At 38.5% G+C, this 72089-nt stretch overlaps 1 protein-coding gene across 2 annotated transcripts; it reads right to left on the bottom strand.

Moving 5' to 3' along the window:
- Positions 1 to 43601: 43601 nt before the first annotated feature.
- Positions 43602 to 70894, bottom strand: PPP1R3A (protein phosphatase 1 regulatory subunit 3A). 2 transcript variants are annotated; one of them, XM_061373070.1, is made up of 5 exons: positions 70073 to 70894; positions 49410 to 49468; positions 49164 to 49300; positions 45876 to 46977; positions 43602 to 44675 (listed from the first exon to the last, which is right to left on the bottom strand). In XM_061373070.1, exons 1-5 carry the CDS (start codon positions 70864 to 70866, stop codon positions 44458 to 44460), a joined length of 2310 nt encoding a protein of 769 aa, XP_061229054.1. In that variant the 5' UTR covers positions 70867 to 70894; the 3' UTR covers positions 43602 to 44457. The 2 variants fall into 2 exon arrangements, with proteins under 2 accessions (XP_061229054.1, XP_061229053.1); XM_061373069.1 differs by having other exon boundaries at positions 43602 to 46977.
- Between the last annotated feature and the right edge of the window lie 1195 nt (positions 70895 to 72089).

Below are 72089 nucleotides of genomic sequence, written 5' to 3'. Positions count from 1 at the left end.
AAAATTTTGTTCCAAATATTATTTCCACAAATTTCTCTTCAGTGCAGTGACTCACTATTTGCAGTATTATCTGTAACACTGAATCCATACTCATTTTTTGTGCATGAGTTTCTAGGTTCATTGGGAGTCCTTTCCCTTACATTCCATGGAGAGGCACTGGAATAAAATGCAAGTTTCTTGATTGCAAAGGGTCACAGTGTTGGAATTTACCTCTCCTCTGCTCTTGGTAACAACAACCTCTGTGTAAATCTGATAATATGGCTGGCAAATACATGTTAGGGTTAGAAAACGGTACAGCAGCTGCTGTGTTACTGGTAGTAACTTAGTCAAATAGATTCAGTAATGTCCAATATTTAGACATGTACTCTTGTAAATATAGTGGGCCTTTGGGGTTAAGAAAACCTGATAAATCAGCTCCATGATTCTGGACACTAAATGTGATAAGACTAATCATAATAATCCTTTTCAAAAGGAAATTCACAACCCTTCTTGTTATATTATGTCCTAGAAACTGAAAAAACCCTATTCCAACGATATTTAAGACTGAATGCTTATCAAAGCCCTTTTTTCTTTTTTCTTTTTTCTTTTTTCTTTTTTCTTTTTTCTTTTTTCATTTCTTTTTTCTTTTTTCCTTTTCTTTTTTCTTTTCCTTTTCTTTTTATTCTTATCTTCTTTCCTTTTCTTTTCTTCTTTCCTTTCCTTTCCTTTCCTTTCCTTTCCTTTCCTTTCCTTTCCTTTCCTTTCCTTTCCTTTCCTTTCCTTTCCTTTCCTTTCCTTTCCTTTCCTTTCCTTTCCTTTCCTTTCCTTTCCTTTCCTTTCCTTTCCTTTCCTTTCCTTTCCTTTCCTTTCCTTTCCTTTCCTTTCCTTTCCTTTCCTCCTTTTTTCTCTTTTTTTCTCTTTTTCTTTTCTTTTTCTTTTTTTTTCTTTTCCTTTTCTTTTTCCTTTTCTTTTCCTTTTCTTTTTCCTTTTTTTTTTTTTCTTTTTTTCCTGGGGAAGGGAGAGAGTTTCTTTTTTCTTGAAAATTAAACTCCTGCCGTATTTTTCTTCCCTACTCTGCAAGGCAGTTTTCTCCTTTCAAACATCTGGGAGGTGTCCAGCTGCTTCAGTGATGGAGAGCACTAAAGTACCTTCATAATAGCATTAGGAGAGCAATGCTGTGGATTAGTACTGTGTTGGAATAAGAATCAAACATAAAAGCAGGAACACTTCTGTTACGTTCCAATTCTGATTTCTGCTCTGATTGAATCACTTAGCATTGCTGGTGTTAATGTTTGGTAGAGTAATGTCTATAAAAGAAATATTGCAAGAGACCCCATTGTGTTAGACACCATGAAAGCAAAGAGCAGACAGTGTCCTCTCAGCTGTTGTTTCCCCATCTGTCAAGTGAGGACAATGTGCTTGCTTTGTACATGTACATGAGGACTAATTAATTAATATTTGTAAAGGATATGTAAATGCTAAGTATTATTTATGAATTATATTATAAATGAAGATTAGTGGAGAGGCCGTGGAGAGAACACACAGATGGCATTATGAGTGCTGAGAGAGCAGTTCAAGTGCAAAGATAGGCCTGGAAGCCAAGTAAATGGTTAAGGAAATCAAAAAAGGTGGTTTTGCTTAACAAAAATAAAGTGAGAATGCAAGGGATATGAGCAATAAATAAGTGACTTTTAAAAAACCCTAACACAGTATGGTCTGGAACTGGATGGAATATGTTTGAAATGGAAATAGTAATGGTAATAAAAACGAAAAGTTGAAAGAAGTAGGCAAGAGCTCTAGTATTGTGCATAACACACCAATTTATATATGCTGTTTATTTCACAATAATTCATGTAGCTATTTATTTCACAATAATTCATGTACCCTTCTTCAGCATAACAGGGCATAGATTCTTCAGTGAAGTAGAAATGCTACACTACTGAGGTGAGCATGTAACTGTCCATAAGACTGTGGCCTCAGCATGAACCACAAGGCAAGAGATGAAAATGTTATGGACACATAATACCATGTTATAGTGTGTTACATGAGCTGTTCTGAACTTCCTGGATACCTTCATCAAAGGACATTCAGAAAATTAGGGAGAGCAGTTCTGGACAGAGCAACCACCTCTTCTTTCAATCACATCCAATGTCCATGGAAGTATCTGTGGGTATTTCAGTTTTATTCTTTATTGTGTAGGTCAAGGACTTTCTAAACCCTCCTAGTTAGAAAAGTGCATTTTGGCAACACAGCAGAACACAGTGGCAGTGTATTTTTTCCCAAGTATTAGGAAAAGAAATAATTATAAATATTCATATTCAAGTTCTAAGCTAAATTCCAGTTTGACTTTATAGAATCATAGAATAGTTAGGGTTGGAAAGGACCTTAAGATCATCAAGTTCCAACCCCCCTGCCATGGGCAGGGACACCTTGCTCTAAACCATATCACCCAAGGCCTCGTCCAACCTGACCTTGAACACTGCCAGGGATGAAGCAGTCACAACCTCCCTGGACAACCCATTCCAGTGCCTCACCACCCTAACAGGAAACAATTTCCTCCTTATATCCAACCTAAACTTCCCCTGTTTAAGTTTTAACCCCTTACCCCTCGTCCTATCACTACAGTCCCTAATGAAGAGTCCATCCCCAGCATCCCTATAGGCCCCCTTCAGATACTGGAAGGCTGCTATGAGGTCTCCACACAGCCTTCTCTTCTCCAGGCTCAACAGCCCCAACTTTCTCAGCCTACCTTCATATGGGTGGTGCTCCAGTCCCTTGATCATCCTCGTGGCCCTCCTCTGGACTTGTTCCAACAGATCCATGTCCTTTTTATGTTGAGGACACCAGAACTGTACTTAATACTCCAAGTGAGGTCTCACAAGAGCAGAGTAAAGGGGCAGGATCACCTATAAAGGGGCAGGATCACCTATCACTTTATTCTCACTTATCCATTATTTCCTTTCCAGGAATGTTCAAGTACACAGCTTTTACTACCATGAATATTCATGAAGTGGAGCCTTTGGAAGTGAAGTGCTCTGCTAATTCAACAAAGTCAGCTCCAAAATTGCACTGAGTTATAAGGCTTGTAATTTTCTATTTCAGTGGCAACTGAAAAAGCCCCAAACCAATACAATGTCACCTATGCAGAATACCACAATATACAGTGCTGATTTCAAGAATGTGCAGTAAATTGTGACTGGTCTTAGACCAAGATTTACTCAATGAGGAAATAACCAAATGTTCAAAATGAATGGAGAAATCACAAAAATACATAATCTGCTCAGACAATTCACAAATAGTACCAACAGGTAACATTATACCAAGAGATTGCTTATGGAAATTATTTGCTTCATTTCAGTTGCTAACAAGCATGAGCACCTGAGCTCCACCTCTTCTGCGGCAGAGGAGTGATCTCCAAGGTTTTTCCTACAAGCATTACTAGAAAATGAGTGAATTAGGTTTGGACAATTCTCCCTCAGTTATGTCACTGACCATCAAATCCAGAGGGCTTCTTTGAGTAAATGTGGAGAAAAACATAAAAAATTATACATCCTGGGTTGACTTTGATCTCTAAAAATGAGGAGGATTTTATTTTAGGTATATAATAGTATCATCAGCCACTGTTCACTAGGCAATCTTTCCTTTTCCCTCCACTCTTAGTTTGACACACCTCCAGCATGAAATAAAGTTTGCCATGAAACTGAAAGCTGTGAGTATGAAAACTGGGGAATGCATAGACAAATTCTCCTTTCCTTTTTAAACATAGGTCAGTGAATAGGTCCTCTTTTTTCTCCTCAGTTTTCTGTATTTCTTGGTAAATAGTACTATAAACCTGGGCTAAAAAGCCCAAAGCAGCTTTTGTTAGAGGAAATCCATTAGAGCAACAGAGTATCAGAGACCAAAACAAATGGGGATGGACTCAGCTCTGAAGCAGTTCACTGGGCCTGGTTAAAACTGCCATAAAGAGCAGGTTGTTTTTCTGAGTTTTAACAATGGGAAAGCAAGAAACAGTGGGAGATCACTGCAGAGCAATAAAAAAGCCCAGGAAAGCATCTGCAAATGTACTAATTTGAACATAAGTCTGACCACCATGGTGTGTTTAAAGTAGGAAAATGGTGTCAGGGTAAATTTCAGAAAGGATGGGAATCTACAATTAAGATCTAACTATAGTTGTTAGATGCTTTGTCTGGTCAAAGTATTATGAAAGCTTCCACCAGACCCTTAAATGTTGCTCAGAAAACGAAAAAACCCTAAACATTAAGCATAAATATGAACATGAATGCTTTGATTCACAATATTTCCGCTCCTTTAGTGCACAGTAAATTTCTGTAGCATTGCTACCTGGTGAATATTGAGGTTATCATGTACTTTTGTAACCAAAGCCAGCCCTAGTGATTGTCAAACCAGTTCTTTGGGCAGTCAGCTGTTGGCTGCCTTGCCTAAATGACATTCAAAGACTAAGGCTGCTCAACCACGCTAACAGTGTCTAAAAAACCTATCCATAAACTGAAGTTATTTGCATGTATGTGTTTAAATGTGTTTGCATGTATGTGTATAAATGTTATAAGGAAAAAAAGTCTTTCAAATTGCCAGTTACATTAGGTTTAATTGAAGAGGCTTGGAGATAGATAACTGCGACAGATTTTACATAGATTTTGTTATCAATGGCAGAGAAATCTCTTGCTTAATGTAGTTAATTACATGAACAGGAATGAGAAACTCAGACACTTCTAAAAATAGAGATGTTATATAGAAAACAGGAAAGGAACGTTTCAGTTCTCCTTCTACCATGCTTAACTTAAAAGTCAGCCTACCTGACTATACTTTAAATTTTGTGTCAAGGTAATTGCACACTACCTACTAAGAAAATATCAAAAATACTTACGGAACACATACTTCCATGAAAAATATGTTCTCATCAGCTAGAATTTATGTGTTGTAGTTTTTTTGTTACACGTGATGGCATTTTGAAATTTGCCTCATCTTTATAAATATCTCAAATATTTCATTTTAAGTTATTAATGCTGTAATTTGGAAATAAGAAAGTGGCAAGCACATCTGTAGCTCAGGTAAAGCATTTTAGTAAAGGACTAATACTTAGTAGATAAAGAATAAGGGCACTGATATATCTGTGACATGCTGGTGACTAGTAGCTGTTCTTAATTTTCTACATTTTTTCCCCATAACTCATCTACTTGTGATTATTATAATGTTTATTTTTTAAAAGTCTTTCTTTAGCAGTTTTGTGAAGGGTATTTATATATAAAATTTGCAGAAAATATTATTCTGTTTTATTCTTTACTATACCTTTCACTTTGCCATCTCTTTTTATGAGTTCAGTACAAGAGACATGACCATGATTTGGCACATCATTGGTTCATTTAATTTGCATCCAAAAGCCACTGAGCCATCTACCTACATGCTTTCATATGTGCTGGTAGGGATATTAGAGAAGAATGACACATTCCTTGCTGTGACATATGCTTTCCAGGCAGGTTTAGTTGAATCGCTTAATACTAGATCCACAGAGACATCCAGACCCAGAGCCAACATATTTAATTTTAAATTTGAATATAAAATTAAGTGAGTGTCCCTAGAAAGGGCTTTGATAATCTGATAGTCAGAATTTGCCTAAAAGGTAGGAAAAAATGTATCTGATTTCCTTGAGGTAGAAAAAGGAACTGAACCTTTCTCTTCCTCATTAGATTATTACATTAAAGGATAAGCCTCTTCTTCCTTTATTTTTTTTCTTTAACAAGGTGGACATACATCACAAGTTAGGGGTGCTTTTCTGAAGGGCTCAGTCCTGTTAGTGTGCTTTAGGGATGCCCTGAGCAGGTTGGATTGAACTGCTTACTATAGTCAAGGAAATACCTTATCTGAGAATCTCAACAGCACTTAGAGGTAGAAACCAATCTATTCAGGACTTTCAAGACATTCAAGGCTCTCCTTTATATAGTGCTTTTATGTAAGGACTTCAAAGTACTTCATAAACTAAAATAAGTATCATTTCCTCATTTCACAGAGTGAGAACCCCCAGAGGCATAGTATTTACACAGGGTACTTTACCTGTCTTCACACACCTATGAGGCAACCTCACTTCTAAATCCTGCCTTCCTGGCATACTCCAGGTTGTAGTAATCTTACTGGGTTCAGGTTTGCTTGCTCAACCCATAGGAACTGTTAAAATCAATGAAGATAATGTTGAAATTAGGCATGGCCAAACCCTAAGATTTCTCTTTCACATACTTTTCAGAAAGAGAAAACATATTTTCCTTCTCAGGTTTGTTTGAAGACTTCTGAGACTGCTTGTTTTAAACTTCTTTTCTAGAAATTAGCAGAAAATCATCTCAGCAGCTAGCCTAAACAGTGTTTCCAAATCTGAAATGCAATCTATATGTGTATATCTGACTCTATCTACAGAGAGTTGAAGAGTTTCTGTTGAGTAGCTGTAATGAGAAATGACTGAGACGGATGAGAGAACCAAAAGCCAGTATTAGAAGAAGAATGCCTTTGCAGTCAGATCTTTGAGCATTACAGACAGAGCAGACTGATGAGTCAGGGTGTTTGGTCAGGTCTGAAAGCAGAGAAAGGTTCTCTGGCTGCCTGGGGTTTTATGTATTTAAAAGAAACAAATAAAATCTAAAACAAAAACCCTGAAAAAAACCCCACAAACAAACAAAAAAAGTCAGGAATAGGTACGTTATTGTAAGTAAGCAACGCTGCAACAGAGACACTTGGCTGCTACCAATCACTTGTCATTTCTAAAATAACCCCCATCTAAATTAATAAGAGACCAACTTAGCAAGTAAACAGAAAACTGATCAGGCGTGTTCTAATGAAAATATGTTTGGTTTTACCGACCTGATTTTGCTGACCTGAGCACAGTCATGACCTTTGCCAAAAGCTACCCTTCCAGGGAAGCATTAGGCTCCCATGTTCATAGCAAACCCTGCTGCAAGCAGTCACTACCCCAGGAACCTGACATCTTCCAGTTCCCTAGAATTACTCGTAGGATTATTTGTATTCTAATACTGAGAGGCTCAAGCCCACAGAAATCCTGGGAATAGCTCTCTCTGAAGAGGAATAGCTCTCTCTAAAGGGCTCTCTAAATGTGGCTGAATTGTCAAGGCCTCTCAAGAAAACCTGAATTTTTGCAAACTACACTCTACAGCTAGAGTTTGCTGACTCCCCACTTCACCTGCTGCAGAATTGCCAAGCAGCCCAGGCTCAGCCCTTGCTTTGGTTTTGCATTCAGTGCTGAGTCCAAAAGCCAAGGCTGAGACAGAAGCCAAGGAGCTCTTAGGTTTCTTTTGAAATGCGACAGACCTGTATTCATAATTCTAGAATTCTTTGAAAAATTCATTTTCTGACTTTGGGTCACTGTGGTTGATGGCAAAATGTCTCCCAGATTTGATAAGAGTTTAAAAAATGAGATAAAGCAGAGACCACAGACCAGGAACTTGAAGGATTTTTGGAAGCTTTGTACAGACCATTATAGCTGAATTGAAATAAACAAGTGTGAGCCTGAAGAAATACTTGTTTTCAGTAATGTTATTCTGTGATATCACAGAATCATAGGATGGTTTGGACTGGGAGGGACCTTAAAGATTATCTCATTCTAACCCACCTGCCATGGGCAGGGAGACCTTCCACTAGACTAGGTTGCTCCAAGCCCTGTCTAACCTGGCCTTCACTACTTCCAGGGATGGGATATCCACAGCTTCTCTGGGCAACCTGTGCCAGTGTCTCACCACCCACACATTGAAGAATTTCTTTCTAATATCTAACCTAAACCTACCTTCTTTCAGTTTAAAACCATTACCCCTTGTCCGATCACTTTGTCATATAAAAACTCCCTCTCCAGCTCCTTTGTAGGTTTCCTTTAGTTATTGGAAGGCTGCTTTCAGCAGCCTGGAGAAGAGAAGGCTCTGGGGAGACCTTGTATAACATGGAATAAAAATCAGTTTCTACCAAGCCTAGCATTTGCACAGAGGCAGCTGCAGAGTTTGTGCTCTCCTCTGTCTCTGCCATGCCAATGCTTCCCTTGGCACAGGAGTTGCGGCAGGAGCAAGGGAGCGCCAGCCCTGTAGTCCCTGGTCAGCAGCAAGCTCACCCCCACATACATGGTCTGCAACATGGAGAGGGCATGGAACTGCTCCATTGGGAATGTCCTTTGGGAGACACGTTCTGCTGCCATGGGGCTAGGGTGGGATGGTTGGAGTGCTCCCTCCTGTTTCTGACACCCAATTCCTTTTACTTAGAATCATAGAATAGTTTGGGTTGAAAAGAACCTTCAAAGGTTTGGAAGGTTTGCAAGAAATGATATAGAAAAAAACAAAAGGGCACAAAATGGTTTGTTAGTTATAATGCTTTAGCAGTCTTCACTGGACCTGATTAAATGTCTAGGGCATAAATGAATGAATGAATGAGATGAAGTTAGTAAAGGAGTGTGTTGTTCCTGGTGACTGTCATCTGTTCTGGATTGTCCTGATCAAAGTGAGTAAAGGTGTAAGTGCAGGATACAGACATCTAATAACAAATAAAATAAAGAAGGCTAGCTTCATTTTATCTTGTCCTAGCAAACAAATTAAACAAAAGGAAACAAATGGGGGGGGGGGGGGGAGGTGGAGAAAAAAAGAAGAAAATACACTGTATTTATAGCAATGAATCTGCACCTGAAAGATTCAGGAGGCAGAGAAAGCATGAGTTTGGACAGGTTCTTAGGGGAAGGACAGGTTTCAATATCAGAACAGAAGGGACACTCAGGAAACCAGCAGTGCTTGCTGCTTGAGGAAGCTGAGGTGCACCGTGGGATTTTCTCTCTCCTTCAGCAAGAAGCAGACCATTGTCAGAAACTGAATACAGACTGACTGTAACAGTGGATTTGGTTTGCAGCTCCTTTGTTGTTTTCTAAAAACAAGATAATTATGCTCCTGTGTTGAAGTGCCACAGCAAAAAGAAACTTGAAGCACAGATTTAAACACGATCAGCTTGTTAGTGGTGGGGTTTAGGAGTCTTATTTTTAACCCTCAGCTCCCATCCTTTTTTTTTTTTTTTTTTTAAATTTCTCCAGGGCATGTCATATATAGTGAAAAATCTCAATGGAGGCCCACAGGTATCACTGCTGTTTAGTCAGACTTCAAATTGGGCTCTAATGGTTTTAGATAGAAGAGCAGATGGAGAAGGTTTGTTCACTAGTCGGTGCCCTTGCCTCAGAGTTCACCTCAAGTTGTTTTCAGAAATTCTCACTTCATGCACATTACTTATTTATATCATCACTTCTTCTCACTTCATAGATAATTGCTACTTAATTGATACTGCCTTTATACAAGCCTCCACAATAGCAAGCAACAAGACACACTGCTAAATAGAGGAATCATTAATCTGTGTATATATTCTGGATTTCCTTTAAAGATGGGCTGGAAATAAGCAAAGTCATTAGTAGTTTGTTTGCAACAGTGTATTTATGAAAGCTCTATGGAGAATGTGTCAACAGTCAGTATGTAACAGAGCAATTAACAAAGTACTTTTGTACTTTTGACTGTTAGCATGGGAGTAAACAGAAGCAGATGGGAAGTGTTTGTGCCGTTAGTATTCACAGATTGTTCTGACATATGCAAATACAGCTAATGCTTACGGAGCTTGCAACCCTTATTGTACCATGACCTTACTTACCAAACCCTGGGACAGGGCTGCTACATTTGCACACTTTCCTAATAATTATTAACAATACGCAGATACAACCTTTTTGCTCTTAAAGCGTTACCAGCTGCAATGGTAAAGCTTCACAGATAAATGTGTTGATAATGTTATGCGTACATAACTTGTTCTAGACACTATTTTTTTCAGTGTAAATACACAACAATTAATAAAGAAGCAATGAAAAATATGTACTGCAAGATAGAACAGGAATTAACTCGGAAGTACTGGTTCAGATTTAATTATACAGGCCCAGTGAAGATCAATAGGTAACACATGCATCGCATTCTGTGTATTCAGTAGAGTTCAAAATGAGACCTTTCAATGCCGCAGTCTTAAAATACATATCTTGCGAAAGCAACTCAAGCCGGACTGTTAAAATAGGATGCTGACACTGACAGTATTCTGTGCCCTATAAAAAAAATCATATACTTGAACTAATAAAATCACCTGCATTCGGGGGGGGGGGGGTAGATTAAAAAAAAATGGAAAAAAAAGGCTTCTTGTGTTCAGGTATTTTTCATGTGAACTATGTATATGATATATCTGGAGTTACTACAGTGATTTTCAGTTTCAAGTACTATCTTAAACCTAGCTGTGTTACACAGATGACCATCAGATGAGATTTTATTGTCATATTTTCTGTTATATATATGTGTTTCCACAATAGGAATTAAACAAAGCTGAGTGAAACTACAGAATTTATGGTGATGTTTGGTGTTATTTACTACATGGAAAATGTTTTGTCTAGAAAGAAAACAATTCAAAGTAAATATTGCCAAAACTAACTGGTCATCTCTTCGACCATGTTCCCTGTGTGAAGGCAGGAACGATGTACCCTAACCATACTGCCTTTTTGTTACTTTTAAGAGCACAACTGCTCATGAAATTAAAATGTTCTTTTGCAAGTGGATATGTGCTTGTTTCCATTTTCTTCCCCCACCAAAGATTAGTTTTAGCAGGTCGCACCACAAAATACTGTGTTTCTCAACTGGACCCACAATGGGGCATCTACTTGTTTTGGCTTTATGGGGGTAAAAGGCCTGTTGTGACATTAGCATCCCTGGGATACAGTGCTCCCAAAAGATGCAGAGGCAAGAGAACACTGAGCTGAGGGTCAGAGCAGCAGCCTTAAGGACATCCACTTCAGTAGGCTGCCCAAGACCTGGGCAAGGTGTTATTGCAGCTGGATGCCTAGCATGCTGTCAATCCCACTGTACTGATTTCAAATAATCTATGTTTCTGTATTTATTGTTGCAAAGAAGGTGTTTTACTGTATTGCTGCATTTGTGTATTTCATATTTCTTGACTTGTCAAGACCATAGGGACAGGCTGTTTCTGAAGGCTTTGAGACACTTGGACACTTGGGAAAGCAGTCCCAGGAATTGTAATACTCTCTTATGGAAGTACATTTTTTCTTCTATTTCTTTCTTTTTTTGTCAAGTTGCTGATAATGTTTGAGGTACCTGGCAAGGTTAGTTTTTTGGAAGGCTGATAAGGCTTTTCTAAATTTCTTTTGTTTCAGGTTTATTGTTGTTGTTGTTGGGGGGGGGGGTTGTTTGGGGTTGTTGTTTTTGTTGGGTTTTTTGTGGTTTTGACATCTGAAAATCACAGGTGTTACAACTAATTGCAGACATTTATTTTCTCATTCAGAAGCTATGTGAAATAATCATTATCACAGCTTCCCATTTTTCTTGGCTGCCTTCTTTAATTTGAAAAGATACCAGTTGCTAAATAAACAGCAGGCTGTGCAAAAATGAAGAGCAGGGGTGTGATAGTTAGTAAAGTTGGTTAAAATAAATGCTATTCAGTATTACTTCACTATTCTCTGCCTTATTCCTAAAATTAGATGACTGTCTGCATTGCAGAAGCATTTTGAAGCAAATATTTATACTATAAGCAGTCAAGGATATTGTATGTTATTGTGGGCTAATGACAAAACAAATACAGTAGATGAGTTTATCTGGGCCCTTTAGTCCCAAAGTGCCCCAGGGGTTTGAGCTGCTCTACCAAGCACCAGGACTGAGAGTGACTTTCCTGCAAGTTTCTGGTTCATCTCATCAACTAGAGTGTGTATCTAAATAATCACTTGTCTGCAGCTGCAGGCAATCAACAATTTGTGCATACAGTGTAGATTCCCCAGCCAAATTATGAGATAATGAAAATACATGTAATTACATGTTGGTATGCTAGTCTAAATAGAATTTACACTTGGGAGAAGGGAAAGAAGAAAAGATAGTAACAGGTGAATAAGAAAACAAAGAAACGTATTTTAGAAATCTTTTTTTTCAGCAAAATATACTCATTTATGCTGTTTCACTAAATGTTATTTATGAATTAGAAAGTTAGCTCTGCTTGAGGAAGTACTCAACAGCCCGTGATTTTTACAATGTTTAACTGAACATTTAGGGAGAAGAATAAAATTTGCACATTGTGATTGCTGATACATTTTTGTACCAGTATAAAATTTTGAAGACTTTTCTTTGAATTTTAATATAAAAAGCCATACAATGATACTTTCTTAAACATTTTTGTGTGTCCTGATATTAATTCCTCTAAAAGATTTGGATCACTTTTTCTTTGCAGGTGAGAAAAATGGGTCTTACTTTTAAGGCCTCCTTTTTTTGTTGTTGTGTAGTATACAATCCCAGGCCTCCTTGCCGTGCACCTTGTTTGGGAGTGCCTCTGCAGTGTTGGTCAGAGTGGACAAGCACAAATCCTTGCTTGGAAAAGTTTATCAGCCTGGATACTCAAGGGACTCATGCTGTGAAGTGCCTGTATTATACAGCAAATCATGCATCAGCCATTTGGACACCTGGCAGGCATGGCTTACCATGTGGATGATGCGTACTGTCTCCTATCCAGAGCAATGGCATGTAGGCTTTGGATGGGAAGCATCTTGGTAGGCTTAGAGAGGCACCTGTGGCTCTGGGTGTTAGTTGGTATAGCTTCTTTTTTCAGTTTCTCCTGAGCACTTTTTAAATGCAATATTATTTTAAGCTTTCACAAATTATTTTATTGCTGACAAATAGATTGTATTTCCTGAAAGAGATGATTTAGATTGAAAGGCATACTCATTCCCAGCACCTTGATCTGTCAACTGTTCTCCGCCTAACCTCAAATTATTCTCATTTATGATTTCTTTTGTTGAAAAAAGAAAATCCTCATTTTGGAATGCTTAACTCTGAAAAGAGATCTGTTAATTTAAATAATTGTTAGTGAAACAGTTTCCTAAAGAAGCCTTTCTTATGTCATAAGACAGATGGCTTTGGAGACCAAATTCACACACACTGTTTTTGGAATTTAATTTACACAGGCATATTATTCTTAAGTTTGCATTTATTTTTCTATTTGAAATAGAAATTCTATAACTTTTACAGTAATGTATAGCAATTCTTGCTAGGTTTGTATTTTCATTAAATACATTTTCAGTGACTGATACTTCTCTTTAGATTAAAGAAACATCAAACAGTATTCATCGCTTCTAATTGTGTGAATACAGGATAAGATTCTGTTCCTGCCTTTATTTACTACATAAAATATCTGGAGCTGCAGTAAAAGTCTTCATTATACAGCATGTTTCCCTGCACCATAGAGACAGCCACAAAACAGATGTCTGGAGGCATCTTTGCAAGGATAAAGCTGGGAAGACAGATGAGACCATAGAGTAGGATACTATGGGGAGAATGCTACAGGGCTTAGGAATTCTGTAAGAGGTTGCTACATACAGAAACTTTTTATTTATTATTAGGAACCTTGAGCACATCAGAAACAGTGGTTTTAAAAGTACCTGCCTTTCCCCTAATTCCTGTTATGATGAGTAAGAGCTTAGCAAGCTCTGGTAAAATCTTCATCACTGAATATTTTCAGCAGGACTGGATATCCCTGAGTGGTCAGCCAAAGCTCCACCAGGGCTGCTAGTCTTGCAAGAGGAATTAGTTCCTCATTAAGCAGTGATGTTAGATGATCCTGTCGCCACTTCTGAGCACAGAGAAGATAGAAAAACGCTTTTTTTTGTGGAAATTCCTTCAATTGCTCAGAGACCATTCAGTGCTGTCCTCAAGCTGACTCTGAAAAGCCATTAAAATGCACAAATGATGTGCAGATAATGAACAACTGTGAGCTTCATGGAGGAATTTGGTAGTGAGATGTGTTAAGTCTGGACTTTAGCTGTTAGCCTGACTAAACAGCAGGTCTCTTTGGTCCCTTTGGACCTCAGAGGCTTTTTTTTTAATTGGGGCATAAATATGCACATGACTGTGTTGAGCAGGGGAGACATCACTGGTGCACACAGCCCCTGGAGACAAAGCTAGCCAGGGGACCAGAGTCTGTGCGACAGCCCCAAGATAAAAGCATCACCCTTGCTCAACTTGTGTGGATGTGCTCCTGGGCCTGCTGTGGCTGGACTTCAGCAGGAGCTCTGCATCCACCAAAGACCCTTCTCTCATATGTCTGATGAGTATTTAATTGCTCCGTACAAAGCATAATTGTTTCTACTGTTGTGAGGATGAAAGGACCCTAGCTGTCTCTTTTACTCTCATACCACACTTGATGGTGACAAAGTTCAATGGCACCAAACATTCGAGGAGTGCTCCTTCAGGAATGATTTTTTTTTTCTTCTAATTCTCAAATCTCGTCAGATTTTAGTTCAGGTGATGTTTGATTTTTCTTGCTAGTTCACCATTTACTCTCAACTAACCATTTTCAGACTAGCATGCATATATGTTATGTTCAACAAACTGATAGTGTCATGGGTGTCAGTGTAAAGTATGGAAATTTATATCTTGTAAAAATAGGTTTTTAGTATAAAATTTAAATGTACTGCTTATAAAGAAAGGCAAGTTTCAGGACTTCTGATAGTTAAGTTAATAATAAAATACAATTAGAAATTTCATCTGAGTCTCAAGCAGAGATACAAGATATCAAGCATGATACAAGAAACAGATCCAACAAAATAACAAAATAAGTTTCTAGCCAAGTAGTCTGCCCAGATTTGTCTCATGATGATCTACGCCTCTGCATCTTAAACACATTAAAAGGAGGCAAAGTACCAGTACCTCTACTTTACATTTGGGGAACTGAGGTTCAAAAGGGTAATGAGACTTGCCCTTGTTCACAACACAGAGACTCCAAGTCTTCCGAATTTGTGTTTCATAGTTCAAGCACCATTTTTCAGGCCGCACGTCTGAGGCAGAGCATGGGGCAAGTCCACACCAACAAATTCAGCCTCTATAATTCTGCTGACTAACCAAAAAGAGTGTGCCCCAAAGACTCTAAGTAGCACAATACAGTAAAAATAAGTGAGATGGGAGGGTAGGGATAAATCTTTTTCTTGCTAGAGCATAGTTTTCAACAAAAAAATTCCTGCTGCTGGCATAAGTGCATCGTCCCTCGGGACCTGGTGTTGGAACATGGGATAGGCTGGCCCACATGTCACCTGGCTACTTGGATCCTGCAATTTACCTTTGTGGGATTCTGCCCCATGCACCAAAGCAAGCAGGTGCATCAGCTACATTTGTTTTCCCCAAGCCTTCTCTTTTGCCAGAAGTTCTAATGCCACCATGCTAGAGAAGAAAAAGACAGATGTGAGCTCTTAATCCCAGCTGTGGCAGTTCACAGTCCAGAATAATAGCACAGGCTTACCCTCATTTGTGGTTTAAACCACATGCAGAACTGTCTTAAGTGCAAGCCTTAAATATTGCCTTTTGACATCCCTACTATGAGGACAGTAAATGCCATAAATTGGACAAAGCTGCAAGCTGGGGCAGTATTGTATTTACTCCAAAAAACAGGTGAAGTTAGTAAATATGTGCATAAATTAAATATTGTCCAACCAGCTGAGACAAATTCAGGCATTTGAGAGAACCAGCATAGCTGTTATTTCCAGAAACTTCTGGAGTCCAAGGGAAATCCCAGAAGATTGCAAGAATAAAGCGGTAGTGACCATCTCTAAAAAGGAGGGAAAAGAAGTCATAAAATTAGAAAAAAGTTACAAACACTCAATTTTTCTTCAGAGATAAAAAGAGTTGTAGGCGCAAATAAGCAAGCAAATGGTAAGTAAATAGCTAAAAATAATGAAGAACAGTAACAACCAGTATGAATTTGTCAAAACCAAGTCAAACCATCTTACTTGCCCTGTAGCCCTATATGACAACATAAAATAGAAGAGTACAGCAGAGAAAAGTGGATGTCATATATCATATCCTGAATTTAGGATGGCTTTTTGAAACTTCACATGATAATCTTAAAAGCAAGATAGGAAAACATAGCTTTCATGAAACTACTGTGTGATGAGTGAAAAGATTTACTCAGAGTGTTTATTAGTAGTTCACTGTCAGGACTGGAAGGATGCATGGAGGGGGCTTGCACAGGTGTCTGTCTTGCTCTGTTGTTTTTCAGTATTTTTGTTAATGACCCGGATGATGGAAAAGACAGGTTGCTTATTAAATCTGCAGACCACACTGTGCTAGAAGTGCTGTAAGGACGCTGGACAACAGGAGCAAGAATTCAAGTGTATTTTGACAAATCAGAAATATGGCGGTAACACCATGTTTTTACAGAGTTCAGTGTCCACTTTCATACCTGTTAAAGCTCATTATTATTGTTATTAAAATCACAACCTTTTTCTCATGCAGATCGTTTATTGGAGTTGTGCATGCTTCCAGCACAGAATAGAAACTATTCCTGCACCCTGAAATGACTGTGGAGCTGTAGACAAAAGGCATGAGTATTTTATGAATTGAGACTTCAGATAATTTTCTCAATCTTTGATAATTTCATATTCCAAGTCAAAATAAAACGCTCTACACTATGTCTGTAGGAGTATGTGAAGCTAAATGGCATAAATTCAGCCTCACGCCTCAGTGCCTCAGTGCATACCTTAGGTATAAATACTCTTTCATAAAGGCCTACTGTACAGCATCACTAAATTATATAAACTTGATTAATGTAGAATCAGTGTGGGTTCAAGTTAGCAACTTGACAAACCCTGGCACCATGCTACATACATTATTTGTATCACACCATTCTAAGAAACATGTTTTTTAAAAATAATTTACCTAAGTAACGTGAATCACCAGTCTGAAAATAAATACAGAGCCTCTCAGTGGGTCCTTGATGCCTCCATTTTCATTAGGAACTTTAACATTTATCTCTTTGTTTTATGCCTGTTACATAGAATTATAGTTCCCCCTGGAGACATTAGATTAGGGATTATAAAATCAATGTGGTGTAAAACCATTGTTCCAGCACTTTCAAACCATCCTCACAGAATGAGAAAAGGGCAGCTGGACCCTGACCCACTGTGTGGGACAACACTGCCCAGCTGAATGATCTCTTCAGGAACTGCTAACTTGACAGCCTGTGTAAAGTTAGATAAGGGTGATAATAGTGTTCAGTGAGATATAAATAATTATTCAGCTCAGCAAGCAAGGTAGCACTGCACACTGCAGGACCTAAATCAGACAGCTCAGTACGAGCCAAAAATCGCTGGATTCACTGATGGTTTATTCAGCTTAATTAAGACTCCAGACTTAGTCAAGTATAGTCGGCTTCCCTTAAAACAAACAATTAGAACTAGCAGCATCTGGAAGGATTACATCCTCACAAGGTTCTCATATTCCTATGTACACAAATACTTTATTTTGCTGCGATATAAACATTAATTTTAAATCCAGTGACTACTTCTGTACACATTGTGCTCAAGAGATGACTGAAAAGACTGACTCAAAATAACTGCTCATCCACAAAACAGGTGTAGGCTGAAATCTTTATTAGGGTAAATAATAGTGCTGCTTTTTTAACCCACCAGATCACACAGCATGGTGCATCTTTGCTATTCAGCTTTGAAAAAGCAAAAAAGTGGTAAATTACCCCATGGAAAAACATACTCTTACAGTCTCTGTCCTAATGTGCATAACAAAGAGGTTTGGATAATTCAGATGGTTTATATGAACATATGCTCATCCGAAACCAGTATAAAAAGGAATACAGTTACTCTGAAAGCCATTCAATAATTCTGTGAATCTTTACTGACCTGGGCTTAAATATAAGCTCTTTCAAATAACATGATTTATTTCTGTTACCAATGGCTAAAATCGTCACTAACCCAGTAGCAGAGTTAAGAGTATATTCTAACAATGTCAACAGTTGCCAGATATCCAAAAATCTACAAGAGTTTACAAGAAATCTGGAGAGGGACTTTTTACAAGGGCATATAGATGAAGGTGTAATGGTTGTAAACGGAAAGAGGGGAGATTTAGATTAGATATTAGGCAGAAGTTCGTTACTGCGAGGATCGTGAGACATTGGAATAGGTTGCTCAGAGAAGTTGGTGCATGTTGTTGTCTCAAGTGTGAGAGACAAAAAATAAGGAACATACTGTTTCAATACCAGAGTAATTATCTTGTAAAGACGGTTTGATATTTTTTACATAGTGAATTTGGTTTCATTATAGCAACTCAGAGTGTTTTAAAATTTAATTTAAAACATCCATCTGCATATTTAATAACACAGATGTCATTATACCAACCAATACAATGCTTAGGAAAAGAGACGTCAATGTTATTGTTTAGAGTAACATTACGTTTGAGAGGTGTTGCAGTGAAAGTCTAAACATTGCATGCATTTCTTGATTAAAATCTTTTTTTCAATAAGAGCAACAGGAGAGCAACTGCTCATTTTTCAGGTTCTCTAGTTTAGTTTAAATTCAAGGGGAACTATTGCAAAGGTAACATATTTTTCCTATTATTTTATGTTGGCAATTTTTATTCAAAAAGCTGTAGGTTCAGAACAGATATTAAAAAGTACATTCTTTAAGCTTTGACTGCAACAGGGGAAGCCAAGCAGGACAGAAAAGTGTCAATGCTCCTGCTGTTAGTGACCAGCCAAAGCCTGGCCACTGCTTATAATGGCTTTCTCACAAGGACATTTTCACTTGAAACATGTTTGTAATAAAAATGAAGAGGTTAGGCAGCTGGGATGAGAAGTGACTCACCTTGTGCTGCCTCTCCTGTCCTCTGCCTAAACCCCAGACACATGCTCCCATGATGCTCGTTAGAGTGGAGGGTGACCCGGTCTCTTGGCTCTCCTGCAGGCACTGCTCATCACAAGGGAAGGGCTTTAAAGCTGCAAGTGACAGATAAGTATTGAGCTTCTTACTGAACCTTTGAAAATCCTCTGACCATTTTTGTTTCACAAGACAGTGACACAAGCATTTTCTTGCTTCTCACAACCTGTGTTTCTTCACAGTGACTTTCAAATCCAGTCAAGTATATTCCTTTTTCTCAATATAATTCAAAGTTTATGAATCAAAAATATGTTTTGTATATGAAGGAAATAATATCATTTTTCTCTATTATCAAAAAATACAGCTAACTTTCCCTGAGACCTGTATGCCTGAGTATAATAAATTACAGTTACTTCAGCTTGTTATTACCAGAAAGAAATATAGCTGTCCACTGTGGTGAATTCAAATTTTATACCCTAAATTCAAACTTACACCCTCACAACTCCGACTCTCTTAACACTTGATGTTGTAGCCATGAAAGGATCCTGGAGTAGATTTATACTGTACTGTAGTCACTACTGTAGGGAGTGTGAAAGCCATAGATGAGGTACTATGTCTGCAGATTGCAGGAATACAGTTGTGTATACGAGTCATCACAAGATTTAGACCCCAAACTAGCCAGATCTGTTAAAACAAAATTCATGCCCAAGCAAGACAGATAATGGGGATGTGGGGGATTTGGTTTACATTTCAGAGGTACCATGGCTTTCCTTTACTTTCACCAGTGAGGTTCCTCAGGCAATAATCATGCAGAGATGCCTCAGGTGATGAAGAAACCTGAACTCACGTGTCTTGCTTTCTAGGAAGACACCTAAAGCATTAGGGTCCAGGCTATTTTCTAGTGAAACTTCATCTTTTCTCCCAGAATGAGCCAGTTCCAGGAGAACATAAAACAAAACAACAAAAAAATAAAATAAAAATATGTGCATACCAGTATAACCTCTCTTTCAGCACGTTAGCATGGAGACAGTGTCACCTCTGCATGGCGATACAGCTTCCAGTATGCATTTGGCCCCATTCCTGCAGCTTGGAGCAGGGACAGGAGCTCAGTTTGGTCTTACCATCCACATGGATGTGACCTGTGTTCAACAAAGACCACTTTTTTTGTGAATTTAACTATGAGATTTTTAGTTTGAAAAATAATACTTCTATCTCATACCTTTTCTACAATGAGAGCTGAAGGCAAGGAGGATAAGAACCAGTAAGTTAAGGAAGAACACAGGACTGAAACTCTCAGTCCTGCTAAGCAGTTGTCTATAGTTCTATTTTCTCCTGTGAATCTGCTGGATGCCAAAATCCTTTGTGTAAGTCCTTAATATTTTAGAGAAAGGAAAAAAATGTTAAAGGAGTTTTAGTTAAAGAACATCAATGCGTTTTGAATGGAGATTTTGTCTAATATACTGACTTGCCGATGCAAAGGATCTTATAGAGCACCCAGCTTCACACGCATATGTGGTACTTAATTTGAAATTTTTCCTATTTTCTTTTCCTTTCCATTTTTTTATTCTCTTGTTTCTGTTTTAACAGGAGACCAACAATTTTAAAAGGGAAGGGATAAAGAAACAGTAGAGATGAGACATTAAGGACAAAAGAGAAGCACGTTAAAATCAAAATGTCCCAGAAGTTGTTTGCTCTAGGTTGAACTATATTCTCTCATACAATTTCCATTTCATTATAGTCTATAGTATTAAAGTTACTTAGTACAACAAAAAAGCATGTGCGTCCTCTAATAGTGGACTCACATAAAGTCTATGTAATGTGACAAAGTCCCATGGCTAACACTGTAAATCACTGTAAATCTATGTGCACTGAATAGTTTGGATTTCCTATTTGTTATTGTATTTTTAAATAACAAAAAAATAATGGGGATTCCTACTCACACGTTATTTTATAGCTTTATTAATATTACCTACACAATGTTTTGAAAAAGATTCTGAACAACCGTTCATAGTGCAAAATTTTCTTATCCAAAATGCTGAGTTCCAAGGTTCCACGAAAAACAAATATTTGGTAACACATTGGTCTGTGATACAGTCTACCCTCTAAAAGAGAGATAAACAGCTGCTGAGAAAGATAAAACCAAATGGTCATTAACAACCAGAGGGACATTAACATAAAATGCAGATACAGAAATTGTTATTGGTTTCTGAAAGTCACACACAGGCTGCATAATTGTCAAGATGCACATAATTTTGTTAAGATCTTCACCAGACAGTCATCATTTTGATGTATTGCTAAGTTTTATAGAAAATGCCACATGAATGTCAGAAATTCAGTCTTTAAAATAGAAAAATTGTTGAGGAAGGATGTTTCAGTCTCTGAAACTTCGTATCTCATCGCTGCCACATAAAAATGAATGGCAAGAGTTTACCTCATGTACACAGAGCTAACAATTTAAATTTTAAAGAGGAAAAAGAAGAGCATAAACCAAATCATGAGGTCTAGCAAAGCTGCACCAGTTATAACTGAATAGCCAGAGACACCCAAATATCACTGCATCTTCTAAGCAAACAAAAACCACTGATTCCCACCAATGTCAGCTTTGTATTACTGACACCGATTGTGCTGTTCACCAAAGGATGGCATTGATGTGCACTGAAATAACCTTGGGGACCATCAGCCAGGAAATTCCAGCGACCTGGAGATGGGGGAGAGCAGGGATGGGCATGGAGTCATGGTCAGGCCAGAAGCCCTATTATGTTTGTCAGACCCTGGGCCATGGCAGCCAGGCTGCCTTCATGCCCCATATACCTTTGCTTTCCACTGATCACCTGCTGCTCTGCATTGTAGTGGGGAGGGAAGGTTTTGACCTCTGGGGAGAAGACAAGAGAATGTAATGCTTCATGTCTCATTTCTGTAATGAAACAGGGAATTGTTGCAGACAGTACTTATTTCCACTTGACATCTTCTGGAAAAACAAAATGGTTCTGAAGCTCAGTGAGGGTTGTGTGGGGCAGCCAACAAACAGCCACTAACACCATGGGAAGATTTTCCCTAGGAAAAACATGCCTTGAACCCCAAGGCAGGCTGATGGGAACATGGCAGCCTATCCCATGGAAAGGTCAAAACATGTTATTTCCCTCCTATGGGAGCCTCTGCAGTGCTGTCAACCGCATCTTGCATATAGCAATCCCACCTGATGGAGTCAAATCCTCAACAAATGGAAATGTTTACACTTGGCATCGTAGGGATAAAGGGATGGGTCAGGGAAGCCATGCCTTGTCTGAGAGGGAAAGGCAAAGGAGGCTTTACCTCCTTACCTCTACCTTTTTGAATGGTAGGTGGAAGGACAAACCCACAACTGCTCTTAAAGGTTACTTTCACCAGTAATATGATTATTTCCAGCAGGGGACAGTATGTGCTAAAATAAAGCAGCAGGTACCTAATTATACAATTACACCCACACATCTCCGTCACCCCATCTTTGCAATTTTCACCTGAGAAGAGAAGCAGAGCTCGAATACAGCACGGTTTGGGGCTGGGTGCAAAAACTCTCGCATAGTCTGTATCCTCAGATTCTGAGGTTTTATCTGGCAAACGCGGCCTAAAACCTCAGCCAAACCCTTAGATACACTACAATTTTAAATGCATACATTTAAATTAAAGTGTATCTTTTAGTGCATGAACAAGACATGCAATGCTTGTGTGAATCTTTGAGACTGGACATGGCTACAAGAGCTCAAATATCAAAGACAAAACTGCATCAAGTTTTATTAGTGAAGGATACACCCTTCATAAATGGATCAAGGAAAGAGGTGAGCTGTAAAAGTTGCCTGAAAGAAGTGCTAGAATGCAATTGTGATGCATCAGAAAAAAGCAATTCAAAGAAAAAAGAGAATGCATGACTAATAACAAGATGTAAATATGTATAAGTGGTGAGATAAAATTAAAATGATTTTATAGTCATTATTCCACTGTGGAAATGTTTGTTTTTACTTTGAGTGGAAATATTTTATTAAAATTGGAAGACTATATATACTTACATTGCCTCAGTCATACCACTATACTAGATTCTTAGCTTGTATCTGTGTTCTAGGATATATTTTGGATTTAAACACAATCTGCATATTCTGAAGAGTCAGATGTCATGCTCTCCAGGGGTTATTTGGATCATGCATGTTCCTGAATTAATGTAAACCACAGCTATACTGAACTTACTGAAAATATTTAGACATGCAAAACTACACAATGAAGTTTCACACTGGTAAACTTACCAGGTTTGGACACAAGACTGCATCCAAGACCATCTCAACTGTGAAAATACAACAATGTGACTGTGTAAAACTAACATTTTAAGTGTCATGGAAGATGTAGTTAGCGAAGCAGTCATGGGATAGATTGTGCTTTTACTTGTGGAGCAGACATAGGGGCTGCTGGTGCTGGCCCTGAACAGGTAAAGCTTCTGAACCTCTTTCATTTTGGACCCAAGACTGCCAGATTATGAAAGGGCGGACAGGCGATTCCATTTTAATCTCACTGGTAATTTAATAGCTAATACTTGTAACTCTCCCTTCAAGGGTGAGAAGGTACGCTAGTGAATATTAACAATATTTGGTTCATCTGTGCTTCTGAACCCAGATTGCTCTGCATGAAAAAGGTCGGACTACCAAAATGAGAGTTTCAAGGACGTTCAATATGTATCGCTACTTCACAGGTAAAGCAGCAAAAGCGTGTTGGTGTTCAGCTCAAATGCCAACCACGGCAAGCTTCAGATTTCAAATCTGTGATATGATTTGCGAGGAGCAACAGACAGGATGAAACTGAATCCTCACCACTGAATATTAAAATTAAGAGACTTCCATATCCACAATTTGAATCTCTCTCTCTCTTTGACCCCATGTATGCTACTTATTTCTTCATAATTGACCACAACAATGGTAGTTGGGTCCTTGCAGCCACCAGAATGTAAGATCCAGTATCTTACACATCTATGGTAATATATATATGCACCTAAAAAGCAAGATAAAAATTGTCCCATATACTACCATAGGTGATAAGTGTGATACCCTTTTTTGAATTATGGTGGCTTATTTGAAATGTGGCTGACTGACACAGCCACATGGTTTTCTTTTCACTGAACCAGTATTTTTCAAAGAAATGCAAAAGATTCTTGCTATTTAATAATACATTTGAAAGACTCAAGTTGAATATAGACTATATCATGGATTTTCAGTTGAACATAGTATTTCTACAGTCATATATATCTTGGTATTCTAAAAAAATCATAGATTGTAGACACCATAATCTAACCATGCTTTTCCCAAACACCATAAATTTGTCATAAGTATCCTGATTCTGTGCAGTTAAAATTAGTGGGAACTTTTGCACAAACTCAGACAAATTGTGGATCATCCTACTGCCAACAAGACTTAGAGACACCTTTGGATTTCATATTTGGAAGGTGATAACCAAAATGAGGATTTCAGGAATGTTAATTTGAAATCAAGGTTGTTAGCCTCAAATCTTTTTGAGGCTGAAGCAATGTTAAAGAGCACAGTATACACAAGCTTCCTTTCTTCCTACACCCCAACCAAATGCACACAGTTGCTTGGATATGAAATTCCAGCAAATAATCTGACAACACAAGCACGAGCCCTTTAAATGTTTAAAATATCCCGATTACAACAGTATTAAATGTGTCCCTTTACTTGGAAACTCTGGTCTTGACAGGGACTAAAATGACTCTAAACCTCATCCCTTTTTCAGGCAGAATTTCCTAGCTCCTGCTGTGTGGCATCCACCACTAATCTGACATGCCAGAACAGTGGCGAACAAAGAGGAAACCATTGTAAATGTATTTATTTCCTAAATCTGCATAAAATGAGTATTTCAGGGATGCACTATTCAGCCTCTGACTGCAAAGTTTTGTCACCCCTAATCAGTCTTCAGTGGAGAATTTTATCAGTAAATGCAGAAAGAAACAGTTGCATTTCGTAACTCCATCTGGAGGTAATAAAGTGTGGGTCTGTCTGTATGGGGAAGCTACAACAAAATATGTCAGGGCATGAATTTCAAGCACAATAACTGCTGTGCTCTAAGTCTCTGTAGTGCTCTGTGCTCTGTAGATGCTCTTCAACACTAAGACTGCAGGGTTTTATTTCCAGTTTAACTTAATCCATTTTCACAGTGGACTCCTACAGGGGAATTAGTGTCCACACAGAAAACTATTTCTTAAAGGTATTCCAAGATATTTTCCAACTAGACAAGCACTAATTATTAATATATTTAAAAATATATATTTCCCCATAGTAGTAAAATAACAAACCTGAGTACTTTTTTCAGAAGAAATTAGAGTTCCTCAGAGACTGAATCACCCCCATCTGCTGTTTTGCAACGCATGTTGTATGGCAGCCTCTCCTACTTAGACATGCTAAAACAGTGCATGAACAAAGAGCAACTCTGGCACATGCATACATTTCCCAAATTTACATAAAATTAGAATTTCCAGAATGCATAATGTGCCAGCCATCTCAAAGTATTGTTAGTCTGACTTGTCTTTGAACAGGGTTGGTACAGTATCGATTATATATGAAAAAGGCTGTTACTTTTGCTGTAGTACATGCTGTATTGCAGAAAATGTCACTAAAATAAAAAAAATGTGCCAGACTCTTCGTATAAAGTGGCATGCAGAAAGCAGGCACGTTCCCTTTTTTCACTTAGGAATTAATTTATTCACCAAGTTTTTGGCTTTCCACGCCTGGAAAATGTGAATGTCAGCAGCCAGCCACGTTCCCTGAAGCAGGTAGCTGAGTTACCCATTTCATTGACCAGAAAGGCTCTCGTGTTGTCTATGAAGGTGGGGATCAGCAATGAATCGCATCACTTTTCCTACTTGTGGCATTTCAGATACAAATATTATGATGCTACTCTGTTACTTAGTGTCAGAATTTTAAAATAATTTTCAATATCTAGAAATTTAATCCACAGCATGAATTGCTCCAGGTCTGGCCTAATGAGTACTACTGGCATATCATATCTTTATTGCTGTTATTTCTAAGACAGATATGTGAGAAGAGGGAGTACATAGAGAAAGCATTTCCCTCCATTAGGAGTAGAGAAAGGTAGCCCAAATTGTATCCTGTCTGCTGAGGGTATAGCATGAGATTTATTAGGAAAGGTTTCTCCGTATTTCAAGTCTAAACAACACTATCAGAACACCGTAATTTTTGTTGGAACTCACACTGAGGGGAAAAGAATATTAATGCAGTGAACATTGTTTGAAAATATTCATTTTACTGATATTATTAGAAAGGGAAAACTGCACCTGGAGAAAAATTGCCCCAGCATATATTAAAAAGGCACCCTGACTTTTTTAAGACATTCTTGGAACAATGAATCAGGAAACATCAGCAGTGTTCAAAACTGTGCTTCCAAAAAGAATCTCACTGTTTCCTGAAGCATCTTGCTCTGAATTGTACCAAAAAAATGCTAATTCAGCTCTTGATATTCTATTCTTATTCTATTAAGAGAGTAGGAGTTTCCAAATATGACATATGACTAGGTTCATTTAGCACTTTTCATGGTACAAAAACGCCATGGAATAGAAATGTAAAGAAAAAAAACCCCATAAATCAAGATTCCTCTTTTTTGTCTGTAAATATTCCCACTAAGCCTAGGGGGCAGGAAATCAGTTTCAGACACTAGGTGTTAATCAGATGACAGTAGGCTAATGGAGTATCTCACAGCATCTTGTTATGTGTGAACTCAACATTCCTGTTATTGATACTCAGCAGCCGTTGCTCAGCAGAGTTTGAGGACAGCTGGGAAATTGTTTTTGCAGGCTCCAACTCTTCCGAGGAATTTCTGTACCTCTGTCTTGTTCTTCAGTTCCAAAGTAATAAATAGATCTAATTATTCATTTAGGTTTAGTGATTGAAAAACATTTCTTAGTACGTATGAAATATATTTGGTTTGGAGGTTTGGTGTTTTTTCTCAGTTTTGCCCACATAATGCTACTCTAGAGTCACACCCTCGTCATATGCCATAAATATTTATCTTTGAAGTTAAAACCTTGAGACTAAAAAAGCTTGCAGATACATTATGCAGACATGTTGCTTATCAAATAACCTTTAAAATCAGCACACTTTCACTCTGTTTATCTGTTAAGCATGGCAAGAGTTTGGGGTTTAGGGACTTCTGTTGTTGATTTGTTTTCTTACTTTTGCATTGACAAACTTTTATATTAGTGAAAAGAGCTCAGTCAAAGAAACTGAAGATCTGGGGGATCTTCCCTTCGCCTTTTTTATTTAATTTTTTTTTTCACTAGTCCCAACCTAACTGGGGACAAATATTTTTCTAAAGATGCCTTATGAATAAATAGGGTATGTAATAAACAATCATTATATACAATTTCCACACTCATGTGGAAAACCCCCATAGCTAACTTTTCTAACATATCTGCATTTGTTTTATACAGTGCCATGTTGAATTTCCCTTACAGAGAGCATTACAGTGCTAAACTAAACATCTGACTTGATAAAAACTGGAATTACCTTCAAAGCCACAGCCCATGAGTTGTATTTCCAATTTAAAGCAGGCGTTTGAAGTACATGGATGCCTGGGTGAAATGTTCCTGAATATGCATGAAACCTGCATTACAGAATCCAAGACTACTTTTATAAGCATGCTGCTTGGATAAGTCATGTTATGGACTACACACCATTAGCACAGCATTACAAATGTACCTTTAGAGGCATTGCTATCTGAGTCACCACTGTAAGGACTGGGTATTGCTGTAAGGAGCACATACAGCAGTTTTTAAGGCAGCAAGATGTACATCATAGAATCATAGCATAAAGGCAAATCCCCAACAGGCAAATATGGATAATAGTGAGGGTTTTGAAAGGCCACAGAGACTCGCCTTCCTGAAGAGGAAGATCCTATATTTACATAGCTGAAGGCCTAAAGAGACCCTAAACTGTATTCTGCCTCAAAAATGCACTACCTAAAATGAGCAAACATGAGGCTAACACAGGCTATGTGGTCATGGTTGAAGTCCTTTGGACCTATCAGGACATAAAAGTTGAGATAATTAATTATGAGTTTTAGAAATTGTTTTGAGATATTTCTATCCATGATTATATGAATTTGGCTGTGGGTTGTCCATGCCATTTTACAGGGTCCAGCAGGTGTGGAAGAGCATCTCTTCACAGCCCTGGCTTGCAGGTTTGGGAAGGTTTTGACTGCTTTTATAAGGCTTAGACATGGAATTAACAAACCCAGCTGGCTCCATGGAGAATGAGCTCATGCAAATCTGCAAGACACTTTCAGAGCTGGAAACACTTAGAAAGTAACAGCAATACCCAGCTGAAATCAAGCTGGCTCCTACCATGTTTATTTGCTCTGGCCACATAAGAGCTGAAATGATTCCATGTTGCTCCACAAACTTTCCTAATATTCCACAGCACTTTCTACTTATCCTGCAAGAACACTTTTAATTTGAGCCCAGTACTATTAGGACACAAGTACCATCCCAGGACCAGCAGTTCACCCACCCTGTCAAGTTTTGTTGACTGAACTGCACAGAGTTCCTTCCAAGTGCTGTAGGAACCAAAGAAGGTCCAGGAACAGAAGCAAACTGAGTAAGCCCATCTGGACCTAACTGCCTTCTTGGACAGACAGCAGAGTGCATGTAGTCTCTTTAGCTATTTTATCTGAGTTTTAATACAGCCTTGAGCACTGGCTGCCCATTATTTCAGGTATGGAAACCTGTTACTTCTCTGCTACGCTCTTGTGTTGAATTAATGTTACTGTGTTTTTAAAAGGCTGGCAGGTGATGGAACTGCCCTGTAGTGGCTTCATGGAGAGAAGGATTCAAGCACAGAAATAGATTCTGGGTTGCTTAGTCTACTGCAATGTATTGGTGCCAGTACTATTGGCCTGGAGGAAGAGAATTTATGAGGTTCTAGAGACTCAAAAGTTGAAGCCTGAGGTGCAAAACAGTGAGGTGCTGCAGTCGTAACTGCACTTGCATGTATGTGTGGTTTCCAAATTAAATGCTGGACTCTATGACTAGTGGGAGAACTGAAGAAACGGGCATCAGACAATTCCTCAGCCATCAACCACCATCTGTGTGAGCAGCAGTGCTGGATCACTCTTACCCCATGATACTTTGTGACTGTAAAATCAGTGGGTTTGCAAAGAGCTGAAAGTATGAGTAGAATCCATGTCAAAAAAAAGAAGTCGCAGAATAACTGTCAGGATGCTGAAACCATCAAGGTACCTGAGACCTGCCTCCTCTTAACTACCACAGGTGACTCTTCCTTGCTATTTCAGTCCCCATAGGACTTCATCTTTGAATGACCAATGTTTTCTGGCTAAAACCAAAATGCTGTACTGTGCAGAGATTCTTAGCGCCCCAGTGTGGGTGAAAATACCTCTTTTTGTCTCAGGTATCTCAGCCTCTGCCTTGGCCTCCTGTGTGGACACCAGGGAAGCTGGGCACCTCCTAGGGCACAGGTAGATCATATCCCTAATGGAGGTAGCCAGGGCATAGGGGCCCCAGGCGTTTATGTTTGATTTTTAGACATGGATGGAGTCATTCTTTCAAAAGACACTGTATTAAACCAGCTCAATGCTATTACAGCGTGTAAACATTTTTTACTCTTACTCTGCAATATATGTTGGAAGTGTGGTTGTAATATTGACCTGAAATAAGGAATCATCTTGAAAAGACTGAGGAAAACTGACCTAGAACACAAAGAGGTTATTAATGCTTTTGAAAAATATACCACCTGAGCTGCAGTCAATAGCCACTGAGGCAATTAATAAAGAGCAAGGCTAACAATATATTTGTATTCTCTTTGTGTACAAAATGTAACTGAATAGACATAAAATCCATCCTGCCATTGTGTTTCTCTTGCTGTGGTTGTGATGGAAAGGAGATGAATGGATTTAAGAGTGGTTTCCTATAGAGTGGTGGTCATGTACAGTATCCCATTAACATTACAGAATAGGTTTGGTACTGCAATGAATTATCTAGACAAGAAGCTCTATATGTACTTCTCTATCACTCATTTAGGGTATGTGACTAGACTTCCATACAAATTCATCAACTTCCCATAGAAATTAAACAGAAAATACGGCTACTTCTGTAAATTCTTTCTCATTCTTTCTCTAGGAAAGCTGGAATCCTGAAGGTTTTAAAAATACCCATTTCTAGGATAGTAAAATATTTTTTCCCTTAGGCCTTTTAAGCATTTATTTTGAATGTTTACTTCATAATGTTACACAGCACTAAATCTCTCACTTTACATTAGATTGTCAGGATACATGCTGACAGCTGATTTTAAATTGCTGCTGGAAAGGCAGGTTTCCCTTCTCCCCACAGCCCTGTCTGTGTGCTTCCTTCCTACCTCCATACTGGATCATCCTTTTGAGCAGTCAATTCGGTTCAGTTAGCAACTTATTTATTTTTCTGGCATTCCAGGTGGAAGCTGGTCTGAACACAATTTATGTCACATAAGTAGATAGGTAGATGCGTACGAACCAAATCTAGTTTGCTTTATTCATATTCCAAGGGAAGTTACTAGCTCAGGCATATGTAGTTACCCCATTTCGAAGTTAGAGTTGTATTTCAGGGCAAATATATATCTGTTTGTATATACCTTGAATGGTTCACTCCCAAGCAAATTTTAAAGTTGTTTTACAGTAACAAAAATTAACTCTAGGGGGTTTGCCAAAACAAACATAAAAACAAACAGCAGCAGCCCATTCTGATAGCCAGTCTGTACAGCACTGTTCAAACAGCTGAGCATCTGTTGCTGTGGATCCCAGTGCTGAAAGTCTGGGTGGGAAAGCATAAATGGATTGCAATATGCATCATAAAGTAAAGTATTTCCGTTACAGGTGACAAAAAGACTTGCCACAGTTGTTCTGTGCCTCAGTATTTCAATTTTCTTACAGTTTAATTTTCTCTTTACTGAAAAGACAGCTAAAAGAAGATAAAAGCTGCAGAGTGAAAAAATATTGGGATGCATAAACAAAGCTATTCTGAGTTGTTCTGAGCAGCTTTATTGAATTTGGCCTGATGCATTGAACATTCCTTTGAATGTAAGTTTATCATTTAAAAAGTGTCATCAAATGCTACATTCAACAATGCTTTTTTTCTGTCTGTGAAGCAACAAAAATCTCTTGGGAAAAAAAAATAGCATAGAGAGAAATCAGGTCCTTCCTTGAGCAAAAAAGATTGCCAATAAAAAGTGCTGTAAGTGGCCCAACCACAGATTCTGAGGACCTGTTCATTGAGTGCAGTTTTCCCCATACAAATACCTGCTTGATCTTCCATCAAGCCCTTTTCTGTCTTATTTTCAATTTCTATAAACTGCATTTTGCATACTTTAAAGGTGGTGACAAAGAAAATCATATTTTAAAATCTCTAGGAGGCAGGATTAATGAGCAGCTTAACCTCAGTTCCTTTGAATGGGCATTTATCGATCCTCACAATAACATAAAGAAGTGAATGATGAAGAATTCACTTATTCACTTTGTCTAGCTCACTTCTCTGGTGTGGTGGACTAAAAAGGGTTGAGGCTACTGGTTGTGAGACTGTGAAAGTAATATATGAGACCTAAGAAACTTGTGTCGTTTAACATGCCAGGCATTCTTAGTGTCCTCTTACGTTCTTACTTCTACAGTTAGCAAATTTAGGTGCACATACACTATTTTAAAATGCAGAATTTGAATAAATTCCCACAAGAAAATTACGGGCTCACTTCACAAGGTCAAATGCTTTTTCTTCCTTTTCACTGACGACTCAGCTTGACTGTGTTGGACATTTAAAATTCAATTTCTGTTCTTTCTGCCAAATCTACTACATAAGCATCAGCAATAATGATTTGGAAGCCACGTATCTCTACAGGCTTAGCTGTTATTCCTAATGTGACCATAACTACAGCATCGAGGTGGAGTATTGATAGCCTTGTTAAAGATTCATGCAGTGCTCAGGACACAGATCTGTTCTACAGCTACATCAGTGCTGCTGAGCTGACAAATATAGCAGTTTTTCTCACTGCGGTGTGATTCAAAAGCACATCTCACAGTAACGAGATGATACTTTTGTAAACTAAATTTCTGAGCACTGTGGGATGCAACAATAATTGTGATAAAAAACAACAAAACTGTAAATAAAAAATTAACATTTAAATAAATCATCTGCAAGTCTCATTCTTGTTTAGCTTGGCTTACTGTGGAATTAGTAGCAATTACAATATCTAAGATTAAACTGCTTTGAAAACAGGGATGCAAACATCAATTTATGCTGTTATGTCTTAGTGTAAATTGTGGTAATTCCAGAAATTTACAATCATTATTCACTACATGATCTTATTTGTCCTAATTTTATAGAAGTCAGCATCAACATTGGAAAGACTCTCTATTTACACAGGTATCAGAACAGCAGTGGGCCCTTCTGTGCAAATTTGCAGGTGCAAATTCTGTGCTATATCATGACCCAGAGTGCCCTGTTGGCTATGGTGTGACTACATCATGTGTGAGACATCACAGCTAACATTTCCAAAAGCAACCCCTGTGCCCATCAGAGATGCCTGACCCATATTCTATTTCAGCCAAGCACCTACAATCACAAGGCACCTTCACAAATGTGCCAAATGTTACGCCTCTTTCCTGACATTTCACTTGTAAACTCCCTAAACATTTTTTCCCACTGGCCAGCTTAAAGTCACATCTTGACCTGATGATTTGGTGGAAGAGGTCGCACTGCAGTGCGTGTAATCTGCTGTGGGAGCTTAGGAAATTAAAGAAATACATCCTGCCAAATAGATTTTTGCTTCCATGCTGCTGCTTGCTTCTCTGCTACCTCCTGAGCAACTGCATGGAAAGAACTGAGCAGTACAAACTGTATTTAGTCCAAACCACATGTCCTATATGTCCAGAACTGGTTTAAATCCAGAGAGGAAGATGCTGCTACATTCACAGAGTTGTGCTCTGCTCTGAGATGCCGCAAGCTCTCATTGTTCATAACGCATGAGAAGACCAAAGGAAATACACATAGATCCTTAATGTGAGCTATTCTAGGATATACACTTGAGAACAGAGGCTGGGCTTTGGTGAGAGAAACCATAATAATGAAGACATCAAACAGCACAGTGAACTTCATCATCTCCCAGCTGCAACCTGTGGAAGGCAGGGCTTGATGCTGTAGCACTGCTCTCCCATGCCGTGCTGCTGCTGGCAGATGTATTTCCCATCACATGGGCTCACATTACTCCAGCTGTGTGAGGGCTCTAGTCTGAACCACCACAATCACCACCACACATGGCTGATCTTCACACCTACTATTGATCCTTATGTAATGTCCCTATTGACTGCTGCTTTCCCAATGGCTGGATGTAGTCGCACGCAGTACCATAGGCTGTGTGCACTGTGTGCTGGCAGACAGCATCAGTACTGCCAGCAGCTCACAAAACACACTCAGCTGACCAAAGATGTGCTATAGGAAAGTGCATCATGGGCCACAGAGCTGGGTCAGGCACATACCATGACTCTGCATTCAGTGCAGCAACAACACATGCATCTTAACTTGTTCTAACTTCATTTTTTTCCCTATTTTATTCTTGAAGAAATAAGACTGTTAAATTAGCTTTATTTTGGGGCTGGTCAGGATGGTTTATGTCACACTTAGTGCAGTCTCATTTTGATTGGCAAAACTGTGGCCTTATAACAGTTAACCTGGCAACAAATTACTAACTTAATGCATTTGTCCCAATTAAAAGAAAATCCTCATTTTTTTATAGAAACAAAAAAGTCTTATAACTTTACTTGCTAATTATAGCTTTATTAAAGTGCCAAATTCTTTCAAAAATCATTATAAGCCAGCTAAAAGGAGACGTGAAAAACAGTTTTATCATAATTATATAATTGGAAAGTTTTATAATAGAGAAGTATTTCAGAATTTCCATTTGTCTAAAGTGCCTTGTAGATTTCTCCAGTGTTTTAACTGCACAATCAAAACTGAACACCTGTTTGAAATTAGCATACATCCAAACAAGAAAAAAGACATGCATTTTTGACAGTGAGAATAATTATCTGCTGGAACAGACTATCAAAGGATATAATGCATTCTCATTCACTTTCTTTAAACCAAGAGTAGGTCTGTTTTTAAAAGACACCATCTCTCATTCTGGGATCATTTATTTGAAGTTCCACAACCTGTGCTATGCAGGAGATCATAATAATTATGGTCAATTTTTGCCCAATATGTCAAAGAATGTTTTGGCTCCTGGGACACTCAAATACCACATGCCTGAGTGCTGGCTCCTGTCAGCTGCCACCAGCCTGAAATCCTTCTTTCCTGCAGATGAAACAGCTAGCAAATTTTAGAGGTATTTGTCCCCATTTGGTCTGTATTTCTCACATTGCCCCTAGAGCACCTGTTCACCTGGCTTTGAAATCTCTTTACTTGTTAGAATAAAAATCACAGAATCACAGAATCCCAAGGTTTGGAAGGGACCTCAAAAGATCATCTAGTGCAACCCCCCTGCAAGAGCAAGGTAACCTAGAGCACATCACACAGGAACTTGTCCAGGCCAGTAATTCCTCTGAAAATGTTTTACAAAAGAAAAAGCTATCCATCATCTTTTATTAAGGTATAAGAGCCAAATTAAGAGGTGTTTTAGCCATCTTTCATTGATTTCACTGCCCTAACACCTTTAAAAATATATCTTTTACTTCTTAGACTTAAGTATTTGGACATTGTTGTGCCAAGAGTTGTTCAAACACTGAATTAAATGCTGTCCTAGGCATTAATAGCTTACACACCTGCTGCAAAGCAGTGAGCCAGATTCCACTCCAACATGGAATTTTCCCCATTTCTACTCTTAAATATTTCCCATGCCCCTGCTCTGGCTGGGGATGGGGACTAGACCTTCCTCTGACTTAAACAGCCAGAGGATCCAGGAGCCTAGGGGATGTCACTACCTGCACGAAAGGACAGAGCCAGCCACTTCAGGATCTGTCACCCAAATCCAGCCTACCTTAGTCCTATCCTCCAGCTACTGCAAGAAGACACATCCTAAGCAGGGAAGCTATTGCTGACTTAAGCAGTGCTTGTAAGTCAGGTAGGGATTTCTGTTGGGAAATACACCCAAGTACAATGGGATTTCTCTATGATAGTTTCTTTCTGCTTTTTCTCTATCTTATCATAGCTAAGCGGAGGTATCTGCAACTCCCAGGCAGCAGGCAGGATCCTCAGAGCCTGTCCTTGTATCTGTAATTTTATGCAGTGTTTTTAATTTTCACTCAGTTTCAAGGGGTGAATATGTAGCTGCTGTCTTAAGAATCTACTCAGCCCAAAATACACAGTCTTCATAATACAGAGCACAAGTAATAACAGCAAGGAGATGCTGTTAATATGAGGTAAGGAAACATATTATCAGTGTAGCATATGACAAAGACTATAGCCAAAATTACCCCAAAATATACAATGCATGACTGCCAGGCAACACAGACCTGCTCCACAGGCTGTGTCCTAGGAATATAGCTTTTAAATACACATTCTTTTGCCAGTGTTGTCCAATGCTCAGACTTTTACTGGAAATATTTTCCGCTAATACTTTGAGAGAATTATTTCTAAGTATCACTGAAATTTTCATTCATTTCTTGAAACTGATGTCTTTACAAACTGAAACATTACATAATGAAACTTATGATTTCTACACTTTTTAATATGAAGTCAGTAAGATTTTATGACCAAATGCATGTGAAGAATTTATCTAAAATTCATGTACTTCATATTAGGATTTGTGGAAGAATTTGCTTGGCATATGAGTAACTTATCTTCTGTATCTTTACATAAATATGCCTTTGTGCTAAGCAGAATTAAGAAAAGCCAAATGCAGTCCCCATAATGTCAAATTGAATGAGAGTGCTTACGAAATATGAACATTTAAAAGGAACTAAATATTAAAGAACTGGGCACCTAAAAAGGAAGTTCTCTTAATTATAGCTATGATGCCAGACAGGAGGCAAAATATTGTCAAGATAGAAACAAGGTAGGTATTGAAGAGTAACGACCAGTTTTTATTGTCAATTTAATTAAGAGTACAATGAAATTTTATTCCAAAATACTGTATTTTCTCATGCACTGAAGCTGGATAATATTAGCCTGTATTCAATAAAGGTCTCATGTGCTTACACTTAGAACTGGGTGAAGCTGAGTTATGTAAATCTAGTGACACATGATGGCTTTTCAAGGCAGGGCCCACAGCATTCCCCTAGTTATGGTCTCCTGGTCATCCCCACCTGGAGACCTGAGGTATACCTGGTGTCCTCTCCTCTCAGTGACCCCAGAAGAAGAAACACAGATGTGCACAAGTCTGGTAGGGCAGCCCCATCTTCTCCTGGAGTTTGGAGTGAGAAGACCTCTGGGGGTAAGAATCTCCAGACTATTGGCACCTCTTCCCCACTGTGTATACATGTCCATGGCTTCTACCCAAGTCTCGATTTATTTTGACTCACCAGGTGTCTTTCCGTTGAAACTAGAGATGAGTCCATAGCCAGTGGGCTTCTGAGATGTCACTCTGAAATAGCTCATTTTGTACTGCACTGGATAGAGAGCACAGAAGCCTTACTCAGGGCTGTGGGTTGCACTCCCAGCTGGTGGACACCTGACTGTGAATAAAGCTTGCCCACAACAGTATGACTGGCTTAAATATCCCACAGAACAAATAAACATGAAGATTGTGATGCCTAGTGAATAGCAAAAAAAAAAAAAAAGAAAAAAAAAAGTAGCCTTGTTTGCAGCCACAGAATAGAACATGGTTTAGCACTGGCTCATTAAAAATATAATTAATGAAGTTACACTTGTCATGAATCTAATTCATAATCAGTGGCTATTGAATGCATAAATTCTTGACTTCTGTGGGGTTAAAAGGAGAGTACATGGCAAGTCATGCTGTTGTCTTATGAAGTATCAGACAACACACTTTTGAAAAATCACGTTGCATCTCGCTTGATATGTCTATGCCAAAATATGATGTACAGCTACAGGTGTAAGTCTGTGCAGATCAGTTAGCCTAAAAGGTCGCAGTGCACTTGCTAGTGTTGAGTTTCTTGCGCTGTATATCTTCCAATGTTTGATAATTTTAAGATAATAGCTGCTTATTTAAATATTTTATACCAAATTATGTATCATGTAATGAATAAAACAGTGCACTAGTGTACATGCAGTTAACCATGCACATTATCATAAGATTTGAGGCAAGTGTTCACTCCAGGCCATAGGTGACTTCAGTCACTGATACTGGTCACATATGGAGTGTACCTGAAATGTAGAAGCAGAATCCGGGCAAAGTGGGCTGTTAGCAGACCCCAGCCACACCATCCCAACACTCTGCATTTGCAGCATCCTGCTCACATCACCTCCAAGGCAAACAGAGGCATTGCTTTTGATCACAGGAACAAAGCCTTCATTAACTGGCTTTCTATTACTGATTATTTTGTTATTGTTAATATATGAGGAGGAGAAATGAAGAGGTTTGTCTGAGTTTGTGCCCTTTCCTGGAGTGCAGTAGGTCTTAGAGAAGAGTGTTGATCACAAGCTCAACCTGAATGTAGAAGATAATTCTCCTATTTCTGAATCTTTCATCTATTATGGAGCAATGCAGACCTATGCCTGCTTGCTTACTTGCTTTTTTTTTCCTGTCTTTTCCAGCTCTCTCTCTTCCTTTCTTCCCTCTGTTTTGTAAATTCTATTAATAATTCTACTATTATTCTACAAAAATACTGCATCATGGAAAAGGACTAAACACTAAAATTACATCACAAAATTGTGTAAAGTAGTTCTAGTTAGTACTTAGAAGGTCCTTTGATTAGACAAATCCTTTGCTATGGATAAACCAGTAGTTTATCAGACAGTATTCCTTTTTCACACATAACCTGTTATAAAAGATTGACTTCTGTTGCCCATAACATGAAATTAGGATGGGTTCCAGGCAAGTGCCCCTTTGACTGCTAACTCATTTCCCATATGTTTTCTTAGTTCTGAGAATGGTCAAGGCATTACTTAGTATGTCTAACTGCCCCAAACCTTCAACAGCCTACATCATTCAGCAAGGCAAAAAAACTACACAACATGCCTCCTACCCTTGTCGTCTCTCAATCATGGATCTTGGGTTATCCATAACATAGAGGGACAAACAACCACGTAGCTTGTATGAAAAAATAAGGAGTTTGGAGGAGGTTGATCAAGACTTTCCCCCAGACGGGCCACTGTTGTATTTAAAAAGTCCAGGCTCCTCCTAATTGTCTCTAATTGCCCCTAGTTGCCCTGGGAGTGGAAAGTGTTCCTCCCTAGTAAAGGAGCCTTTATTAGAGAGCTGGGTCTTTCACTGTCTATCCCTTGGCAGTTCTCATCCCCTCTTCAGAGACACTGGGGATGTAGAGCAGTATGGAGCAGTCTTCTGTCCTCCCCGGGAGGAGGCAATGCCAGGAGCACAAGTACTTGACACACTCATCCCCAGAAAGATCATGTGGTGGAGAGAAGAAATTCCCACATAAATACAACCAGTATAGTGTGGCTCGTGTGAGTCTGTATGTCCTGTGATCTCCATGTCATTACACATGCACAAGGCACACTTATGCCCTGTAAACCACAGGAATCTGAGTGTTCTCTTGCAGCCAGGTACACTAAAAAGAAATTAAAGAAGCTCCTAGGTGTCTCTGAACTATACTAGACAACATAGGGATTGTGGTAGATTAACTATTTACAGACAGTTATATTTTACACTAATAACCACAGGCTGACAAATACTCTTGTTTTCTCCTGACGTACATAGCATCATGTCGTTGGGGACTTACTTACCTGTGTAAATGACCACAAGGCAGGTTTGTGACTTCAGATGGAGGCCATACCTCCTTGGAGGGCTATAGCACCCTGAGAAGAATCCTGTGTTTCTGGTCCTCATAACTATGCTCTAATCTTGAATCACTGAATATTTAGGTCAAGGGCAAGATAATATCCTTTATAATTCCACTAATGGGCAATTGATAAGTTATAAAAAGAAGTTAGCATATACTTCAATTTTTACTAATTTATATATCTAATATCATATTTGTGTTAACTGTCCAACCTACTCAGAACTTATTAAACTTTCACATCTCTAGAGAAGGCTGTTCAGAAACTTTGCAAGTAGCCTTTTTGTTTATTATTTCTTCTCCATTCACCCATGAAATCTAGTTCTCACCGTTCCACTCACTTGTCTTAGTGCCACCCACACACATACGCATACACATATCTCACATGTACCACTGAGTCATATATACATCAGTCTTTAAATGACTCAGCTCACCTAGCTCATGTACACATCCTGTTTCACAAATTCAGTTCTCAGTCAGGCATATGTAGTTTTGGTTAAAAAAATTTTCTCTGATACTCAAAGAAGACTTGAGCTCTGGATTACTACCTCAACTCTGAGTGCTGAGAAGCATCAAGACATCTTAGAATAGCAGAGCACCTTGAATCCTGTCATTATCCATATACTTCTGTGATCTCCTTTGCAGACAGTGCTCTGAGCAAGACCTTCAAGTCTTACAAAATTTAGCTGAGATTCAGAAAATGACATGGTTTTCTAAAGTGGGACTGTGCTGGGATTTAAGCATCTTTGCGGGTCTAAAAGAAACCCACAAATTCCAGATGTCTTTAGATATTTACACATATTACTAGCCCAGTTCCTTGTTCCAGTCAATGTAACTGAGCAGAGCAACGACTGTGCTGGAAAAGGAGGGACTTGACCTTAAAGTACAGCTACAAGATCAAGTTCTTCAAAAAGCACAGTGGCTCAGGCACTGGAGATGTTACCCCTTTCCCTGTGATTTCTTCATGGCTAGAACAACTTTTCAGACACAGTTCTTGAGGCACTGGTGTAGGCCTGGAAGAGTGACTTTATAGACTAAGGAAGAAGTTGACTTCACTTAGGAGACATGAAGGTCTTGGTGTCAGTTTTGCATTTTATCTAACTATAATTTCACATAAAATGCACAAGTTTTCCTTGGAACAGCAATTATATGCAAGTATGTCCTCTTAGATGAATGTCCCAGTCTATGCTTTTTCCGTCTTCGGTCCCAGAACTCTGGGGTTGTTTTCTACCAAGTCCTGTTTCTGAAAGGAGCAGCTTAGGTACTTCACTGAAAAGGAGGTCTGCAGTATATGAAGCCTGATAGGAATAAAAACATGTCCCTGCGACCCAGCATTAAGTACCTAATCCCTCTGACAAGGGCAAGGGTATAAGACTCAACACTGCCATCAGGGTTTCCTATCAAATAAGTTTGGCAGCTCCCTATTTAGCACATTGTCTATTTTGATTCTCATTCATAGGTTCAATGAATAGAGATCTTAGGCTTTTTATTCTGGGGTGTAAATACCGCTAAGCACCTAAAATTTAGTATCGTGGCTCTGAACATTACCTCTTACATTATCATTAACTAATAACATATTAACTTCCCTTTAGGGATCTTGTTCGTACTCTGTTCTCTTTGATTTTCATTTCCAATATTAAATAGGCCTTTAAAAGCTGTAGCTTGTTTCTGTATTTTATTTACTGTTGAGCCAGAAGCCACTGACAGATGCAAAGCAGCAAACAGCAACAACAAATATTTGGGGTATTAGTGATGTAGCTTGCTTTCACTATCCCCTGCCAAGGTATCTGGATACAGAACTTCCTCTGACTCCTCTCCCTGCTGCCCTGAATATAGTTTTAAGTAAATTCAACAGATTTAGATGCCTCAATATGAAAATTAATTTATTTGTTATGCGTACAGTTCAGATAACAGCCATGGAAAAAGCCTCCTACGGTATAGGATCTCTGTGGCAGTGCAAGCAATCCTTTTTCCATTATATTATTTTTAATCTATGGTTTCTATCAGAGTTCATGGCCTTTCATGACCAAGGGCTAGCCACATAGGATTATGCCTTCTTTCTGTTGTATAGCCTGAAGAAATAATTGGAAGCTACTAGGATTCAAAGTATTAACTAGAAATACGTTATTGAGGCCTAGTTGGCAAGCTAAATATGAATCATTGCAAAACCACAACACAGCACTTACTCCCTGAAATAACTAAAAGCCGAATAATTTGCCAATGTTATAAAGGTGTTGCTTCCATTCTACAAACAAAAGTAAGAGGACTTTTAAAAGATAACTTATCAACTGATAAATAAAAAAGATAAAATTACTTGCTTTGTTGTTTTAAGTACATAAGCACTTAAAAGTTCGGGCACCTGTGTTCACAGATCTGTCTAGAGTCCTGTTTTGCAATCATAAGATGTGATACGATGACTAAATATCTTAAATATAGAACATAAAATCCCATTTCAAATCTGAGAAATGTTAACAGTATTCCACTTGTATGTAGATGAAATATGCTTATTCTAACATTCAAATATTTACCTTAAATTCCAATTCTAATTCTGAATGACTGTATGTGTTAAAATGGGAGACCCAGATGTTTAACCTGTTGGACACAGAAATACAGCTGTTTGAAGCTAACTTTCTGTAGAGATTGAAGTGATTTAGCAGAATTTTAGCTGATCTTTAGCAACCGGTTCAAATATATTATGGCATACACTAAAAGCCCACTAACTTTTAATGAATGTCTGTATTAATAGATCCTCTCTATTTATCCCCTGCATTCTTTTTGCAGGTCATATTGACTCTCTTGGGCTCTCTGTGACATTTTTTGCTATTCTTCAGAGACAAATTCAATCCAAGGACTTATTTCTATCCATAGTCCGGAGCCCATCAATTATGCCTGACCCCTTTTCTTGCTGTCCAGTCAGGTGAGCTGAATCTTTTGCAACAGACCAAATATTTTGGGTTGAAATAGATGAAAGAAACAACTTTCAACTTGCACGTTACATACAGAGGACCACCACACAAGGGTTTCCATGGCAGGGCTCCCAGGGAAAAGAACAAAAGATTCCTCAGAGTGCACAGTCCTTGGAGTCCCCATGATTAAATAGAATACAGCCTCTCCCACTTCCATGATGGCTGAGATGCTCAGCTCTGCTTGCAACAAGGCCTGTGTCCAAAATGTTTAAGGTTTTTTTAGCTATTTCAGATGCTTAAGTATTTGGACTATATCTGATCTATATTTCTGTAAGAAACAGACATTACTCGTCTCTTTCAAGACCAAATCTCTGGGAGAAGGAAACTCCCCTGGGATGTGAGCTGCAAATGAAAGTGTCTACCCTCAAATTGGAGGAAAAGTAGCTATTATTTTATTCAGAGAACCACTTTAAGCTTAACTCGGCTCAGAATGTAGGAACCACCAACACACAAAGGTATTTCCAAATCCTAGGGACCAGAATCCTCCTGAAAACAATAGTGGTCCAATGGCTGAAGTATATCCTGCTGGATGGAAGGCCCAGGTTTGGTAAAGCTGAAGATATTCAAACAAGGATTTGAATCCTGTGGCTTAGTGAATAGACCATTTACCTAACAAGACAGGAACCTGGGGTTTGGTCCTTACTCCTAATTTTCTGAATTTTGTTTTAAACCATTATGGGGTACATAGATTGAAGAATGTTTTGACTTGGCACTGAATATAAAGATTCTTATTTCTGGCATGGTGGTTTGAGCTATTAGGCTAAAATGCATCTTATGTGCTTGTTCTCTCTTCCCAAGAATCTGGTAATTGACTGCACGCTGACACTTCAGCAGGACAGGTGCAGGGTTCTTTATTCACTTTTTTAACCCTCTAAATGAAGACCTTGATCCTGTCAGAATATGTTCGACACTATTTGAGAGCTTCCATTGTACAGGGAAGCAAAGCAATACCTGACATCTCTATCCCAGTAAGGCTGAAATTCAGAAACACTTAGACCAGGGACTTGTCACACTACAGAAAGTGAACCACCAAAGGTAAGGGAATGTCATGTTTTTTTAAATAAAAAGTACCTGTAAACATCATGAAAAGTCTAGGTTCTTTAAATATTTGTAAAGAAGTGTTTGCTATCATTATTTTGGACTTAACACAGATTCAACCTCAATCCTCCTTTAAGTCTAAGCCTAAGCTTTTTATTGGATCTAGCTCCTAATGCCTACTGAATTAGTTTCTTTATCTCAATGAACATTTTGCTCTTATATACCTTTGAACCTCTGGACACAGCTTTCCGTGTCACTCTTGAATTCTTTCAGCCCACCACTGTCACTCATGCACGGGTTTCTGTCAAAAGTTGTCAAGGTATCCAGCCATCAGCAATAGATCACCCACACCCATGCTCCAAAGTTTTGTCTCTCTGGAGAACAAGAATGCCAAGGTGTCTCCTGTAGCAGTCTGTTAACATCCTGAAACATTTGAATAAGTTTTAAGTAGACTTTAAAAGATTTATTTGGTTGCTAAAAACTAAATAGCTTCAGCTGTATATTGCAACTATGCCTTTTACTGTTGGTGTGGTATTTCACAATGGCAGTAAGGACAGACAAATGCAGCTTAAAACAAAGTCTTTTTCCTTCACAGTTTCTAGGGCTCTAGTAACATGATGTAGCCTTGGTGTGTCTTTTAACATACTACATATGATGGCATTTGTGACCATATCCTGGGAAATGGCTGAAGCTCAGCATAATCTATACATCCTTTTCCTTCTGGACAATCTCCAGGCATGACTCTATGTGGGAGACGCTCAGTGTTGGAGCCACCAGTGTGCCTGCCCTGTAGGACTCCTGCACAGTATCAATCTGGGCTTTCCTTAGGGCAGATACCAGGATTTTGCACCTCACCCAAACCACAGGAAATAGCCTCACTGAAAGCCAGGGTTATTCCCTGTGATTTCAGTTGGTGTTTGATCAAATCTAGGTAACAAGCCATAGAAAAAGGCAGTAAACTGAATTCAGTCACGGTCAACACTGTCATAGCACTCCTTTGTAAAATTTATTTAATGCTTTGTAGATATGCTCAAGCGACACTGATGAAAAATGTTATCCAAAAGGATTTGTCTGGAATAACAGATCAGTGAAATTCTCAGTCATGTTACACAGTCCTCATTTACAAAAAATGAAAACATTCCTGCACATGAGTGAATAGTAAAATGCCTAGGCCTTTAACTTCCTCAGGGTGGAAACAGCACATCTGTTCTGTTATGCAGCTACATCCTGAAAGTTACATGATGTTACTGAAGTGAAAGCCTTACGTTCTTCCAACAAGGGTACCACTGGAGCTTTAAGTCAAAAACAGTGAAATAGAAATTTGGAAAAAAAACATTAACCTATTAACAGATGTCATATTTCTTAGAGCACTGGCTAATTACGCTAGCAGATTATCAACTGCAGTGTCAGTACCAAAACACTGAGTTAGTTTTTATATTGTTCCTTGTGTTGTTATGTACTGCACAAAGTCTTAAAAAAAACCTTCCAGAAATATATGAAGCTTTACTGCAAAAGAAATTAATGCAAGAAAACAGTGGTTTTAAGTACTAAAGAGATATGAAGCATTGTTTCTTCATATCCTGCTAAGGAGAAAACAACTGTACTTCATTTTAACTTGATGTGCTTCAGAACTCATATTCATATAAGTATTTAATGATCCAAATATAATGGTCCTATATAGTATAATTACTTATATGAAGGCTCAACTTCATATGTAATATTTAAAAAAAGATGCTTTAGTGGAAAACTTGCTTTGGTTCTAACAACAAATAAGCTGTGAAAATGTTTTGGAGGCTATTGACCATAAATCTTGAGCACAGTTGACAATCAATGCTATTCCTTCTTGACAGACTCTTTGCTTCTTCCTCCTTTGCAGTATAGCCAACACAAGGAGAACAGGTAGAGTGCAAGACAAACCATCAAATCATAGTGGTAAAGTGTTGCAGCAAAAAGAAGAAAGAAGAAGAAATAAAAGATTTTGAAAGCAGCATGTTTTAAACCTGAAGACTCACTAGGTAAATTAGGCGCTTCACTCTTCTGGTTAGAAATACCTGCAGAATCAGAAATGTGCAGGTTTTCCTTCTGTGAGTCATCAAGCCGGTTTGGTGTTTTCCCCTCAGTTATTAAATGGACAGATTGAAAGCCTGCTCCTTCAGCTTCTTTTGTAGGCTTACTAATTAAAACCTGTGGACTCCATGACTTCTCCTGTTTCAACTCTGCTTGATGGAAACATGTACCCATACTTCTTCCTCTTCCTTCTCTAGAAATTGCTATGTCTGAAGTGGAAGTTACTTCTTTATTCTCAGCTTCAGGATATAGGTTTTTATTAACACATGTCATTTCATTTGCTAGATTTAAATCATAGCCTGATTCAGCAGCAGCCTTATCAAAGTGTCTATACAGATGCTCCATGTCTCCTGCCACAGTGGACATTTCAGGAGATGTTAGTGAAGAGCTTATATAATGGTAGCTGGGCACAGTATTTGCACCAGAAGGTGGCATTTTTGTTTCAGCTTTAACATTTAAATGGGAAAGTACATCAATGTGTCTTTCTTCCCTATAGAGCTCTTCTGCTTTCTCACTGTACAGGTGCTTCTGGGTGCTCAGGGGACATTGGGATACTCCTGAACATAAGCCTTGCTTCAGATCCTCCTTCTTTTCTGTGGAAGAAGTCTTTACTGCTTCTCTTACAGGTAGAATATTGCCCATGTCTGGCTGTGCTTTGGCACGCTTTTCCCTGCTGTTGCATACAGACATCGTTTCTCCTTGCAGTGTTTCATGTACGCATGCATTATAAATACCTAAAACTGATTCCTTTTCAAATTCAGTGTCATATAATACACCCACTGTGTTGAGTTGACAAAGAGCATAATGTGAACCATCATTTCTCCCTTCATGTGTATCAAACGCTGTTTCCTTTTTCTCTGTGGGCCTGTCACTTAGCGCAGTCTCTTGAGGTAGCTTAGCAATTACTGCTTTTTCACTGGCAGACATTTTTTCTGGAGCACTTTCTGATGTTGTTTTAATTATATAAGCTGTACCTGCCTCTGCTTCTGCTGTAATACCCTGCTCAGAGACAGAAGACTTTTCACAACTCTCTGCCTCCTGGCAGGTAAACAACTCCCTTGTGGAAGCCGTACTCCAAGGCTCTGTGTTCCCCCTTGCTCCCCACCGAACCTCGCTACCTGTTTCTTGCCAGCTCCACTCTACGGGGTTTGCTTCACTTTCTTTTCCTATCAGTCTTCCTTTACTTGTGTGTTCTGACTTCCCTCTGTCTTTTAACCTCCTGAATCCTCTGTGTTCCCACATGTCTTCAGTTCTTCTTTCATCCTCTGGAAAGGATGCTGGGGAATCTGCAGACCTAGGTGGCTGTTTGTTGTCTTCAGCTGACAGAGGCGTTGTGTTCCATGCTTTGGTTGCATGTTTTCTATGTGACTTGAAAGGCTTGGGTGCTTCCTCCTCACCGATTATCATTAAATCCGCTACTTCAATGACTTTCTTCTCATTCCCTGCATCGGTGCTATAGTTCTTTCCTGACATTTCACCATCTCCTTTTTTTTGTATATATTGGCTTTGTGTGGAATCTATTGAGACATCAGCACGTGCAAAAGTGTCAGCATATAAATCTCCTCTTAAGTGTACCTGAACTTTGCTTTCAATCATCTTGATTTTTCCTTCATTTTTGTCAGCACCTGATGACAATGAATCCAGAGTTTGGTGAGGCATTTGCAGTGCCTGGTGCTCCGGAGCTGGATTAGCATTGCCATCCAGCGTCCCTGCTATGCATACATTTAATTGCATGGATTCATCATGCTCTGTAGAAATGGTTTCTGGCCTCGTTTCACAGGTTCCTTTTGAGGTATCAACATCATCCTCACTGATGAATAACCTCTCCATCATCTTACTTCCTGAGGCACTATCTCTTTCACCTTTTGAAATATTTGTGTGGCTCTCTCCTTGTCTGCTTGAGACAGTAGGTGTAATATCGATAGCCTCATTCTGCTTTGTCCCAGGAAAATATTTTGCTGATAAAAGGCTTTCACTGGTACCAGTACATTCCAAAGACCGCTCACCACTACTTACTGAGCCAGAAGCAGCTTCTTTCCCTGATGGCTGACTATCATAACCTCTTAGGGAATACTTAACTTTATCTTTTAATTCTCTTATCCCTTCTGAAGCATTTTCAGATGAGGAACTGATAGGCACAGGGTGCAAGTGACTGCTTCTTTCTGTCCAGGCTAGCTTTTCCTCCAGTCTTTCAGTTTCACTTGGAAAATTAACTGGTTCTATTGTGTGTAAGTTTCTTTCATCTCTGGAAGAGGTTCCTCTAGCTCTTGTGAAGTGCTGATTTAGCTGAAACAATAGAACATAAAAGAATGATCAAAAAGTGCTTTTGCAAAAAGATTCCTAATGAAGGAGGCAGGATTTTGTTATGGAAAGTTTTGTTTTCAATAACAAAGCTTTTATGGAAACATGTTCCAAACCATTTGCAAAATTTGCATTGTATGTATTTTTTAACATAGGTAATGAGCTTTAGGTTGGTGTTGAAAGGAGTGGGAAATAAAATAGCATTCAGAACCCTCTCTTTATTCATGAGTTCAGTAATCTGCTAGTGCATTTTATACAAATTAAATCTGAGGAGAATATTTCCTTAAAGGGAGGTTAATTCAGTCTCTATAAATTTGGTTCTAGGTCTGGAGGGAGGGAGGTGTGGGGTGAGGGGGGAGGATTGGTGCTTAAATAAGGGCATTGATATAGTACATCAAAGCCTGGTAATGTACAGTATTGTCCAGTAAAACAAAGACACATTTCACACTGACAAATACTGTAAGGATTATCTGTGCTTCATTTCTCCCAGGGACCATTTTACAGGCTTCAAACCAGACTGTTTTTAGACAGTCTGGTAAGACATGAGTTGGAAATGAGATTAGCAACGTAAAAGGCCAGAAACTAATCACTCTTCCTCCCAGCTCCCAAATATCATATTGTATTATTCAGCTATGCCTGCTTGTCTTTGCACTCTCTTTTCACTTTAGCATAGTCACACTGATAGCACCAGCTAATCAATTAGAGGCTAGCTTCTTGGGCACCCCTTTATGCATTTGCACTTGCTGTAGATAGCCCCATTACAGTTTCTCTTATTAATATGTTTTCTGCAAAGCCTCTGCAAACTATTAATAGTAAAACGTCACTCAAAGAAAAGTGAGGGAGCTAATGTCTCTGCAAATTCTGTTTTAATGACCCTCTGCCAACCAGTGCTCAAGTGTATTTGAGTTCTTCGGTGATGCCAACTGTCAGGATTTAACAGTGAGATGCCTGTGTTTTTTTCCCCTCCTCATAACTGACATTTGCATGATCTCAATAATTATATGCAAATCTTACGATTTCCCCTTCTTCTCACATAAGGCTCATGTTACTTGTCAACCGCACAGCTGTCTTGTGAGCCAATGCCTGTGCGTTTCAAAGATTTGGTTGCATTTCCATCTATTATAAGCCTTCATTGTTTAATTCATTAAAGAGCGCATAGTGCAAATTAACATCTAAATTATAGCTCCCCCTTCATTTATTGTATGGACAATCCTGGCAATCGATAAACAAATGGTTATATTTGATCCTGCTTTTTGTAACAGGGTGGACTGAGGATAACAAGGGATTTTAGAGATCCTCCTTTTTATGTTTCACCATTAAAAAAAAAGTCCCAAAATAGGCAACAATTGTCAACTTTTTTAAAGTAAAAGATAAGAAAATTTTATATTCAAATAAGAGAAATTTATTCTCTCTCTATCAATAAGGAAAAAAAAAAGAGAATGGTTCTCATCTTGCTTCCCTGTCTGATTCAGCATTCACATTTTCACAGGTGATAGCTATTATAATCTATGATTATGAATCTATGCACCCAAATGATATGAGCTGAGAACAGACACTGAGAATAATAGATTGCTGTATGTGTCTCATTTATTGCCATTTTTTCTCTCATACTAAAAAATGCAAGCCAAACCACACACACAAATCCAAATAGATTGAATGTTCACTGAGTGTGAAATTTATTTTAAAAAATCTAATGTCGAATACAGCTATAGAAAAATCTGCTAATATGAATATATATGTTCATTTTGCTCATATAGCATGTTACATAGTTATCCTTTGAAAAAACCCCAAAGCAAGCAGTACCATAAATATAAGAATTTTACCAAATGCAAAGTATTTATTTAAGAATATTCCTATCCTACTTTCTAGGAGGGCAGGTTTTTTAAATATTACTCTTCTAATTCCTTCAAACTGTCATTTAGAGGCTCTGGCAAAGAAGTAAAATGGAGAAGTCATTAATTTAAGACCAGAAAAAGTTGATGCACTATGCTGAAATCAAAGCACCTTCTATTGTTGAATCGGTTAGAGACTCAATGAAAGTACAGACCAGGGCTTTACATTTGTAAATTAGTACATCAGTCAGCTCTGTTAAAAGGGGGCATTTCACCAGCTTTGAAGCGTAAATGGATTCAAATCATTTAATACTGTAGATATAATTGTATAACACTTACCAGCAACTCTAATTCTTTTTCATCTTCTTCATGATTACCCTGGTTGTATTCTGCATTTTTATCTCTTCTGTTTTCTTTATCTGGTTTGGTGTCTTTGTCTTCTGCTTGTGAATAAACAATTGATGGGATGCTTGTGCCTGAAGGGTTAACAAAACATACTTGAATAATTTCCATGAGGTTGTTTGTTACACTATTTTTTAATTAACATGTGCAGTAAGGAAGAACGAATTAAACAGGGTGTTGTACCTGAAGTCCTCGAATTATTCCATGTGTCATTGTCAGACGTTGTCACTATTTCTTCTTTGCTGTTAAAGGAAAAGAAACTTCCTGTGTTATTCTGTAAAAATTGTTGTTGTAAAGCCTCTTAGAGTCAGATATAAAGACCATTAGTTGATTACACAATATTTTGAATGCCTTTTGAAACACTGAAAGTAACAGCTTTATAAAATATAGCTTTTTTTCGAATGACCTGATATTAAGCCTTGGTCAAAGAAAATTGGCCAAGAAAATGAAAATGTGTTGACCTTCAGATTACATGGCAAAGCTGATGGGTTTTCCCAGGCCTTTTTTGAAAAAGCAGCACAAAAGTGATTAGATGGGTCAGTGACAGGAGAACGCAACTTTGGGGTCAAGCAAGGGTCTGGAAGGATATATGTGTTCCAGAGACCGCACCTCTCTCTTGCTTGTATTTTTCAATACATATTTTAATATTTGTACATATGCAGAGATCACTAGAAAAAGACATCTTTGTTACCTGAAGTAAATCAAAAGCTTCTCCCTGTGTGTATACAGTATAAATCCTGTTGCTAAGCTGTGCCTGGCTAGCAGGAATGAATTTTACTTCCCTGCAGCCAGTGCAATTTTTACTGTTGCTTTGCTGGCTGTGAAAACAAAGGCCAGGTCCAACATGACAAACACCTACAGAGAGACGCTGAGCACCTGCAGTCCTCGTCAACATCAGTGCAAAGTTATAGCAGTTTGAATTGTGTGCTTATAGGGATTAACCTTTAGTGGAAAGGGGAAAAAAAAAAGTAAAAAGAATGTCACTTATGTAAAATGTAAATTATTGGATCACTGCTAATGACTTCTCTATGAGGAACCATTTTTTTCTGTAGGTCTTAATTTATGCGTTTGTCAACCAGCCGTCCACCTCTGTTACTGAAAATTACTTTCTAATTTTCAGATATTAATCTTTTCCCCTTCTATTTTCTCACAGCATTTTTCATTTGAATTGATATAGCATTAACTCTGCCACCTAAATTCTTCATTCAGAAGGAGGATGCTAAATTTATACTCTGTTAAAATAATCTAGACATCAACTGTCACCAACTTCTTAAAAACCAGCCTTTATAGGCATTGCCAGGCTAAAGCAGACAGAAGATGCTGCCAGCCTAGCATCTGATTTCTGACACTGGCCACCATCAGATACCTCAGGAGAAGATGTAAAGTTCTTATATGAGGATACTTGGAGTAGTTTGCACTGCCCTGTTAAATTTCCTCTTGGCCTTTTGCTGTTCAAAGCTGTGCTTGGAGCACAAGATGTAAAGCTCTCTCAACAGCTCTTTTTCATCATTAATTGCAGTAATGCTGAATATTCTTTCTATCCATATGAATGTCATGTCACTCCTGAATTCTGGTACATGCATAGCCTCCGCATATGTCTCACTCTCCTACTCACACTAAGATGTCCTTTCCCCTGCTAGCAGCTGCTGTAACCTGCATTTCATCCTGAAAAGGCTGGCAGACCCATACCCTTCTTTTCAATAGACCTGTGGGGAGTTTAAGGTAAATCATTATTGCTTAATATTTATACAATTTGAATTATTTTTTTTATGATTTAAATGCTTGTCTTACTGTAACATCTTGTTCCCAATTTTCTTTTTCTCTTTTGCGTCTTTTTCCCCCACCTGCTCCCTTCTTCCATAAGCCTAGGCACTGTATATCTTGGGGCTTAAACACGAGACAGATGCATTAAAGTATTTAGGTGCCAGGAGGGTGTATGTAAAAGCCCCAAATTAGGAGCCAAGACAGGTATAAGGCATAAGTGAGTTAATCACCCAAAATGATACCAAAACCACATGGGTACAGCAGAGAACCTCCTAATACTATCCAGTGGGGACAAAAAAAAGGAGTGTCTCAAAGCTTTTCTTTCAGTGTAACCGGCTACCTGCAGCACTCAGCCATGTGCAGTGGGGTTTGAACTAGATGATCTTAAGATCCTTTCCATCCCAAACCATTCTATGATTCTGTGTGGATGCAACTCTTGGGGAGCAGGGATTTCATCATTTGCTGCTAGAAGGGGCCCTCATCTATTTCTTAAAGGAATGGATTTTGGCATGATGCTTTCTTTTAAAAACCATTCCCAGGAGGGGAGAAGTTAATGCCCATATCTGACATTATAGTCTACTGGCAGCCAGAACATGCACCCAAGATGCAGAGGTACTGTTAGCTTCTATCACACCCTGATGTGATTAAAAATTCCACTGCACACACATCCAAAGAATGACCAAATTACCAGGATGTAGACAATTTAGGGAGAAACTGGAGAGCAGATTTGCTCACTGCTCTAGAAGTTGGATATACAAGCAGAATCCTCAGTCTTTAGCTTGTTTTTTATTCCTTGAAGAAAAAAACAGTCCTGGATTCTGTCCCTTGTTCCCTGTATTACCTATGCAGTGATTATTTGAGGGGTTTTATTAGCAACTTTTCAGTGTAAAATATAAACACAGTATTTGAATTAGGATGCTAAGAAGGAATACCTATTTTCTAAACCTTTAAATGAACAGGTATAAAGCTGCTTAGAGCTGGATGCTTACGGGCATGTGCTGGCATGGGGTTAATCTAGCTGTGCTCAGGCAGCAGTGTACATCACCCCTATCATCACTAGAGAGATTAAAACTTCCAGAGGGAGTTCTATTCCTTCTGTCATGGGCATCACAAGTGAGATGGAGTGACTCATCCTTCAAAGGAGCTTCTCTGCCTCTGGAAGAGACTGACCATAGGGAAACCTAAAGTGACTTCCTTAGGCTGGAATTATAGGTTTTAAATAACTGAAATCACCTGACTGAACCTCACCTTGGAACTCTAAATTCAAACTGGAATGTAGCTATTGAGTTTCAGTGGCTGGGGCTGTTAGTGTGTGACCTTATCCCCTCAGTTTTACTTCAGTTGTTATTAGAGTTGAGCTTGTCCTTAACTCTTGTTCTAATAGAATCTGGAGCCCTGGTCTGCAAGTTTCTTTTCACAACAGTAACACAGGTAATAAATACCAATGATGACAAAGCTTCACAGCCTAGGCCCACACTTCAAGGCTCGTAACACAACTTCTTGCATGTTGCACTGAATTTTATAAAGATTGATGGCTTATAGCCCATTTTCTGTGCACACCTATCCTGCAAATACATCACTACAGGGAAAGTCAGTGTAACAGCTATTTTCCTTATTTTACTTGTACATCAGAATGTCTGTCCTCATATAATTATTCTGGTGGGAAATCTAAAATTAACCTAAATTGAGGATACTAATACTGAAGTCTTTGAGAATCCTTTGAGTCATTTAACAGCACTACTTCAATATGAAGATGCTGAGACTATGAGTGCATACAAATATAGAACAATCTCAAACATATATGTACACCCTAAAGAATGAAATACTTCCAAAACCCAAGAAAAATTAGCCCCTTCATCAAACAGTGGCAATTAGAAAGTGTTTCTTTAGCTAGTATGATTTTTATTGACTTTCTTCTCCATATATCTCTGAAAAGTTCCTAGCTCACTATCAGAATTCCATTAGATTTTTTTAAATTATAATATTAATTAAACATTTGGTTTATAAATTAATTATCTTGCTGTGTTATGGAAAGTGGTCTAAAAGTGCCTACATTTTATAGTGAATGGCACAAAAATTGTGTTCTTTTAAAAATGTTTGCTTTTATGTTTAAGTGGTCCAGCCATTCTAACAACAATGAAAGTCAGAAAAATCCATGTTATCAGCTGGTGCAGTTCCTTTCCAGCATAAGTATCTGTACACCTGCAGAAGCTAGGTTGCTTTTTCTCCTTCAGCTGAGACACATCCTCATAAGGTACATCAGGAACTAAAGAATTTCTAACAGCTTAAAAAAAAAAAATCTCCTTATGCTCATATGGTTCCTTCTTGATGGAATTACCATTCACTTGAACTGAGCGATAAAAAGAAATCAAGAATGGAAATGGGTCATCGCTATAATTTTTCACTTAGAAAGAACAAAATGGAAGTTCAGGGGCCAGTTAGTAGAACTGAGAGGACTGAAAAGTTGGTGGGCATTATGCAGAGGAAGTCCTAAAGTTACGTTGAGTTGGCATCCCAAGAGAATGTTAAACTTGAAACCTAAAGATGTGAGGAGTAGATAGCATCTAAGTGATAGGGAAAAAATTATTTAGCCAATAAACAGTACTTCTTTGACTTCAGAAAGGGTTTTGGATAAAATAAGACATGTCAAATCCCTGGAATTAGTCTTTTTTAAGGTAAATAGGATTTTTTTTTAGGAGTTTAAAATTTTGATGAAGATTTCAGATAATCTATGTATAACTCCACAACCAAATACTTCTCCTAAGCTTTTTTTTTAACATAGTGCTAGCAATGCGTCAGAATCTTGTAAGAACAGAGATTGTACAGGGCACAACTGATAGGAACAGAGATTTAGAAAATTATATTATTTCACCCAGTCTGGGAGCAGAACTTGGTGTTTAAATATGGTCCAATTAAGAGGAGCAGATAATCTCCAACCCAAAATACTGAGAGACCCAAAAGAGGGAATCACACATTGATTTAAACTATTTGCTATTTGACTCTATCAAATTAGCCTTGATGCTACTGTAACAGTCTCAGAAGAGTAGGAAAAGTAGTAGCTGTTTTCAGGGGGAAAAAAAAGAGAAGTAGTGTCAGGGCACCTACAGACCTAGGTGGCATCAAAAAGTTTTTACAAAAGATTTAGAACAAAACTTAATGAGAGAATAAATAGAGATAAATGCAAAATGGCATAGAAATGCCAGACTCACCTGATAATATCTGTCGTTGGTAAGATTACTACATTTCCCTTGTCTAAAAATCAGTTATCTAATCTATCTGGACTTCATTAAAGCATTTCTTGTGTAGCCACATGGGAAATTTATTAATTAAACTGAAGAAGAGGGAGATGAGTACAAGAGCTGGGTGGTGGGAGAGAGGCTTGGTGCCAAGTGAGGTCTCACGAGCTGGGCTGCACAGAGTTGGCAAACATCACTGGGGAATTGGAGAGGACCGGTTGTGTAATCAGACTTACTCAGTCACGTTATTACAGACCAAGGCACAAAAAGTCAAAGTTAAATTAAATCTGTGGCAGATAGGAAGTTGGGAGGCATCATCAACACAGAGGAGGATTGAATGAAATAGGTGGCCTGGAGGATCAAAATAATAGATCTGGGATGAAAAAAAACAAAATTATAAAGTGCCAGGTTATACATTTAGGGACTAGAGTTTCTGCCACAAAATGAGGGCTCTGAAATTGGAAGAAATATTAAAACAAGAAAAATCTGAGTTTGTTCTTGGCAGAAAACATTTCCAAGCCACTGGCGTGAGATGGCTGTGGCAACAAGTTCTCCAGTAATGTGTCAGAGATGGTTTTCCCAGTAATGAAAGATTTCATAGAATCATAGAATCATTTACAGGAAATATTCATGTCGCAGTACCAGGCACTAGTAAGAACTCCTCTGAAACATTTGTATACGATGTTCAAGAAAGATTAGTTCAAACTGGAACAGGTGCAGAAGATGACTACAAGAAGACTGGCAGGATGAAAAATCTATATTAAGCAAGGAGACAAATTGAGTATTTCTATTTTCAGCCTCGCAGGAGGAGAAATAAACGCCCTCTATTCTTACAGCAAAGGGGTAAATACTGAGAAGGCAGAAAAGATATTAGGCAGCAAGACTCTGTTAATGTACTAATGGAAAGAGTTCACAAAAACATTTGTTGTGGAATCTTGAAAGAAGATCTGTAAGCACTGGAAAAATATACCTTGCTATTTTTCTGTGCAAGTACCAGGCACAAGAAATTGAGAAGGTCTTGGTATGGAAACATGGATACAGTTTTGTGAATGGGATTATGCAACACATTTTCCACAGGCTAAAACATCATGGTCCCATAGTCGCAGTCTAGCCCTATTTGAAATGCTCCTATGCAAACACATGCCCTCAGAGTTATGCTTTCGGGAGCACATATTTCACTGTGAACAGCAGGTGCTTTGGTCTGGTCTGAAATAGGTTTGGGAATATAGCCAGGAGCTACCAGTCTCTTCATAATTGGTGAGATTGTTGTAACTTGCCATAGTTTTAATTTACACACTAACATTTGGCAAAAGTTGTGCATAACCAGTAGCACCATTCACACTGTTCTGTGTTATATCCGCTTATGCTACATCTTAATACCTAAATCACAAGATATTTCTTTTACAGAGTGTGGGAAAAGGCTAAAATTCTTGGAATACAGAATATGGAAAGATGAAAATATACCTGTAAAACTCTTAATGCAACTTGAACAATTTTATACTATCTCAAATGTAAAAGAAAATGTGGGAATATATTATTTAGTCTGAAATTTAAAGATGTAAGGGGACATTAAAGTATTTAAAGAATACATTTCTCAAATATTTAGTTAAAAACACTTGAGAGGGAAGAAAGTTTTCAATATAATTTTATTTTTAAATCCAGATAGGCTTAGGGTCTCACAGAACCTTTCATGCTTCTGTTTTTTACTTCAAAGTGGATTAAAAATCAAAGCAATCCTTTTCTACCCCGAAGTTGAGGTGAAGCTGAAACGCCCTCATGGAAAGATCTGTCAAGATATAAGTTGCTAACCAAACAATAATTCTATTTTAATTTCAGGTCAGATTTCTAAATTTAAGAGTAGCCTAATACAGCAGCAACCTTCAATATAACTAGTGCTTTTGGATCTCATGCTGAAAATAGCCAGCCTTTATGAAGAACGATGCCACTGGGATGTAAACAGCATAAGAGATATTTGAAAAGAAGAAGTTAAATGTGTCAGCAATGTTTCACTTAGAAGAAGAAGTGCAAAAAGTAAATTAGTGCAGGTAAGTGCTCAGGTTTGAGGTGTCACTGGAGTCAAACAAGCATCCTGCACAAAACTGTAACCCCAAAAGAGCTAGGGAGAGGAGGGACACATGGAGTAGGAAGGGCGGGCAGTTTGGTTTGGTTATTTTTATATCATTAACAACAGATGTCAGGTCAAAAGGAAGCATAGAACAAAATAGCTGCACTTATTAAAAATGAAACAAAACAAAACAAAAAACAAACAAATCAAACAAAACAAAACCAAAAAACCAGACCCAAACCAAACAAAATCAAAACCAAGCAACAACAAAAACTATCTTTAGTTGGATGTGCACATCGGAAGCAGAAAGTCTGTAACAGGTTTGGACCTTTTGAGTTAAAAGAACATTGATGAGAAGGTAAACGAAGCACTTTCCACATGTAATTCTGAACTTCTGTACTATTGTATGCAATGCCATTCAAAACCCACAAATTTGCAGCAAAAAATAAATTTTCAAGGAAGAAGGAATTTTGGGAAGCAGCATGAGAGATTGTGTATGTGTAAAGTTCTAAACAGAGCTTTAAGGCTCTATTAAATTGTTTCTAAGACTCAGTAGACTAAGAATTCAATCCATTCTTTTACTAACATAACCCTCTCCCTCAACAGTTGGCTTACTGGAAAATTACGTCATAAATAGTGGCCCATTTATACTGGATTTAAAATACCAGTGGAACAGAGGAGAAAATATTAGAAAAAAACAATCCATGGAGAGAAGAAAATGCAAGATGGGAAAAACAATTGGTACTATGGGAAAAAAAACGGTACTTGAAAAAAAAGAAGCTAAAAACATAACCTTGATTCTGGTCTCATTCCCATAATGAGACTATCACTGAAGATACATCCCATCACCCTCTGGGATCTAGATGCAAATCACGTTCTGACCTCTCCGTCTTCATATGACAACTCATGAACACCCGTTGAGAGCCACCCGGGATCCTGGTGTGACTCTCCAAACTGCAAATTTTGACTTCTGTTGTGATGGTGTCTCCATAGTTAATTCCATTACACCTCCCTCAATCATGAATATAGGAACTGAATATTTAACAAGCAAAGATAAACTCATTCCTTGCCAGCATAAAGCTCAGTCCAAAACTCACCACAGGGACAAGTCTCCTACTGATTTAAATTGACAACCATATCTGCTGTTAAGTTGTAGTCTTATAATATAACCACTGCATAATTTCTTGTCGCACGTGGTTTTTAGTCTCAAGCCCTACTGCTGCCAGAGAATTCACAGCCTAGCTCAAGAAGGGGAGGTACAACCTTGGCTTGAAGCCACCTTTGTGCTTCCCGGGGCTTTGCCTCATTGTACCTCAGCAGAAGCCACGGTATGTAAGGTAGTGTGGAGATGGCAAGCAAGCTGACAGCCTCTGCACTGGCATAAAGGAACATATACCTTATTTATCCTCTGGAGAATTCTTGATGTGGGAGACTGTGCCTGCTGGTGGTGTGTCAGCCTCCCCACTGAGCAGCACTTGACCTCTTATTTCTGGACACCTGAAAAACGTGCCACAGAATGCCTACAGCAGAGCCGCATGTGCTGGGACACATTTATGTGCAACCACCTATGTGTTGTGGAGAGAAGTCATTAAGCATGTGCTCAGCTTCCCAGGAGCAGACCAGCTCCAGGCACGGAGGCTCCAGTGCCCAGTAGGGCCAGCAGTGCTGGCCGTGCTGGAGCCAGCCTGGCTGGTGCACAGCTGGGCTGGCCTTGCCCACAGGTCTACCTGCAAGTTAGGCAGGCTTTGAGCTCCCTGTGGCTAAAGAAGAGAAAGAGACTTGATAAACCTAAGGAGCAAAACCATTGCTATTGCAGGAACTGCTGCTTATTTCTGATTTGTTTACCTGCACGTTTTGTCTAAACAAAGGCAGAATATTATTTTTATGAACGGTATGCTCTCATTTGGAATTGACAGTAATGAATGCAAGGCCCTTTCCCCCTCTTGTTTGTACCATCAAATTAATTAGCTCTATTGTGACATCAGTATTTTTCTCAAGCAGTTCAAGGCCTGAGCATTTTCCTTTCTTTTCCTAAAGGGCATCTTCAGTGCCCTTTGTGTACCATAAGAATCATGCATCGCTTGTATTTTTCACAACTAATGCTGTTTATTATAAAAACTGATTGTGATGTGAAGATTGCTATACTGTGTGGCAAATTGCCCAAACAATTACTGTAAATGCATGAGCCATAAACTGTACTGCCAAGGACACTGGTAGGTTAGCTCCTATAAAAGAAACAATTAGAGTCTGAGGTGAAAATAATAGAGATGAGATGACAGTTATTGAAAAGGCAGAACATCCAGTTTAATGTTGTAAATATAGGTTTGTGGATTACACTGATGGTTTTAAAGTGTTCATGTCTTATTGAATGGAATAGAATATTACATACTTTAGAATGGGGCCATAATTATTATTCCTTTTTGATTGTGATGTCTGATGCATTTGTGAGCAGTTGTTGAGAACATCCTCACATTATACTGATTCTAGCTCTAAATTATCATCTTGCTCCAAGAGTGTCTTTTCTTTTCCTTTTTTTTTTTTTTATTTAACTTTTTTAGCATTTTGTTGTTCAGGGTCTGTTCTGAGCGAAGTATTTTCTCTTGAGGAACTTAGAGTGCTTAGAGGGTTACAGCAATAATTATTTCAGTTTCAGCCTACACACTTCACTGCTTTAAATCATCATTAGAAGTTTCATCCCTCAGCAACTCCTGCTGAGACAGTCTTAAACTCCTAGAAACAATTAGATAAGAATAGCTTATCTTTATAGCAATTTGCATATAAAGGTATTGATAAGAATTTGCTAGAAATTAAGGAAATACATTCTTTTCTTAGGAGCCATCTAAATGCACAATAAGGCTTTTTATGATTGCTAAAGGATTTCAATCATTTGAACCATATGTGCAACATATGAAGATTAGGGTGCATAAGAAAATATGTGCACCCTACAAGAAGTGCTGTGATAGACTATGGTACATATGAAGAAAATACAAGAAAAATGACATTACTTCATGAGCAAATTAAATGGTTCACTGCTCTTTGAAGATAGGACATAGGGATAAAGCCCAATGAAATAAAATTCAAATATTAGACCCTATGGAAAGCACTAAACAACTGGACACAGAAATATGACTGGACAGAAGGCAGAAGAGCTGGGCAAATAAAATCAGAACTGGAGAGAGTCTGCCCAGTGTTTGGAGGAGAGGACAAAGTGAGCACAGTGCAAAGATGGCAATGAGCAAAAGGCAGTTGGTGTCAATACTCAACATGAGTGAGCTCTGAAGTACGAAATGCATTAGATGTGGGGGGAAGCAATAAAATGGCTCTGAAAGAAAGTTGCAAGGAAACTACGTATGCAGCTGTACCACTTCTTAGGGAAACGCTCTAAGTCATTTTCAAGCTTTTACATACTGTTAAGGGAATCTGATCTTAATGCTGGGTAGGGCTTCACAGCCCCGCTGGAAACTGATGTTGCTGGGCAGAAGTGCAGGGAGCGGTTGGGAAGCAGAGCTGGGCAGCTGGCTGTGTCCTCAGGTTGAAATATCTGCATCCTACAAAAAACTCAAGGTAGAGTGCTGGGAACTAGACTGTAGGTACAGCAGAAACCAAACAGCTGCACAAGTTGCAGACAGACAAAGACTGGAAATCACAGTGTGAGCATGCCATGGAGCATTGCTGTCCGTGCTGCCAACAAAGCAGAGAGTGACTGAAGCTCAGTGAACACCATTCCTCAGTTCTGGGCCCCTAATGTACACACCTGAATTTCTACCTGCCAGGTGGCTTTAACCTGAAAATAACCAATTCCTACCTAAACGCATTTTGGATTCAGATGACCTCTCCTTGTGGAGGTGTTGTATTACGCACACATGAACCATGACGTTGCTGTTACATGTCATGTGTGGCAGTATCATTGCCTTCTGTTTATATGTGGTTCTTTTTTTCAGGAGCTATTTAACAAATATAATCATAAGAGCAAAATAATTTCCTTTAAACAATGCAGAAAATAATAATTTAAATTACATTGTTAGATTCCAAACTGACTGAGACCGCACAGGAAAAGATTCAGAAATTAAAACAAAAACTGTGAAGAAAATCAGCAGCCATAAATGAATAGCTGAGTGAACATTAAATAGAAATTACTGAATAATATTTTAAAATATTATGCCATTACAAGCTATCCTATTAGAATGAAGCTGTACGTAAAATCAGAGCCCTTATTACAAATCTAGACAAGATTGATTTCCTTACATGACCTTCAGCTAGCAGCAGTGTTAGGGAAGGCTTAATCTAGTTCTTAATAAATAGGTGTCACCAAACAAACAGGACTGACACTAATTAGCTCCCTTGTTGATAGTCAGGACACAAAGGAAAAAGGCAGGGACACAGAGTGACCCGCTCATCATTAGAGCGTAGGTGAGGATATTTGCACGCTGGCATGGCAATGGAGGCTTGAACTGCTGCTACCATTTGGAAACTACGCTGTGAATAGAAGATTGCATTATCAGGGAAGTCAGTCCAGCAACCTTCACAGGTATCTTGCATGAGAACAGTAGAACATCTACTTTAATGTTTGAAATCTGAGGAAGAAAATATGGATTCATAGTATTTCTCCACCTGGAGGAAATAAATAACCCTTAGTTTTGGTCACCTCATCTAAAGGGCTGACACCAGAAGAGAAGGTAGGTCTGCAAAAGTACAGTAAAGGACTGCTAGTAACTTCTAAAGGAGAAATTGGAAAGGAAGTTTGGAAAGAAAAGTGGAAAAAAATGATCAGAATAAGTGGTATATAGTATGATGATTAATAGTATCGAGAGGGACAATTGATCAAGAGAGCAGCTGTAAGGGAATTTGAGTATTTTTCTGAAAAGATAATTCCCAGTTGGGTTCAGGCAATGTTTGCAATAAACCTATTTTTATTAAGATTATTGGATTGGTGCTATCCAGGGGATTATATTTTCCAATTACTAATATTTTCATTTTTCAGTCTTAGTTTATGATTGAAGCAGGGACGTAGGTGGCACAGAACAAAATGCATTGGCCTGGTTTGGGATGAGAATAATCATAGCCTCAAAGCAAACAGGGTCCCAAGAAATTAGTCTTTATTTTCTAGCTCATTAAAAAAGACCTTGAGTTTTAATGGCAAAACATTCGTACATTATTTTTTTTAACATAGATTTATATCTGTCCGTTTGAAGCTTTTAGTGCCATACAGTCTGAACAGGGGCTCAACACCAGTTTCATGCCAGGCTTGAACCTTTAATATAGCCCTGTCTATCTGCAAATCTCATGGCTATAGGTATGAAGACTGCAGAAACCCCCATGCCTAGTAAGTCAGTTACACCTCAACTGTAACTGAATTGTTACAGCAATTATGATTGTATTACGATTATTTCTTTTTCAGATTCTTTTATAGCTCTGTCATGATTCTTGTAGCTTATTACAACATCCAAATAACAATACTGAAAAGAAGCCAGTTCAGAAGTCGTGTTCCGCAGCTGTTTTATACATGGATTGATCAGAAAATTGTTTAAGCCCTTTGACAAATGGGTTAACTACTTCAAAACCAAGGAATTTCTTTATGAAAGATTCCCCTGGACAACATTATAAGATCTATTGACAGCTCCACTGAGAATTAGTAATGCAGCCCTTACTATTGAGATGCCTATCTCCAGAGCCAAGCTGTTGAAAAAGAGGAAAAAGTGAGTCAAGACTCGAGTTTGGCCTAAAGTCAGAGAATATGCTTCTTAGGTTGCTATTTTGCCTGCAAGTGGCATGATCAAATATCAAAACGGTGTTGTAGAAAGGAGCTGGGAGTAAAGCCCCTCTGTTCTCTTGCTACTTTCTCCCACTGTTTTAAAAGACAGGAGAGTAAAACAAGTACCATCAACAGGTCTTGAACTTCAAGTCTTTGGATACATGCAAGAAGAAAAAGGCATTACCCTGTGTCGCACCTGGTCTTTCCCTCACATGAAAAAAATAGAGAAGGAGCTGCTCCCTACTGGCATGCCAGAAAAGAGTCATTTCCTAGAAGCTGACTGCAGTATGCTGAGACACCTATGCATAAAGGTGACAGACGCCTTAGAGAGACATCTAGATAGATGGCACTCAGGTGAGACTAAGACACAGGTACGACCCCTGGGGAGGAGAACACAATGGGTGACCACAGAAAAGACTTAGCCAGTCATTCTTGAGAAAGGACAACTATAATCTAAATCTTGGGAAGAACTGTAAATTCAGTAAGTATCTCAATAGGATAAAATTCCCAGGTGTTACCATGACAAGAGACTTCTATAACTTTTATTTTCACATGTTATCTTACTACCACACAGGAAGAAGGCAGCTGTGTAATAGGTGCCAATATTTTTATCAGGAAGACATGTAATATAGCCTAGGGGACACTGTTGCACTGTTACTAGGGTAGCTGGGGAGACAGGAAGACTGACAAACTCCCCAGCCCTCTACCTCAACATGAAGTGACCCAGGCTTGAACATCTTATGCTTATCATCCAGCAACCATAAACATTATTGCAGGGTCAATTATTATGCATCAAAGCAAAATGTAAATTCAAAGCCACTTGGTGCACCTAAGTGTAAGGCAGAGAAAAACCTACCAGCTTCACCCAGTTCACATTCATTTGCATAGCTCAGTGCTGTCCAGTGTTCTTTAGGACTATTAGTACCCAGCAGCAATAAATCTTTGGGTTTAGTGTCAGAGTATCACCTGATTCCACAGATCAGGAGGAGGGTGCAGACACACTTAGAAAACCAAGCCCCCCATTATGCTTTGGCATATCAACTGCTGTTTTCTTGTGTGTCAACTGAAGGCCTAGGGATCAAATAGCCACTTCTAAAATGCTCACATAGTGTTTAAAAGGTCTTTCTCTTCCTTTGCCTTAAGGCAGGGACTGCATTTAACTTGCAAAGTATTTGTTTGGACTGTTTTTTCCATTTTTCCTAACTGAGAAAATAATCCACATTTTATCTCAAAAAATATGATGGACTTACAGTATAGCTGAATCAATTGCTTCAATTTCAGAGCTGCAGCACTGTGACTGGATCACAGCTTAAAGTTCATAATCAGAATAAACAGCTCAAATGACACTGGTAGTGAATGCATTGATTAAATATGACTCCAGTACTCTCAGTTAATGTTTCACTGACTTTAAACATCTTTTCAAGACTAACATTTAGCCAAGTCAAGGTGAATGTAATGGAACATTTTTTTCCCAACTGAACATTTATGAACTGCAATACCTGAACAGTGGACAGGAGACAGATTATTGAAATGGTCATTACCAGAATGGTTCAATCTGTAAAACAGATATCCCCCTCAACAAAAGAGTCATTAAATAAAGGAGTATAGGGGTCCATTTAGCAATAAATTCTATTTGTCTAAATGTTCTTAATCAGTGATCTGAAAGAGTGTAGAACTAAGCTCTAGTCCTTTAAATATTAACATTCAAGGATAATTTTACACATGCAGAGTTCTACAAAGTCCAGTGAAACTCCTGATGTTCATTAAATTATTTATTGTGCCTATTGCAGGATCAAGATAGTTGCCGCATTAAAGAGTTTTAAGAGTCAGTTATAATAGTGTTACAGTACTGGCATATTTAAATAAGCCAAAGAAATAGTAGCAATTGCAAAAAAAGAAAATAAAAACTTTACAAGTGTAAAGCCAAGCAATGCATCTATAATTACAAGTACTTACCATGTGGTTGAGAAATGATAAAAGCATCAGTTTTACACAGTTCTATGCAAACAAGTGAAAAAGTTTTATAGCACAAATGTCTGTTCTGTAACATTGGTAAGAACAGTTTCGAAAGCAGGTCATGGAAGTGAATGAGAAACCACTGTTACTAAGATCCAGAGTAAATACTGCACCAAGACTTCCAGTAAAGCAACATGCTATTTTCATATGTTGATACTTAAAAATTTAGAAACTTCTTTTAATATTTCTAGTGCAATAAATGGGTAATGTGTTAAAAAATGAGTAGCACAGTTCACAAACAGCAAAAGGAAAAATGAGACAGTTTTTCCATCTTCAGGTACTCTCTAATTAGGAGACTGCAGGTATGGCTAGCAGGTGTTTATTTGTTTGTGCATGCCACTCTCATCCATAACTTCCACCTGTTTCTTCAGCATTTCTGTGATAGCATTCAAAGCCTTATGCCATTAACTTAGATACCTATCTTTAGGGTCTTTCATATATTTCGTACTTCAAATAGTAAGTATGCCTGGATTTTGAAATATTATGATTGAACAGATAGAAAAAAAAGGACCATTGAGCATAGTTCCTGGCCAAGTAGGTTTGTTCCCCGTAGAACATTTTTCAAGTGGTTTATCTTAGTTTATTTTAAATGACTTTGGAGAGTTATGCTGCAGCAATTTCCTAAAAGATAACTCTAGAGTCCCTGTTAAGAAGCATTCCTAATACTCAGCCTCAGTTCCACAGCTTGCTTTTACCCCTCTTGTTTGAATAGTATATTTTTGATCACCTTCAATAATTATCCTGTGTCCCTGATAATCAAGTCTTCAAGTACCTGCAGAAGTCTTATTTTGGTGCCAGTGCTACCTACTTCTACAAGACAAAGACTTCTACATCGCAAAGCTGGCAATGACCAGGAGGCAAGAGAAGGGCTAGGAATACTAGATCACATTGAACAGCAGAGGAGTGCCGCTTTTAGCTGGCTCCCTGTGAATGGATAGCTTCTCAAGCAGCTGCTCTCCTGGCAAAAACAGTGACTGCAGTCACTTCCTAATAATAGTAATAAACTTTAGTCAAATCCCATATCTGTATGCTGATCAAGGTGTAACTTGTGACTTGAGATGTCAACGTTGAGATTAAAGAGCAGTACACAAAGAAAATTTTTTCTTAACACCTTTTCTGCTCTCCTTTCCTCTTTCTGATTATGATGTGCAGTAATCAAAGGAACAAGGATTAAAGAGGAACATAATTTAAATGCATATTTTAAGTGGACCAGCTGGGAATAATACAGTGGTAGCAAAGTACATGCGAAACTATTTCCAAACATCTAACTCAGAAGTCTTGGATTTTTTTAATCACATCATGGGGTTGTGAGAAAGGCCAAGAAGAGCCAATGCAGAACTGCTTTTCTTGGGACAGCCCAGGCACTGCTCTGCCATTTGCCTGAGGAAAACTGGCTGAGCACAGGGCAGTCCTGCCAGGCTGGGTCTTCAGCAACTTACTTCATTTGCCCTCCCTCAGAAAGGAGCAAGACAGCAATTGAAGATGGGAGAGTACTCGTTCACAGAAGTTTTTTCACTGGCAATTGTTCTAAGACCATTCAGTATTTATGCTCCAGAAGTTAGCATTGGCAGCCCACAGATGGGGGGGGTTTTGACTCTTCGTTCTCATCACACATTGTACATAGAGCAGCTCTAGTACACGATATTTTGTGTTCTGTTCTAAAGTGGCATCATGAAGAGAAGTGAATTGATGCACTACCATTCAAAGAAAGGTACAGTCTAGCAATTGCAAAAAAAAACCCGCACAGGACCAACATCAGTTCAGGGTGACACACTTGTGGACTCAGAGTGCTAAGAAGAGGATAACTAACAGTCCTGGTAAAACCAGTAGCTTCTCCTTTCCTTGTCAGAGGACAGGAGTCCAAATGCACATTTTACCCTTTTGTGAAACAAGTCTCATGCTTATCAGCCATTTTCCTTGTGCTCTTGCTCCCGCTGCTCTCTTGACAGATGGCAAACCAGGACCAAGCATAGTAATGGGGCGCAGCCTCACCAGTTTTCAGGTCGTTATCACTGCGCCGTGCAGCATGATCTACAGGAGTTTGCCTCATGCAACACACAACCAGTCCCTGTCTGATCAGAGCGATGCAGGAGCCTGGGGTCCACATCAAAATCATGTGGTCCAAACCTGACGACCAGGAGAAATTTGTGTTCAGAATCATCATCCATGTCCCAAAAGCACGAGAGTCAAACAAAAAGAGGTAAGAGTGGAGCTAATACAACTAATTTACATTTTTCTGAATGTAATATACAATAGAACTCAGGGCTGTTTACTGACAGAAGCACTTTCTTTTTGAGTGACAGCCTTAAGTTTTTTCCTCAAAGTATATTTATGAATGTGTAAGTTAAATGCACAATTTCACATAGACTAAGACATAAATTAATTAATTCAAATGTTATCTTTTCCAACTTTATTTTGTGCCTATGAATCCTTTTTTGAAGACTACAAGAATTACTAACATTTAGGTTGGAAAGAATTTTAGCTTGGAAAAATGCATTTACAAGCAAATACTTTATGAAATTTTAAGAGATGACTATTTGTTCATGCCTAGACAGAGAAGCAAAAGCAAATGAAACACGGAATGAATAGGCAAGAGTTTAAGCCATGTGGTTCTGAGTATCTAAATCTAGACAGTTTTCAGTATTAATTACTCCATGCAGTTTTGCTTTTCACTATCATCTTTTCAGTGCAACTTTTTAGGGTTAAGTCCATTTTTATTTTAGTTCTTAATAATGATGTCAGAAGCCATCCCATTTGCCCTCATTCACACAACTTTGTCCTGGCTCATATTCTTAAGGGTAATGTGATATGGTCATATTGTGTTTCCTCAGTAACTTCCTCTGAAAGTGCATATTATTCCTTTCACTTAACTAATGCAACTAATCCTCACTAATGACATTTAATAAGACACACAAGTATGCCCTAGAGTGTATCAAACTCGCTGCTTAAAAAACATAATTCTTTAACAATCCTATTTTTCAAGTGAAGAGGTAAATTGCACATTTTAAGAGCAAGTATAAATATCTCAGAGCTAAGATTAAATTAAGAAAAAGAAGTGATAACAGGTTTCTAAATTTTAAACAGGGGCCTAAATAAGTGTCCTGTTAAAATATCCTTCTATTCAGATTGCTATAAAGGAATCTTTAATTTCAGATGTCCAGCTCATGGGCATGGATAAGAATAGTCCTTTTCTGTGTATTTATTGTGTGAACTATAGGTAAAATTGTTATGACTTCAGTGTGTATGTTTGCAATGCTACAGCTCCTAAGACAAGCAGGATTCCCACTTTGCTAAGTGTTCTATAAACATCCAGCACAGCATATGTAAACGCTGCAGAGCTTATTATCTGAACATAACACACGAGGTGAGAGGGAGTTGGGCAGGTGGTGTAGAGCTGGAAAACAGGCAGCACTGTTCAACATGATATGAAGGAGTCATAGCACATCAGGAGCCTCACTTTGCCAGTTTTGGGGGTTTGTTTTTCTTGCACTTTTTTCTAGGCATCAAAGCAAAGGAGTTTTAATGAGGGTCTGAAGGAGAATAATGAGGTACTTTTGCAGATGTCTGCAGGGTGTTCCTCCTCACTCAAAGGGGCACCATGTACAAAGACACTTTGAAAAACAAGTGAGCAATGGAGGTTGGCATCTGAGTTCTTTTGAAATGAAAGGCCCTGATGCTGACCTCATTTACACTGGTGAAAGCTGTAACTCCTGTGAAGTCAATGAAGTCCCTGTAGCATAAAATTGGTCCTGGATTAAAATCTGTCAGAACAGTCTATCAGAAGCCTTGGCAACCACTGAAACCATATTCCAAAAATACATTCAGCTCATTTTTGCATTTACTGTAAGGAGTTTCTTTACATCCATCTACCACTAAAGACGGCCTTGAAACAGTTAACTATTTGCCAAAAATGTGTAACAGATCTTAATGTAAACAAGAATCTGACCACTTTGGCTTTAATGTCACAAATATACATGCATGTATGTGTATATATGAGCAAATATGCACATATACCTATATATACATATATACGTATATACACAGACACATAGATATATTCCTCTGCAGGCTGATATGGAAGGAGAAAACTTTGCACTCTGATTAGAGACACGGTAATTTCATATTAAAGAGTAGATATGTTATCTCATTTCTCATTTAAAAAAAACCAACTCTGACTTGCATATACTGCATTTTGCCTATACATGTAAAAGAGGATGCCCCAGAAGAAATGCTTCTACAACTTGTGCTGCCATGTCACAGGAGACTTCAGGGACTTAAAATTTTAGGAGTCATTTGACCTTAGAAGTCAAATTGTACATAAATTTGTAGGTCAATCCTGAAAGACCCTGGAAGCCCAGGGCTCACATAAGTTAAGACTCTCCATGTCCATCATCTCCTCTATGTGAGCTACCTGAACTCAGGCTGAAGTCACACTGCCTGCATATGCTGTGGTATTTGATATCATGGCCCTTCTGCAGGGAATCTCAGGCTATCTTATTTACGCAGAATGGGTCGTGTGACATTTCTTGAAGGACACAAATGATGTACAGAACGAGGCACAAATGTCAGGATCTAACCACATGGCAGGTAAAGGTTTCGTTTCCTCTGCTCTGATGTACTGGGATGTTCCCTCACGGAAGCACCATCATGGTGACCCCAGAGCTGGACCAAGTGGCACTTATCAGGATAGCTTTGTGGGCTGGCTATGCATCTGGCCTCAGGTTAGCCCCAGAGCTGCTCTTACACCATAGTGTTAATGCAGGCACTAAGCCATATTGTGCACCTCTCCTCACAGGGCTGATGTGTGGCATTAGGACTAGCAGAGGCTCTCAGCACCCTGAGTCTGGATTTGGGGAAGGCAGTTTCTGCACAAGGGAAGCCCTGGCTGTCTCCCTTCTCCTTAAGCTGGAGTTTTGTTCCCACTTCCCCACCAGCCCAGTCCAGTAGAAAAGCACCAGGGAAATCAAAGAGCACTGCCTTACTTGGAAAGAGTATAGGAACTAAAACCTGAACATGGATGCAGTTCTAGGATCTAAGTATTGCAAAGGCCACTGCAGAGAACATAAAGATTCGGTTCTGCAGAACTCCAACTGTTTGTAGCAAATTTGGCGAACAAAAAATTGAGACTAAAGTTTTTGCAGAGGCAATGTTGTTTTGCTTACAGAAAGAAATTAAAAACAGAGTAAGAAGCCAAAAGTTATTATTCCTGAGAGTTTCTGTTTATGTGTGGTTAAATTATAAGAAGTTAACCACTGCCACTTTATTATTAACATAGTACTTGCCTACATTTAATTAGAATAATATAAATGAGAGAAATTACGTATATGTTTTCCTTAATAGATTACCAGTTCTGCCTTATAAATCATTATTCATTTCACCATTTGTGAAATAGAAACATCAACCAGTGGCAGGAAAAAGGAGTTATTACCATAATATACAACTTCCAGAACAGCCCAACCACTTGCAGAAAAGTTTGTACCCGCTATTCTAATTACAACATGATCTTTCCCTCAGTTATCAGCTTCCTGAACCACCAGTGTAATTTCTGTTTCAATAATTGCATGTACAAAATGAACCATGAAATAGATCATTTGAAAAACCTGTTAAACTTTTGTTGTCTTACTAAGGATGTGGATGTAAAGTGTCTTAACTGTACAGTTAAAGTCCAGTCTCAGTCTCGAGCAAAGCTCTCACTCATGTCAGCTCAATTTATACCCTACAGAGATGAAAATCAGTACACAGCCCATAATTTATAGTCTTTCACACTACTTTTCGATTGAGAGGCAGGCATGCCATATATTAAAAGTATGAACACAACCAATCTGTCTGCAGAAAACTTTTGGCTGATATACATAAGAGTTTTACCAAAAAAAAGGTCTTGGTCTAATTTATCATTAGAAAAGAAAAACGACAGAAGAAACCAGCATGGGCAGACTTAGCTCGAGCAAGCAGCTTAGAAAGTTAGAATTAGTCAGCTGTATTTGAATTAACAACACTTAAGGTGTAACCTCACCTGCTTTGTGTCGTCTTTAAGCAGCCTTTAAGTTGTCTATCAGTAACCTCTTTGTGTGGTTTATTATCCACCTTGGACACAGTTTCTTTCTTGTGACAAATCAGTGTGTAATTTTTATCGTCGTTGTTTGCCCAGAAGGTACCAACCGATGTCTCATAGCGTATACAGAACTCCACCTTAGCTCCATCTTTCTGGTAGGGAGGCACCAAAGAAATCTTAAAGCAGAACTGATCAGTTTCACTGCCACAAGAATTAGGCATGAACTCAGCAAGGATATCGTAATAACTGAGCCAGTTATTCAGTGTCATTCGAACATACACCATTTTTTCAAAGGATACATTGAGGACTCGTATAATGCCATTCATACAGGTAATCCCAGGCAGGAACACGACTGACTCCAACAGTACTTTCTGCTCTCTCACTTTCTGCAAAAGTTCTTCTTGTGAAGCAGGCAACATAAACTGTTGAGAGAAAAAATATTCCTCCTGAGGGAAAACTTCATCTTCTATGCTGTCGTTTAGACTTGTGTTTGGAACTTCCCAGGTATCGAACTCTTTAACAGACACGAGATCAAATCCAAATGCATCAGCAAATGAAACTTTTCTTGAGATGGTGGTGGGGGTATCTGCCTCCTCCTCTGAAGAAGAAGCAGAATTCCGCCTTCGGGGAAGTGGAGAGAAACGATGTTTAATATCAGTTTTAACATCTTCATCCTCTGAAGAGAAATCATTTATTGCGGGGACTTCTAAGAAGTTAGCCCTGCTAACCTGATTAGGTCCTTCAAAAGACTCCATTGGGCTCACTGATATAAGCTGAAAGAGAACTGTACAACTAGTAGCAGCTGATATTTGAGACACTGTGATTTAAAACAAGGATTAATATTACAGTTGACATTGCAAAAGGGAGTCAGGCCTATTAATAGATGCTGTGGTGTGTGAGCTATGTTGGCCTGTTCACCATCTGACAGTATTAGGTGTTACAATTTCAATGAAACATTTAAAATTTTGCATTCCCTATTTTTAAGTGGCTGTAAGTGTCAAGAAGAAAAGTAGTATTTAAAAACTAACTTTGCATTGTTAAATTGCATATATAGAACTATTTTTAGATTACCAACTTATGTTGCACAACAGATTTATATTACATAAACAAATCTCTAATTAGGATGTATACATCATCAGGTAAATAGCTTCTGTATTGTAAACCATTCCTACATATCTTTTTAAGGCCATGTTTTTACTGTATTTTCAGGTATAAAAGGGCAATGTCACATTCTACCCTGGCTTCATACCATGTTAAGTCAGTGGGCCAGATCTTGGGACTGCTAGCTTTTTCAAGCTCTGGACTAGCCATCATAACTTAAATGAACCAGGAATGCTACGAAACCTTAAAGTGAGTACACTGGAGATGAACGTGCAATGCTCCATTGTAAATATGACTGAATTCACCACTAATTAGATTATGAAATCATCTAGTGCTTGACTGCATTTAGCATCATCCAGCCAAATGGAGAGAAAAGCAACTCAGAATAAACTTGTGCAGCCAGCTGGGAACACAAAGCCTGTACCACACAGCTATAACAAGAGGAAGAAACACAATGCACTGCTTAAAGGGTTTTCAGCCTCTGTGCAGGACATGGTCCCATGACATGAAATAAAACTACGGCTTCTCAGTTGTCCTCAATAATCAGTTAGCATTTGGCTTTTACTTTTAAGGCATCCCCCGCATGGAAAGATGCAGTCTTTATGGTACAAAGAACATGAACTCAAATGTCACAATTTCCCTTCATATTATTTAACCTCTCCTATTTCCCCCCTATCTATCTCAAATGGTAAGCCTAGATTATAATGTAATGGCACAGCATGAGCTAATAAATATAACAAGCCACATCAGAGACTGACAGCATTAGTGGCCTCATCAAAGACCTCAGCACAGGCTAGAAACCTAGTTCTTCACTCACATTTTCAAATGGCTCAGGTCTGGCAGGCCATTTTGAGTCCTTCCCATAACTACCACTTCT

The sequence above is a fragment of the Neopsephotus bourkii genome, unplaced genomic scaffold (assembly GCF_033783945.1).
Source record: "Neopsephotus bourkii isolate Nb327-2 ecotype Australia unplaced genomic scaffold, CSIRO-AGI_Nbou_v1 NB_1624, whole genome shotgun sequence".
Lineage (NCBI taxonomy): Eukaryota > Metazoa > Chordata > Aves > Psittaciformes > Psittacidae > Neopsephotus > Neopsephotus bourkii.
Note: the sequence above shows the minus strand (reverse complement) of the source record. Positions and strands in the feature narration are given on the sequence as shown.

Excerpts from the sequence above, each read along its gene's own strand:
- PPP1R3A (XM_061373069.1), bottom strand. The coding sequence starts at position 70,866 with ATGGAGTCTTTTGAAGGACCTAATCAGGTTAGCAGGGCTAACTTCTTA. Across the intron at positions 49,469-70,072 it reads TTAAAGACGACACAAAGCAG|CAAAGAAGAAATAGTGACAA; the intron begins GTGAGGTTACAC and ends TTCCTTTAACAG. Across the intron at positions 46,978-49,163 it reads AAAAAGAATTAGAGTTGCTG|CTAAATCAGCACTTCACAAG; the intron begins GTAAGTGTTATA and ends CTATTGTTTCAG.